The sequence below is a fragment of the Nicotiana tabacum genome, chromosome 16 (assembly GCF_000715075.1).
Source record: "Nicotiana tabacum cultivar K326 chromosome 16, ASM71507v2, whole genome shotgun sequence".
NCBI classification, from domain to species: Eukaryota; Viridiplantae; Streptophyta; class Magnoliopsida; order Solanales; family Solanaceae; genus Nicotiana; species Nicotiana tabacum.
In genome coordinates, this window is record NC_134095.1 from 45,660,601 (window position 1) to 45,732,689 (window position 72,089).

The 72,089-nt window shown below is 38.7% G+C and overlaps 2 protein-coding genes across 2 annotated transcripts; both read right to left on the reverse strand.

Annotated features, from left to right (window-relative positions):
• Positions 1-16,982: 16,982 nt before the first annotated feature.
• On the reverse strand, positions 16,983-17,537 carry LOC142170221 (uncharacterized). The gene has a single exon (XM_075232070.1). It carries the CDS (start codon positions 17,535-17,537, stop codon positions 16,983-16,985), a length of 555 nt encoding a protein of 184 aa, XP_075088171.1.
• Positions 17,538-40,390: 22,853 nt separating this feature from the next.
• Positions 40,391-40,939, reverse strand: LOC142170222 (uncharacterized). The gene has a single exon (XM_075232071.1). The coding sequence runs from the start codon at positions 40,937-40,939 to the stop codon at positions 40,391-40,393; it is 549 nt and encodes a 182-aa protein (XP_075088172.1).
• Positions 40,940-72,089: the final 31,150 nt, after the last annotated feature.

A 72,089-nucleotide genomic window follows, 5' to 3' on the forward strand; every position in this document is an offset into this window, starting at 1 on the left:
TAAGTAATTGAAATGGACGGAGTTAATTTGATGGTGAACAAGAGGAGGCAAAATGGTCCTCAAGAGCAAAACGGGATTGAAAATTATGAGCAAGATGATAGTGGATTTGATCAATATGGACAATACAATGAGCAAGAGGAGGAAGTACAATATGTGAACAACTTTCAAGGTCAAAGAAACAACATTCAAAACCCAAGTCAACAACAATGACGACCACAAGGGAATCAAGGAAATTGGCATTCAAACAATCAAGGCGGTTGGACCAATCAAAACAACCAAGGGAATTGGAGCAATCAAGGCAATCAAGGAAATTGGATTGGTCAAAATAGTCAAGGCAATTAGAGTGGCAATAATCAAGGCTATTGGGGAGGTAACAACCAAGTAGGATGGAACAACAACAACAACTAGGGGTTGGGTTTTCGGAGGCCTCCGATGTTTCAATAACCAAGCAATCCACCTTCCTACCCTTCACAAGGTTTGAGCTTTTCTAACAATAAGATGGGTAGAATTGAAAACATGTTTAAACAAATGATGGAGAAGAACGCCGACTCTGATGCTCAACTAGTCTCTCACAACACTTCTATTCGCAATTTGGAAGTTCAATTGGGCCAAATCTCGCAAGCCTTGAACACTTGTCCTAAGGGGGAACTACCAAGTGATACGGTGGTGAACCCAAAGAGTGGGAATAATACGGGATATGCTATGGCCGTGACTACAAGAAGTGAAAAAGGTGGAGATGCAACCACCTTAAATCAAAGAAGAGTTCTGGATGATGATGTGGTGGTTCAAGAAGATAAAATTCCAAGAAATATGGTTCTAGCTAATGAAGAAGTGATAATTGATATTGATGAAAATATGGAGGAGACACAAGAAGAGGTGAACCCATCTAGGGAACACGTAATTGATATGCCGGAACCAGTAGTGCCAAATTCTAAGGCACCAATGTCAAGGCCTCCTCCTTCATACCCTCAAAGGCTTGCCAAGCAAAATAGCGAGAACCAATTCAAAAATTTATTGACATGATGAAGAATTTGTCTATCAATGTACCATTTGTTGAGGCTCTAGAGTAAATTCCGGGTTATGCCAAGTTCATGAAGGACTTGGTAACAAAGAAAAGATCAATGAATTGTGAGACTATCAAGATGAAACATCAAGTGAGTGCTATTGTGAACTCAATGGCTCTGAAATTGGAAGATCCAGGCGCTTTCACAATCCCATGTACAATTGGAACTGCCGACTTTGCCAAAGCTTTATGTGATCTCTGGGCGAGTATCAATTTGATGCCCTACTCGTTGTTCAAAACTTTGGGAATTGGGCAACCAAGACCCACATCCATGAGGTTGCAAATGGCGGATCGTACTATGAAGAGGCCTTTGGGTATTATTGATGATGTGTTAGTTCATGTTGAAAAGTTCATCCTCCCGGCGGATTTTGTGATTCTTTATTGTGAAGTTGACTATGAGACTCCTATTATTTTGGGTAGATCTTTCTTTGCTATAGGGAAGGCACTTGTTGATTTAGAAGCCGGTGAGCTCACTTTCCGGGTTGGTCACGAAAATGTGGTCTTCCATGTGTGCAAATCTATGAGGCAACCGAATAGCACTGAAGTTTGTTCGTTCGTGGATTTAGTGGCCAATGTGATTATTGATGATGTTAGTGCCACAATGAATGTTGAGGATAATTTGGAAGCCGTTTTGCTTAACCTTGATGGTTATGAGGAGAAAGAAGGCTATGTGGAGTATGTGAATGCATTGCAAGAAATGGGGTCGTACACTTATGAGCCCCGCAAGCTATCCTTGGATAATAAAAATTGGAAGACTCCTCCAACAAAGCCCTTAATCGAGGAGCCTCCCACTTTGGAGTTAAAGCCATTGCCTCCATATCTTAGGTATTAATTCTTTGGCCCTTCTTCTACTTTACCGGTTATCCTTTCTTCTTGTTTGACTAACATGCAGGTAGAGTCCACATTGGAGGTGCTACAACAGAGGAAAAGAGCAATCAGATGGATATTGGCGGATATCGGGGGCATAAGCCCCGCCTTTTGCATGCACAAGATTATTTTGGAGGAGGGTGTCAAACCCTCCATTGAACATCAAAGGAGGCTAAATGAAGCAATGCAAGAGGTGGTCAAGAAGGTTTGTTGAGCATTAGCTAGTTGATTGAGCATTGCTGTGGAGACTCAAGGTAAACTAGTTATTGCGTTTGCAGGCCTCGGAGTCACCTTCTGGAATTTTACCCTGTAATGTTTATTTCTATTCTGAAACAGTTGTATTTAAGGATTTTCTAGCAAACTCAGTAGAGCTTATGACTTGTACTACCGGCTTTTGGGATATTAAATCATATTGGAAATGTTAGCTGCATTTAGAAATATCTGGTTTCTTCTTAATAGTTCTGTTGGTTAATTGCTATCATTTAATTCAGTAAGTGTTAGTCTTACCTAGTTATAGAGGCTAGGTGCCATCATGACATCCTACATAGGGAAATCGGGGTCGTGACATAATTTGATCTAGTGAAAATGATATAAATTGTCTTATAATAGATAGGTATAAAAAAGAAAAATCATCTATCTTGCTTACATTTCTCATCTTATAAGTGTCATATCAACTGCATATATTCTACTTCTTTGAGAATATTTACCCATCTTTTAACTAAAATGTTATTTTCTCAAAATATTTGTTGGTGATGATATAGTATGGGTAGATGTTCATAATCTTGTGAGATCTTATTATTTATGCCTTACATTTATTCAAATATGGCACAACTAATTTTATTCGAGTCATGAGAATATCAATTTGGTCCTTTGAATAAAGTAATTTAAAATGATTTATAAATGACACATTAGCTACTCTAAGGTGCTATGAGGTCTTGATTCCTTTTGTATGAAAAATAATTAATGTGAATAAACTACTACGATGATGTGATGTAGTCTGAAATAATACCTGAAATAAAACCTTCATATTCTTCTGAATCTAATAATGTATCTAAATAGAAGAAAAATCTTCCGGGTGAAGCTATATTATTAGCTTGTTATTTATAAAGTAGAACTCGTTATGAGTTGTGAAAAAGTTATGTCCTTAACTTGAAATTTTCGAAAATGTGGGGGACCATTATGTCCAGAGTTATATAGCCTAATTTAAGAAGGAAAAAAGTGAGGAAAATTATTTATTAATGTTATAATAAAGCCTTACAAAATGGAGATTTTTTGTAGTAAAAATTTGTATTGGAAGATCAAAAATATGTTGTATTTCTTGCTTTGAAAAGTTATGCTGCTTCGGATCTCTTAGTCATTTGGGTGAAGAAATCTTTGAATTATGATCTCTTCCTACTGATTTGAGATATTTCTAAAAAGTTAATTTGGTGCTTGACTATGGAAGATGCATAAAGAAAATAAATTCTTATGTGTTGAAAGATGTTTCATAAGGCATTTGTACAGAAGTAAAGTTTTATTTCATTTGAGATGATTTTATGCCTTATTTGAGAAATACTACGAGTTAGTATTTTGTATGTGAATTTTTCACTATATTAGAAGGATACAATGATAATATTTAATCTCTGATTCAGATGAGAAAAAACTGGCGAGTTGTTGTGTGATCACCTTTTGGTGGGGTATTATGGTATTGAAATTGCTTGGCAATGAAGCTGATTAAGCAAGCTCTTGGTGAATATTCTACTAGGAATTAAGTCAACAATATTTGTGTCGATGAATTTACCTAGGCGCAATAATCATTGTAAGAAAATAAATCGTTCAATGGGAAGAGTAGACACATTTTCTTAAGATATAATGTCGTAAAGCAATTACTTAGAGATGGAGTTTTTATACATATTATGTGTAGTCAAAAAAAGATTTGGCCTATCCTTTGACTTATAAGTGAAATATTGAGGGGTTGAGACTTTTTCCAATTTGAGATGTATCAACAATGATGGTAACCCAACCTATGTGATTGGAGATCCCATTAAGTAGGTTCATATGGATAATAACAAGTGATTAGTTGATCAAACATGCACTATTTAATTATGTTTCTTCCTGTGGTGTGTATGTATATAGTGCAAGACTGCAAAGAATGTGAGGCTGAGTTATTAAGCTCTTAATCCAATAATTCATAACCTTTTATACTTGGTGTATTGCGTTGTAGAATACACTTGATGGATGGACCTATATAAGTGTGGAGTGGGGTCGCTCCTATGAAATTTATAGAAAACTATTTCTAGAGCACTCATGAAAATATCACGACCCCATATTTCCCTCCGCAAAATATCGTGATGACACCTAGTCTCTAAAACTAGGTAAGCAGATTTCTCTAACAATTAAGCTAATTTTTTTATAATGATAATTCGAAAAATGGTTTAACATTAGTGCCGAGACAAAGCGGAAAAAACATACGCGGCAATAATCATAACGATCTCCCAAGACTGGTAATACAGAGTCAAGAACTCTAGTAAAATACATGGAATGATCGAAGGGATCAAAATACAATACTGTTCAAATGGCAAATTGACAGTACAATATAAGGAAGAGACTCCAAGGTACTGCGACGACCACGCAGCTCTACCTTGAATCCTCGCGACCAATATGTTAACTCTGCTCGAGTCTGATATCTCTAATACCTGGCTCTGCACAAAAATATGCAGAAGTGTAGTATGAGTACACCATGGTCGGTACCCAGTTAGTATCAAGAGTAACCTCGGTAGAGGACTGACGAGGTACAGTCAATATACTCACTAGACAAAATAATCTGTGCAGTATAGCAGTATAACACTAATAATAAAAAGCAGAAATCAGTAAATGGAAACAAAGTCAACATGTGCATATATGCAGTAAAGCAATAAGAATATCGAGAAAAACATCATTTAAAAACGAAATAAGGAATACAAAGGACAACCAATTAATCAAGCTGTCTAACACAAGTTTCCCAACGAAATCAATTTGTGATACCTCATATCATAGTCACAAGTCCCGGGTCTCAACCCGCCATTATATACTCACGACACCTCGTGCTCACAGCTCAAAATCACAATTGAACGAACAACTTACATGCCAAAATCACAATCCGCCCGGCAATAGTCATAGGCTCACAATCATAATCTGTCCGGCTTGATCACATGCTCACAATCACAATCCTACCGACATGGTCGCATGCTCAAAATCACAATTCGCCCGGCATGATCGCATGCTCAAAATCACATTTCGCCCGGCATGATCACATGCTCACAATCACAAATCGCCAGGCATAATCACAGACTCAATAGCAATATGAAACGAGTAATACCAGAATACATGAACATGATCAATAAATATTAAGTTTCGTACTCATGAACTAGTATTAGTGGCATGCTACAATGTATGCTTGTGTGAGTGTACTACTGCAGCTCAAGTCAGCAAGTAATATCAAGGACATCGAATATCCCATCGAAACAACAAGACAAGTCACACAAAGGGTACAACAAACACAATGAAAGTCACACCATCACACGACATTTACCAACACAATGTCTCCAAACCATCACATATCATCCTTGATATTTGCCACATTTATCTCTCTGATAGCCAAACGTATCACTCCGTATAATAGCCACTCGTATGACTCTGCCCTGACAATATCATTAGCCATTCTTATCTCTCCTATAGCCACCTATATCACTCCGTATAATAGCCACCCTTATCACTCCATGCAATAGCCACCCTTGTCACTCTGCCTTGACAATAACATAATAACCACCCTTATCACTCTATGCAATAGCCACCCTTGTCACTCTGCCTTGACAATAACACAATAACCACCCACATCACTCCATACATTCAACAACAATGAGATGCCACCCTTATGCCCCGTATGATAGCAATAGTGAAATGCTACCCTTATACTCTGTATACCAACAACCCAATTACATAACAATTCACGCGTACTATCTTTACAACTATACAACATAATCAACTCATATCGCAAGTGTCCGTAGGCCACAACATTTCCAAAGATTCTACGATATCAATAATTTCACAATAAATAGCCCATGGCTTAACACAAAGTGTATATAATCTCAATAACAACAATATGAACGGAAAAATAACTCAACAAGGAACAACACCTGCTTTAAACACAGCTTCGAATAAAATAGATTCGATAACTTCAATTACAATTAATTATTTAAGAATAAACTCTATAGTGAAAGTATCTCCATGAAATGGCAACTCAACGATAAAAGAAATCACGTAATGGTAAAAGTGGTAATAACTCCAAATAAAGCATATAAAAGCAAGCTCGGCAAGTAAAGAATGTGACATGTAATGACAACTTCCAACAAAGCATGTAGTAGTGGACGTGGCAAATAAAGGATATAAAAAGTGCCTACAATTTCTAATTAAATACATAAAAGATGCCAAAGAGTTTAAGCCGATAGGATTTCCACATATAAGCCCAAGTACGTACTCGTCACCTCACGTACACGGCTTTTGCATTATACAAATAGCACAAACGACTCAAATCCTAAGAGGTAGTTTCCCCCACACAAAGTTAGGCAAGATACTTACCTCAACTAAGCTAGACTGATACTCTAAAATGACCTTCTCGAGTGAAAAAACCTCCGAACGGCTCAAATCTAGCCAAAATAATTTTATAACATAACTAAAACTCATAGGAGACAATTCTGGATAATAAAGCTTCGGTTTTTAATTAAAACCCAAAAGTCAACCCCGGGACCGCACCTCGGAATCTGATAAAATTTACAAAACCGAACACCCATTCCGATACGAGTCCAACCATATCAAAATTATCAAGTTCCCATATTGAATCGCCCTTTAAATCCTCATTTTACATTCTTGAAAGATTTTATAAAATATCCCATTTTCTTCCATTCAATTTACTGATTTAATGATATAAATGAATATGGAATAATGAAATATATTCAACTCCAGATAAAGAACACTTACCCAAATCAAACTTGTGAAGAATCCCTTGTAAATCGCCCAAAACTGAGGTCTAAAACTCCAAAATTTATAAAATCCTCAACCCTCGAAATATAACCTTCTGTCCATGTCTTTCGTATTTGCGGACAGATTAGCCGCTTCTGTTGCATCGCTTTTGTGACCAACATTCCGCTTCTGCAGAGAATCACTGGAGACCAACCTTCACACATGCGGGAAAAGTTCCGCTTCTGCACAAACGTAGGTGCGAACCAAAATTACGCTTCTGCGGTGCCCTTCACTTTTGCATTCCCAGTCACCGCAGGTGTGCAAAAATGCTCGCTTCTGGGACCTCATGCCCAACTACCAATTTCCATTTCTGCGATGAATGTGCCGCTTCTGCGCTCAAAGTTTCGCAGGTGCAACCACACCGGATCCTGCCCACAACAGCTTAGTCACAACATGAACCAAACATTCTGAAACCCCGTTCGAAACTCCTCCAAACCACTGGGACCTCGTCCGAATATACCAACAAGTCCGGTAACATAATACGGACCTACTCGAGGCCTCAAATCACATCAAACAAAGTCGAAACTATGAATCGCACCTCGAATCGAACTTATAAGTTTTCAAATCTTCCAACTTCCAAAATTCGTGCCGAAACACATCAAATCAATCCAGAACGAACCCAAATTTTGCACACAAGTCCCTATTCAAATTCTCGAATCAAAATTCGAACCCAATATCAACTTTTCAAACCTTCCAAGCCTTCAACTTTTCAATTTTCGCTGAAATGCATCAAATTAACCTACAAACCTCCAAATCCAAATCCGGTCATACGCCTAAGCCCAAAATCACCATACAAAACTATTGGAATCATCAAAACACCATTCATGAGTCGTCTACACAAAAGTCAAACTCCTGTAAACTAGTTTCACTTAAGCTTCTAAAACAAGAATTATTCTTCTAAATCAATCCCAAATCGTCCGAAATCTGAACTCGGCCACACACGCAAGTCATAATACATAATACGAAGTTGCTCAAGACCTTAGGCCACCGAACGGAACACTAATTCCCAAAATGGTCAGTCAGTTCGTTACAGAAAACCAGGCACGCGCATGACCTATTAGCGTAAAATCGCGATAAACAACAAAGTGTGTGGGAGTATAACGTGATAGATAAGACACTAATCTTATAAAATAATTCTTGATTCATAGAAGTTTTAAACTTCACCAATTATTCTGTAAGTTTAATCTTATTTTATCTAGGTCTGGTTCATAGTTTAAAAAACACCAAATTCGATGCATTATGCTCATTTGTGAAAACCCAGCAAAATTTCTTATTTATTTTATTTTTTAATATTCATTTTGAATTATGTGGGGGATTGTTAGGAAAATAATTTTGATAAATCAAAAGGAAATATTCAAATTGATGTCTAGGTTCATTCTTTCAAAATTATGTTAATGGGTTTTTATTACACTAATTATTTTGAATATATTTCTTTAATATTTGTAACTAATGATTCATAAGCTTAAATTCAATCTTAACAAATTGAATCTGACCATTTACTAGCTATTATGGGATTCCTTAAGTTAATCTTTTGACAAAGTCAAATTTGACCATTTTATTAGCTTTAATGGCTTTTATTTTGCAACACCCATTTGAATAGTCTTTGAATGACTTTTAATATTTTTTTAACGTTATTTACCATCAGAAGTTAAGAACCTTGGACTATATATGTTTTTCTGTGTTACTTTGAGGAGTGAAGTAAAAACTTTCCTCTAATTTCTTTTATTGTGCTAGATTTTCTTTTGATTAATCTTTGTTGTTTCTGTTCCTAGTTTATATTAGAAGAGTTTGTTGAATTTTGGAGGTTACACATAATTTTATTCGTCGCGGTATAGGCGAAATATCCTTACACACCAACATATTTTATGTGATTTGTAGTGATTCTTTTATCTAGAGTTTTTTTGTTACTGTGTGTCTCGTGCAAAATTGGACGTAAAATAAAATTGGAAAAGAAGATTTCTATCAGGATTGTTTTTTATTTTTAGATACATGAAAAACACGTATCATAGTGGAATGGGTTTTTCGTTAGTTGGATCTTTGTATTATTAAAGGACCATTATATCCTCAATAATACGATATTTACAACGATTGAAAATTTAAGAACAAAAGCATAAACGATCTTTGTAGAGTTATTTTTCAAATTGTCTGGGGGGGGGGGGGGGTTGGGTTAAAGCCTACCAATATGCTTAAGCAAACTTCTTCTCGTTGTTCTTGAGTCACAAAGTGCTTACGGTCACCTAGTGGATGTTGCGGGACTTCAATTACTTAGATAATACATAATCAAGAATTCCTTTAAAAGCATAAAGGAAAAAAGCATTTCAAAATATTGTGAAGTAATGTAAATTTAATACTTGCAAGCAAAAAAAAAAACATGAGTTAAAGGAACTTTTGAGTAAACATTCTAATTAAATTGGTCATTGTTTAAATATACCTAAAAACAGTTTGATGGAACTAACAAATTGTACGAGTAGAAAATTGCAGCATTTCACGGGTCAAAACCAAATGGTCAAACGTGAGAAATGAATTAAAATCAAACTCTAAATGTGTTTTAAAAGCATGTCTAGTGAGTTATGAGTGGTGGCCCTTCCCCAACAATTGAAGCCAATTTGATCATGGGTTTAAACATTTTTTTTGACGCATGGACTGCACCAACCTTTCATTATCGCTAAAAGATTTTTTCTGATTTTTTCTTCTGTTTTCGTTTCTTCTCTTTGGACTCTAATTCATGATTTGAATTTTATTAGTTTTATAACAAACTTAAGTTGACATACAATAATAGCTAGTTATGCAAAATTTGTAGTGGACTTTTGTGGATTTCTTAGTGCATATATACAATTTGAATAAAAAGTATTTGATTCACGTGAATCCGTACCTCATAAGCTAGCTCCGTCTCTATTTTTAAATAAAAATGAGGTATTTAAAATGTGATTCCGGAATACCACTAGCTAGGTTCGACACGAAAAATAATCAAACGACGATTCCGTAGCGAAATTGAAATAATTAAACGGTTGGATTCTTTTTGAGGAATTCTCCCTTTTTATTTTACCTGTTTCTTTGTCCATTTTAGACTCCCTTTTCTAAATATTTTCTTTTATTGTTGTGAAATTATTCTCGGATTCTTTTTAATTAATTTTAAGTCAATGGACGAAAAAATACTGCCAATTAAGTAGTGTGGCATATGTAGAATTGGAAAAGCAAATTTCATGGATTCGCTATGACAATTTGATGGCCAAACAATTTTTCTTACTAAAGCTCATAGAATTCCTTATAAGTTGTGTGACAAGTAGGGTACTTACAAGAATATCGAGATTCTTTAAACTAACTAGGAGTTCAAATATAGATTTGGCTAATATTTGAAAAAAATATTTTTTAAATCGTGTTGAAAGATAATTTTTGAAAGTTGAAGTTACGTTTGGATATATATAACACTTGAAAAAAAAAAGAATAAAGTTTTGTGACTGGAAATTTTTTTTTATTCAAAACTAGCCCAATGAAGTTTTTGGAACTTGAAATACTTTTTTTCAAAAGATAATTAAATTTTATGAACAAACAATATTTAAAAAAAATTGAAAAAAATTAAATTTTATTGCGTTCTTAATTAAAACGTTTTGCTTCACTTTTCAACGAAGAAGTCCGTCCTTTAAAAAAAGAAAAGAAAAAAATTAAAGAAAATTGTTAATCACCAAAATTTGGATTTTTTTTCAAAACCTTGTTCATTCTAAATGCTACAAAATTACATCAAAGATAAAGATCATTTATTGAAAATATCCAGTTTGTACGCTTATTCAAACATCAAAGGGCAAAATTGTGTTGACTAGAAGAGCCGTAGACAAAATGCACAAGTCACTACATATGTAGGAAAGGATCACAGACGATAAACATTTGCAGAAGAAGACACATATTTAAGCCATCAAAGATTTATTAAATGCTTCAGCAATTACTCCAAATTAAAGTTCAATTATATGTATGATTCGATCACTCAAATTCCAATCCTTTTTTTAACCAAAATTTAGTTTCTGCACGTGCAAAACTTTGGAAAGAGCACGCAATGTGTAGACAACTCGAGCAAAGCACCCAGAAAACCTAGGAAATTGGTACGTAGGGTCATTTTCAAAAGAAAATAGAGTGGCTCGATCTCCTGTCATTGTATTTAAAGATACTATAATAATTTCTGTGTGCAAAAAAGATCTCAAAATTAGTTACTCATATGTCTTTTACAAGACAAAGCACGTGAAGAATCCTACTTGTTTACTTCTTTCAATCTTTTCAAGTTTGCTGGATATTTCTGGAATCCGAGATCATCTGTATTTTCATCTAGTTGCTCTTGTAGCTTCTTTTTTTTTTTTAAACAAAAACTAATACTACTAGAAGTCTCTGCTGATAATGGGGAGAGGGAGAGCAAAATATGGATTAATACTACCTGCATAAACCTAATGAGTATTACTTTGAAGACGTCTATATGTACATCTTATGCATTGTGAGAAAGTAGGTACATAGAATAGATCCCAAAAATAAATTTTAAATCATTTGGAAAGAGTTGATAAGAGTTAAAAAGTGTTGCAAGTATATCAAATTAATTTAAATTCCAATTCTGGTATTTTTAAAAACAAATTGTTGATCAACTAGTAGCTCTTTTATTAAATATGTTTGAAAAGTTTAGAATCACATTTAGTGGGTGTTCGGACATAAGAGTTGTAATTTCCAGGAAAAAGTTTAAAACAATTCAAGTGAAAATAGCATTGGAAAATTAGAGTTGTGTTTGGACATAAATACAATTTGGAGCCGTTTTTGAATTGTTGTGAGTGATTTGAAGTGAAAATTTTGAAAAACAGAATTTTGGTGTTTTAAAATTCTGAAAAATTTCAAAATTCTACTTCTAATAAAATTTAAAATTTGTATGGCCAAACACTGATTCCAAAAAGTTCGAAAAAAGTAAAAAAAAAAATATATTATGGCCAAACAGGCCCTTAACGCGGGAATCAACTTTTATCAGTTCAGGCCTCAGGGAACAGCGGCTGGGCCCAATTTAAGACATGCCTGACCTTTTGATACAATCAAAGCCCACTAAACACCAAAACTCCAAGGGAATACTATACAATATAGACGCTCTAAAAATTAATAACCGATAAAATGTATATTTTATATATTAATACATAATATACATCTTTTTAGATATTTTTTGTATATATAACTAGCAAATGAACGACTGGCCAAACTCTAACCTACCTTTACTTGCCCATTAAGAAGGGTCGATTTTGCGTGTTGTAGCTTGTTTAAAACTGAACATTGTTCACCTCGAATTAGATTTTGGAGGTGGTTAGAGGAGTCAAAAGCTTTTATTTTCTTCTTAATTGATTGCTAAATAAGACCATTAGCTGGAATAAAAATATACTGTATGTTACGTTAAGGTTGTTGTTGAGCATGAAACGCTGCTGCGTTAATCATTTTTATTGGGTTTAACTTTTTAGTATGGAATGAGTCGTGAATATTGAGAGAGAAAAGGGAGAAAATGACTTTTGCTGCGATTCTACCGCTACATAGAAGTTAGAATTCTCTTCAATTAAATTGTTCTTTGGCATAGTACGTAGTTTGACTGGAATATAGTGAAAGTTGAGGTAAACATATATGAAAATTCTTCTTTAGAATATTATTTCCAACAAGTTGACATCAAAGATTAAGAGTCATTAATTAGAATCTCCAATTTTCAATCAAAGGAGAAAATTTTGTTTATTAGGAGAGCCGTAGACAAATACACAAGTCACAGTACCTTTTTTCGAATTAAAGTGTAATTGAATTGCTATAACATTTAATTTATGCACATTCAAAACTTGGAAAAGCATGCATTTTCTAGACAAAGCGCCTAGAAAATTCTCAGGATAGTTAGGCAATTGGTGTGGTTGTGTCAAATTTAATGAGGAAGATCATTCATGGAGGATTGAGCTATGAGCTTCTTCTTCTTACTGAAAGAGAAAAATGAATTACAGTACATTTAACTTCCTAAACTACTGTTATAAAACTAACACACCGACTAAATACAAAGTTAGTTACTAACTTCTATAAATGACATATACACCCATCATTTTAAGTTAGTTTACACAATACTACCCTACTCTACTCTTACTACTCTCAACACTCCCCCTCAAGTTGGAGGTGTGAACACATTTAACAGACCCAACTTGGACACTAGATATTCATGTTGCTGCCTTCCAAGCCCTTTAGTCAAAATATCTGCTTGTTGTTCTTCAGATTGTATGTACTGAGCCATTACATCTCCTTTCTGCACTTTCTCCCTTATGAAATGGCAGTCTATCTCGATATGTTTGGTTCGTTCATGATAGACTGGATTCTCAGCAATTTGGATTGCTGCTTTGTTATCACATAACAACTTAACAGGGAGCTTCAACTTTATCACCAGTTCTTTATATAATCTGATCACCCATGTTATTTCTGACATAACTGAAGCCATGCTTCTGTACTCAGCTTCAGCTGAGCTCTTAGACACTGTAGTTTGCTTCTTGGACTTCCAGAATATCAAAGATTCCCCATACTTCACTAAGTATCCTGTCACTGATCTCCTGGTATTTGGACAAAAAGCCCAGTCTGCATCACAGTATGCCTTGATTTCTTCTACTGGCTTGCTTGATAGCAACACTCCTAATCCAGGTTCTCTCGTGATGTATCTAACAATTCTCATGGCTGCTTCCATGTGAGATATCTTTGGGTGCTGCAAGAATTGGCTCAAGGTTTGAACAACAAAGCTTATATCTAGCCTAGTCATTTTAAGATACAACAGCTTGCCTATTAACCTTTGATAAGCTCATATATCCTCTAGTGGTGTGTCACCTTTGAGTCCAACATGATCATCATATTCTGCACTAGTCAACTTCTGATTGCTTTCTAAAGGAGTCCAGGAAGGTTTTGCTCCCCCTAAGCCTGAGTCTGAAATCAGCTGCAAAGCATACTTCCTCTGGTTCATAAGTATGCCATGTCTAGACCTTGCAAATTCTATTCCCAAGAAAAACTTCAGCTCCTCCAGATCCTTTATTTTGAAGGCTTGTTATAGTGCATTCTTAGTGTCACACACCAACTCATTATCATTCCCGGTGATAAGTAAATCATCAACATATACTAGTACAACAACAATTTTGGATCCCATCTTCTTGATTAATAAGGATTGATCCAGTTGGCTTTGTAGAAACCCAGACTTCACCAATGCATCTACCAGCTTCACATTCCATTGTCGAGATGCTTGCTTAAGCCCATATAAGGACTTGACAAGCTTACACACTAGGCATGTCTCCCTCTTGCTGTGAAAACCTTGAGGAAGTTGCATGTAGACTTCATCATGGAGATATCCTTGCAAGAAGGCATTATAGACATCCATTTGATGGATATGCCAGTTTTGAGCTGCTGCAATGGATAACACTATCCTAACTGTTACCATCTTCACAACTGGTGAAAACATGTCCTGATAGTCAAGACCTTCCCTCTGGTTGTACCCCTTACCACTAGCCTTGCCTTGTATCTCTCAACTGCACCATTTGCCTTGTACTTGATTTTATATACCCATTTGCAACCAATAGCTCTTTTGTCTGGTGGCAAAGGCACAAACTCCCAGGTTTTGTTGTCTGCAAGAGCAGTGAGCTCAGCCTTCATGGCATCTACCCACTTGGGATCTTTGCAAGCTTCATCAAAGGATGCAGGTTCAACTATTGCAGAGAATGCTGCTAGATTGGTCTGATAATGATGTGACAGACTACTGTAATCCAGGTAGTTGCTCAAAGGGTAATAACATGAACTACTGGCTTGAGCAGTCACATAGTCATGCAGCCATAATGGAGGCCCTTTATCACTAGCTGACTTTCTCGGAGGAACTGCAACTGCTTCATGATTGTGGTCAGTGGTTACAACATCTTGGTCCATATTTGCATTTCCAGGCATGTCAACATCTTCACTTGCTATTGCAGGACTCGTATCTTCAAGTCCACATGAAGAAGCCTCTCCTGAGTGAAGATCCTCCATAACAGCTCCTTGTCCTGTGCTTTGGTCATCAAGTTGAGGATCAGATGTAGTTGTAGGTACATGATCAGTGATGTTGGCATTAGGCACAACCTGAGTGATCAAGTAGGGATCAGCTTGAAACATTGCAGGTCCTATGGTCTGCGGGTCTTTGAAAGGAAAAATTGATTCCCTAAAAGTCACATTCTTGCTAACAAAATATTTTTTGTGAGTTAAATCAAATAACAAATATCCCTTTTGCACAACTGAATACCTCATCAGAACACTCCTCACAACTCTTGGTTGGAATTTGTCACCAATGACTGATGGTGTAGCATAGCAAAGACATCCAGGAATTTTCATATGTTTTATAGATGGACTTTTCTTATGAAACAATTCATAAGAAGACTTCCCTGCAAGCACTGGTGTAGGCATTCTGTTTATCGAAGTAGACATCTAACAACACACATTTATCCCAAAACTTTAATGGGATGTGTCCTTGAAATCTGACTGTCCTAGCTACCTCCAGTATGTGTCTGTGTTTCCTTTCTACCACCCCATTTTGTTGGGGTGTGTAGGGACAAGACCTCTGATGAACTAACCCAAACTTACTGAACATGCTTTCAAGCTCAGAGTTAATGAACTCTATTCCATTATCTGTTCTAATCACTTTAACCTTAGTGTCAAATTGTATATGAACCATTAAAAGAAAATCTCTAATGACAACAATTACATCAGACTTCAGCTTTAAAAGATAAATCCTTGTTACTCTAGAATGGTCATCCACTATTGTTAAGAAGTATTTATTTTCATCATGTGTTGCAATTCGAAATGGTCCCCATACATCCATATGCAATAGTTCAAACACATTCTTTACTATATCTCTACTAATAGGGAAAGGCAATTTGGCCTGCTTAGCCAAAGGACAAACATCACAACTGCTTACTACATTTCTACATAACGCCTTACTAACATTCAACATATGTTTCATAACCTTTGGTGATGGGTGGCCCATCCTTTTGTGCCAAAGCTGTAAGGTATTTTGATCCAATTGCACATTCATGGACTTTCGAATTAACTTTTGTCCTTTATTTGGAATTGCAGAAGTCAGCAGATAGAGCCCACTAGTTTCTCTACCAATCCCCTTCAGCTTCCCAGTGAAGAGGTCTTGTAGTACACAAAAACCAGGAAAGAATGCAGCCATACATCTTAGCTTTCTAGTTAGCTTAGACACAAACAATAGACTATACTTAAAATTTGGAATGTACAGAACATTCTTAATCTCTTGTCCTTCTCCTATCTTGCATTTACCAATATGTGAAACTATTGCTTTAGTTCCATTAGGTAATTGCACTATTTTTCCATCTTGAGATGTTATATTGTATAACTCAAAAAGTGAGCTAAAGTTCGAGGTCATGTGATTAGTCGCACCTGTATCTATGATCCATTCATGAGTACAACCTCTCTTTTCTACTAAGAAGACAGTGGAATGAGATATACCTGCCATGTTGGTTGTGGTCTCCTGTATCTCTTCTTTGTTGAGTAGCCTCAGAATCTGATTGAATTGCTCCTCTGTGAACATAGGTCCCATTTCACATCCTGAGGAGTTCCCCTTCTCAGCATGTGTGTTTAGTACATTCCTGTTCCCCTGCATCTGTGAGTCACCTTCTCCCAACACTGCAGAGTTAGTTGAACCATATCATCCTCTCCTTTTAGACTTGAAATCAGTTGGATATCCTACTATCTTATAACAATTCTCCCTAGTGTGCCCTTACATTTTGCAAAAATCACATTGGAGATTGTAATTCTTCTTAGGTCGAAACTAACCACCAGTAGTCCTAGTAGACATTAGTGCAGCAACTTCACTTCTTTCAATTGAATCATGAGGATTGGACATAGCTCTTTGACTCTCACATTCCATCAACATTGAGTAGGCCTTATTTACTGTAGGTACTGGAATCATCATAAGTATTTGACTACGAGCTTGTTCATATGACTCATTAAGTCCCATAAAAAATTATAGCAGCTTCAAATGTTCTATAAAAACCACAGATTCACCAGATTTTGCACAAACACATCCCAAAGCTGGGGCCAAACTATCAAATTCTGCCCAGAGTACTCGTATCTTCGAGAAATATGAGGATATAGAGTCAGTACCTTGATTAATCCTTGCAATTTCTCTATGAATTTGAAAGATTCTCGAGCAATCTATCTTATCAAATCGCTCCTTCAAGTCCTTCCAAACTTCACTGGCGTTAGAAGAATAAACGATCCCACTGAGTAATTTCGGTGAAACACAATTTATAATCCATGACAAAACGATTGCGTTGCATCGCTCCCAAAGATCTACGAGATTTGTACCAAAACGTTCCTTTTTACAGGTGTCGTCGATGAACCCTAGCTTGTTCCGACCTAGGATTGCAATTCTCATCGCTCGACTCCATACGAAATAGTTTTCTGGTCCTCGTAACTGAAGAGAAATTGACACAGCTCCCGAATTGTCAATTGAATTGAGAAAAAGTGGGTGATTGTGACTCAATTTCTCTGGTAGTTCATTGTCAACAGTTGCCATGGCTGAGCTCTGTCAAAATTCTCCGATGAAGAGCTAGCTAGCTGGAAAATTACTCTAGATGACCATACTTATGGCTGATTGCTCTGATACCATGTCAGATTTAGTGAGGAATATCGTTCATGGAGGATTGAGCTAAGAGCTTCTTCTTCTTCCTCTTACTGAAATAGAAAAATGAATTACAGTACATTTAACTTCCTAAACTACTATTATAAAACTAACACACTGACTAACTTAAGTTAGTTACTAACTTCTACAAATGACATATACACCCATCATTTTAAGTTAGTTTACACAATACTACCCTACTCCACTCTTACTACTCTCAACAGGTTGCTTTCTAAAGAATGGCAGTAGCAACTGTACTCAAAAGATACTATAATCACTTGTGTTTGCAAACAAAAGATCTTTAAATAATCTCTATGTCTTTTACACGACAAAGCACGTGAAGAACGCTACTGGTTTCTTCTTTCAATCTTTTCACATTTCCAGATACCTCTAGAGTTAGAAATACTTTATAGAATTTTCTTGTTGTTTAACTAATTATAGGTGCCTCTTTTGATAATTGGAACACTTCAATCGACCAAATTATCAACATACATTACGTGATTTTTTTCTATCCAAATTTTGGTAGGCAGAATTATCTATACCTAAGCTAGCGTGGGAGATAGCACACACTCGATAGAGTAATCCTGAATCTCACAGTTACAAAACTTTATGGTTACCCGTCTTCAAGACTTCAACTATTGTAAGAGTGACAGGGCACAACTAAACAAGATTATGCCCCCATAACACTATTTTAACTACAATACATAAAATGATATGAATTCTTGCTTTGTTCTAACTTACATAATCCTAATTTTTGATCCATAGTTGAAATAATCACCAAATATTAATTTAAATTTTTGAAACAAATCTATGGAAGTACTGGCGCCAGTTATCTATAAATAAACTAATAAAGACCTTTAAGAAGATACAGATAAATATAAGTGTCTGTGTCAATCAAGACAAATGTCGGGGATCATAACTCTCCAAAAGGTTCTCCTAGCCCAAAAGATTTTTATTAGTTTTGAGCCAAGCAGGCTGGGCTGGACGAAGTGCACCAGTAGCCATTTTTAAGTTTGCTATTTAAAATATATTCATAATTCACAATGTATTTAAAAATTAGTTAATTCATCCATATTTTAGGACTAAGTATCATGAATTTTTAAGCTACTAATTTGAAATTCAGTACTTCGTGTCCTAAATGTTTGAGCTGCTAATTTGAAATTCAGAACATAAGATTCGAATTTCTGGACACAATTTCGAACTTTAAGACATGATATCTTGAAGTTTAAACTTTGAGGTTTAAATATCAGGATGTCGTATCTGGGATTTTTCCCTTAGGACTGAGTCTTCTATGTTGATTGCAGTCCATGCACGCGAGGTGACGAGTGCGTGCTCAGACTTATTTGTGAAAAGTTGGTCTTTTAGGATTCTTAGGTCCTTATATTCAGTGAGTATGAAGTTATTCTTGATATGATTAAGTTCCTATTTACTAGTTTCACCTCTACATGCTTTAATTAGAATTAATTGCTTTCAGGATTCACTCTTATTGCCTATTTTACTCTTATTTGACTTAACTGAAGATTTTACCTCTTCTACTGTCATGCTAACCTTCATAACTGCTTATCCTTGTTTAAAATTATTATTATCTCATCCTATAATTGTTTAGTCTTAATTTTGGTTGCGATTATCTTTATGTCGCTTATCCTTAATTGAATTGTTGAATAACATTCGTAATTGCTCAACCTTAAAAGAAGTTAGATATCCTATATTTCAGTTGACTTAGTATTATTTGGAATTATTTGCCTCGTGTTAACTTCCTTGATGTTGAATTGTATATTGTGGGATCATTGCTACATATTAGTTTTCCCTTATTGAGCTGTTCTCTTTACGCCTAGCATTCTTTACTATCGTTATTCCTTGTGAACGGGTTCTACCGTTTCTTTGTGATTTAAAGTTCTTGAGTTGATTTACTTGTAGTACCTTGTATTATTGTCATTGTTGTTGTTGTACTTGTTGTGGTGATGCACGAGGTTTCTGTCGTGCTGTAAACTGTCATCTCTGTTAGTTGAGCGACATATTTACTTTGGGACTATGGAACGGTGTTCCGGTAGATTTCCCTATTCTGCATAATTACTTTGGGATTACAGAATGGTATTCCGGTAGATCCCCATGTTCTGCATATTACTTTGGGACTACAGAATGATATTCCGGTAGATCCCCCTGTTGTACATATTTACTTTGGAACTACAGAATGGTATTCCGGTAGATCCCCCTATTCTGCAAACATTCTACGTGTTGTCCGTTCTTTTCCTTATGCTTACTAGCTGGTATGAACTATATTATGACACTTGTATAAGCATACACGTAGCCAAGCACCCTTCTCGGATAAGAGGTTTTCCTGATATTGTTGAGTATAGATGCACACCCTTATTTACTTATCTTCTATGTGAGAATGACTCTATTTGGTACGTGAGTCGTCAGTGCGATTATAAGGTGTGATGAGGGCATATGATACCAAGTGTTAGGGTTCAGGTATTGAGACCTGTGAGTTGTGATTTGTCCGGGGTTCGGTACCTCGCGGGGCTTGTTGACTAAAATCTGATGTGAAAGCGATCATAGTTGCTGAGTTGTTATTGTTCTTCCTGCACCTGTGATTTCTGATTTATGTTATGTTTCCGTTCACTCTTATATGTCATTATTATGGTACTCCGCTGATACTTGCCGTTTCGTTTCTTATTGCAATTACAGTATTGTTAATTATATTGTGTAGTCTTTATGCAGAAATCTGGTGTCATTTTCACAGCTGGGCTTAATAGAGATTTCGAGGTGTGCTCCAAAGCCCACTAAAACCACTCAATAACCTTTCAGTACAAGTCGATTAATATAATGGAAAACTACCGGCTATGTCCATTTATAGGTAGCTCATTACAAAAAATAGCCAATTCATAAAATATTACTAATATTGGCCAATTAGCTATTTGTAGCAAAAAATATCAAATTTTTGCTTTCTTTTGAGTGTGTGTTATTAGAATAGATTGGGTACATCTTAAGAAGCTTGAATCTCAATTTTGTGATGATTTGGTGACGTTTTGAGGTGGTTTGAATTGAAAATTCGAAGAAAAAACTTTACATGAAAAAATAATATGTGTATCCAATTGTATCATTTATGTATCACATATATATCATATTTGTATCAATTGTGTATCACATGTATATCCATGTATACCTGTGTGTGAGATACATGCGTGATACATGTTTGATATATGTGTCGCAGAAGAATTTTTTGAACTCGATTTAATTACAAATTTTGATACAAAACCAGTCCAAATCACATCCAATCTTCCTCAAATTTTGTATATTGACTTATCTATATGTTTTCAATGAATTTCAACTATACCCATTGAAAAAGTTCCTTTTTGCTTATATTTTTGGAATATTGTATATATTTTTTTGTATTTTATCAGCTTATTTGCTACCTCATCCATGAAATTTCCTTTCCGTCTTGCATCTAATATTGCTAATCACGCTTGAAAATATGGAAGGTGATTTTTGCATGTGATTCTTTGAGAGAAATAACCTTATTTATTTGGTTTTTCAAATGTTATATGTACTTGGCTAGTTTTGATAAGTCTATAACTAATGGCTAAAGGTTGGTAAGTTGAGATTTATTTGGGACATTTGTGTAAGTTTCCCTAATATAATATAAGTCAGGAAAAAATTTCGGTGGTTTGATAAAAAAAGATTTATTTGCCATTGAAGTTGTAAATGTGTTTAGGCCAACGTTAGAGCTATTTTTAAGAGCTGTCAAAGTCATTTCATTAGGATACTTTTATTCTTCTTTTCTTCACAGGTACTAAATATTTAATGAAGTAAGTAATATGACCAATGTTTTAAAAAGCGGATGTGTGAGACGAGGCATTTTACCTCTGACGAAGCGAGCCCTGAGATATGGAGCGTAAGTCCCATGGATCTTTAAGTTTTACTAATTTCAAGAATTTTAAAATAGTATAAAATAAAAAATAATTATAAAAATTACATTAAAATCATAAAATTATAACAAATAACCTATTTAAAATATTTATAAATTATAATTCAACTATGAATAATACTAAAAGTATGACATATGTCATAATATGCAAATTAGCTGCAACGTCGTTACAACTCAAACATCAAAAGTAATGTATCGATGTGAAATCTTATATGTATCTCTTAAGGAGTAATGAATCTTGAAAGAATTTCGATATTACAATTTGATTTGTTTTTTAAAAAATACACTTTTTATTTTATATGCTTTCTATTTGAAAGAGAATTTATATAAAGACATAATTCATAATTTAAATATGATTCTCTAGCATTATTTATTTTTAAGTTTCAATAAATTAATAAAGTAACACATAATTCACCACACTATACAATGATAACAAATAATTTGTAAATAGTTACTAGCTAATACCGAGCTATTAAATTAATAAGTATTGTATCTCGCAAACATCAAAAAAATAATATTTAGGAAAATAATTATTAAAAAATTATGGACTATTATGTAATAAAGACATAACAAAAGTTAATAAATAAATACTTTTAAATGAAAAAATATTAAAATTTACGATCATAGCAGTCGTAGTGGATAACGTGCAATAATTTTTATTTTAATTATGACGTAAAATACTCTCAACTTAATGATTTATGATTAAGAAAAAAGTAATTTTGAATAGCCAACAATTTATTAAGAAAATTTGAGGATTTACAAGGTTAGTTACACACAATTGCATAAATTTTATTAGGCGAGCCCAGTACATTGGGTGTTGGGTGTGTCCGGGGCATAAACCTCGACGGCAGAGGCGTAAGTCTCACGGAACTAAGCCCCACACATAAGTCAGGGACGTTTTACGAGTGCTTCGCCCCAGGGCAAGTCCAATTTCTGCCTTTTAAGAGAATATGACTAATTTAAAACATAAGTACAAAGTAACAAACATTAAAGTGCTAATTAGTTTCTTCTTGCCCTTATAAATTTGTTTATCGGATTTAGACTGCCACACCCCTTTTTTACCTCACTAACCACTTTAAAATGATAAAGAGTGATTTTTAAAGCTCAAAAGAGTTTTCCAATTAGAAAGTGACAAAAATTTGTGTTCAAAAGGATTTTTCAGAGTCGCCACTTGACATTTGATTTCGATGTGTCAAGTCACCGTTTTAAAAAAATAATAATTTTTCCTTTTAAAATACTTTGGACTCCAAAACTAAGTCTGCACCGAAGATTCAGGTAAGAGGCTTCGTTTGACTCGGGAAAAAGGTGTTAGGCATTCCCTGAGTCCCGCAAAAGTCACGGTTGTATACTCGATCTAGTTGGCTTTTAAAATATTCGAATTAAGGTAAAAAAACACAGAAAAAGAAAAATAAATACACAAGAGGCTCGAGGTCGTCCCCACCTAAATATAAGAAAATAAAATAAGAGGAAAATACTAAAAGTCTATACTATGCTCACTCCACGAATATGTCATGGCCTCCATTTACATTCACTTCAGGACATACTCCGGATAAAAATAATATACAAACTCTAGGGGGCATACCCCTGTATATAACTAAAGGGAACAACCTCTTTTCTCGGCAAAATGAAAAGAAGCGACCTACGGTTTGCCTATCCGAGTGCGGTCGGCCTAAGCATGCTCCTAGCGAAGAAAGCGATAAAATAAATTAAAAGCAATAAAATATTTAAAGTCTAATTTGTTTACATGTGTAGTGTCACCTCCCACAACCCAATCAGACAAATCAATTTACTCTTTAAAGAGTATCTTAGGATTTAATTAAGATAAGCAATTCATCGTCACTAGTGATCACCTAAATGTCATTCCGAACCACAAAATCAAAGCAGTAATAAACCAAAGATATCCAAATACCAAATAAATCAGGGAAACCGGAGAAAGAAAAATCAAAATAAACCCAAACAGACTAACATCACATTATGAATCACATAGTATCAAGAATTGAAGATTAAGGGAAGAATAGACCTCTAGTGGAGCAATTTTCCTTTGAAATTGAAGAGTTTAAAACGCCAGAACTTGATTTATACAATAAGATCGAACCATCAAAATCACGAACCGAAACCACAGATGGGTGGCAGATTGACCGAATCCCACCGGAAAAACTCAAACCTTGCCGACGAACTCGAATCCTACTCGAACAAGAGAGTATCGAAGTACAAAGAGTAGACCAAAACTCTGCGTTCAGATCTTTCGGAGTTGTGCAGCGTAACTTATCGAGTCTTGTTGCTCTATTTTTGGAGAGACAAAAGAGGAACAAAATATGGTTATAATATTTTCGGTGGTGAAGGAGATGAATTTGTGGTTGACCCGCAAAACAAAGATGATGGATGGTGGCTTCTAAGGCTGGGATCTACGGTGAAGCTCGCATGGTGAAAACAGAAAGAAGAAGAAAAGCTGCAAAGATGGTGAAGCTTTTTTTTTTTTGGGATTGTGGCGTTGGTGGTTGCCGGATTTCCGACGGTTTGGTGGCTGGCGGCGAGAGGGTTGGGGTGTGGCTGCTATTTGTGTAGGAGAGGGTTATTCTTTGGAGAGGAGGAGATGAATGGCGGCTTCGAGGTTCAGGGGGTGTGGAAGGGTGGTCGTTAGTTGTTGATGGGGGTGGTCGCCGTCGTTTGTGGGGGTGCTGCTGGAGGAGGCGATGGTTAGAGAAGGGAGAGGTGGTGCGACTGGAGAAGGGGGGGTCCAGCGACGATTGGTGCTTCTTGGTGAAGGGGAATTCGGGTTCTTCTTTTTTTTTTTGGGGGGGGGGGGGTCTCTCTTAGGGTTAGTGAAGGGTCCTCTCTTTTTAGGGGAGTGGGGGTATGGGTTAAGGGATCAATTCCAAAAATAGGCCTAAAAAATAGATTGTTTAACCCAAATTTGATTCTTTCTCATTGAACAAGAATAAAAATACTATCAACATATATTAATTAATCCTACTTAAGTAGAAATAACTATTAAAATAAAACTAACCATTAGAACAAATTATTTTTGATATTTTTCAAATATCATGCTAAAAATAAAAATAGGATTAGATTAAAATCATCACAAAATTTAAATAATATTGCTACAAAAAATACTAATATTCTTGAAAAAGATATGTAGTGAGGTAAAAAAAACAAAGTGAAACTATTTTTGTATTTTCAAATTTTATGTTCTACTATTCAATTAAAAGTGAAAAATAGGCTAAATCCTATTAAAATAAAAATAAGTAAATATTTTTAAAAATACTACTTTTAAAATTTGCGCGGGTAAAAAATTACATACTTACAGCTGCCCCTCTTTACTTGGAAACACGAAGAGTTTTCAGAGCAAAGAAAAATAAGCAACGTAATTAATTTATGACCCGACGCTTATTCAAAAGAAAAGAAAGATGGGTAAAAGATTGTGACCGAGCCCTGGTATTTGAGCTGCCTACATATCCTTGGCTATAAAGGAATCAGGCCATATGTAGTTCAGAAGTGAATGAAGTTATGGAGTGTGTGGAGAGGACGAGAGAGTCGAGTGAGATACCGTTCTGTCGAGGTTCCGGTCTGCGGTCCTGTTATTACGTCAAATCAAAATCTAAAAGAACTAAGCAAGCCTATCAACTATGAGTTACAAGATTCCTATCTATAAGTCTACTGAAGCTTGATCTTGAGTCTTGAATGGTCCTTTATGCAGAATTTTGATTTGAACCTTGATGTTTTCTAGCTGCAAGTGTTGATTCATTCTTCCACGACTTCATGCAGTGCTCGTAACTTCAACCATGTCTTGAGTAGTTCACATCTTTCATCTTCTTCTGCATTTGGATTTACTTCTCTTTTTTTCCCTTTCATTCTGGATTGAGACTTCTTCTTTTGGTTATCTCGAATTGTCGACTCGCATTCTTGAGGCGAGCTTCTGCTACTTCTAACTTGATTTGAATTCTGAAATGACTTCCCTCATTCTTCAGGTGGGCTCCTGCTACTAATTTGAAATTTGGAGTAACTCTGAAAAGAACTTCCTCGTTCTCCAGGTGGGTGCCTGCAATCAAAACAACAAAACAAACAAAATTTTCTGCCCCGGTTTGCACTAGGAAGATTTTTGAGTTGTTAGCAAAACTGTAAATCACCTATTCTATTGATGCAATGATAAGAGTAAAACTAAAGACTCGACTAGGATGTGAGTCTCCTAGGGATGAACTCAAACGACTTAAACTAGGAAGTGCGTCTCCTAGGGATGAAACTTGAATGAACCAAACTAGGAAGTGTGTCTCCTAAGGATAAAACTCGAATGACTCAAACTAGGAAGTGCGTCTCCTAGGGATGAAACTTGAATGAACCAAACTAGGAAGTGCGTCTCCTAGAGGTGAAACTTCAATGAACCAAAACTAGGAAGTGCATCTCCTAAGGATAAAATCTCAATTTAGGAAGTGCGTCTCCTAAATAGTATAACCTGAAAGACCCAGACTAGGAAGTGCATCTCCTAGGGGTGAAACTTCAATGACTCAAACTAGGAAGTGCGTCTCCTAGGAATGAACATAAATAAACCAAAACTAGGAAGTGCATCTCCTACGGGTAAAATCTCAATATAGGAAGTGCGTCTCCTAAATAGTATAACCTGAAAAACCCAAACTAGGAAGTGCGTATCCTAGGGGTAAAACTTCAATGACTCAAACTAGGAAGTGTGTCTCCTAAGAATGAACTTAAATGACCCAAAACTAGGAAGTGCATCTCCTACGGGTAAAATCTCAATTTAGGAAGTGCGACTCTTAAAACAAAATATATCCTGAAAAACCCAGACTACGAAGTACGTCTCCTAGGGATGAACTTAAATGACTTAAAACTAGGAAGTGCGTCTCCTACAGGTAAAATCTCAATTTAGGAAGTATGTCTGCTAAAGCAAAAATATAATCTGAAGGACCCAGACTAGGAAGTGCATCTTCTAGGGGTGAAACTTCAATGACTCAAACTAGGAAGTGTGTATCCTAGTAATGAACTTAAATGACCCAAAACTAGGAAGTGTGTCTCCTAGGGGTAAAATCTCAATTTAGGAAGTGCGACTCCTAAAAAAATATAACCTAAAAGACCCAAACTACGAAGTGCGTCTCCTAAGGATGAACTTAAATGACTCAAAACTAGGAAGTGCGTCTCCTATAGGTAAAATCTCAATTTAGGAAGTGCATCTGCTAAAGCAAAAATATAATCTGAAAGACCCAGACTAGGAAGTGCATCTCCTAGGGGTGAAACTTCAATGACTCAAACTAGGAAGCGTGTCTCCTAGGAATGAACTTAAATGACCCAAAACTAGGAAGTGCCTCTCCTAGGGGTAAAATCTTATTTTAGAAAATGCATCTCCTAAAAAAGATATAACCTAAAAGACCCAAACAAGGAAGTGCGTCTCCTAGGGGTGAGACTGAGCTTGAGGAAAACTATAAACTAAGCTTGACTAAAGTAAAAACTGACGCTATTCTCCGGGCGGGACCCCTGAAATCGAGGAAAACTAATGATTATCCAACTTAACAAAATTAAATACTGACCCTATTCTCTAGGAGGGACCCCTGAACTCAAGGAAAGCCAAATATTCCGATCAACTAGGGAAAATACCTAGGAGGTATGGTTCTTCTCAACTAGGGAAAATGCCTAGGAGGTGTGATCTAGCCTTTGCGTAAGCAGAATTTGGGTATTACACCTGAAAAATTCAATCTTCCAAGATTTGATATGAACATAGCCTTCATCCCTATTTCAGACAAAGAAAACTTGTGAGTTTAAAACATGGTGGTTAGTTTGTGGCCTTGACTACAAGGGCGATTTCTCTTGCACTTGTCATGATCAACTTGGACTTCAACTTGGAAGACAGAGCTTGTTATCAGCCGACCGCTTTTCCGGACAACCCTTATCACAAGAAATATTCATGATTCATTCAAGTCCAATACCTTATGCCTGATGCATTGCACTCGTGTTCTAACATTCACCAAATATTTGCATTTTACATCAATCCCAAAGAACATCTATTACACCAACTCAATGCACACACTATTCTCTTGTGTCTTATGTTATTTTGATGTGCTTTCCAGACTCGGCTTTGTGTGATTAAAAAGCTGGTAGCAGATTTTGAAGTCATTTCTAACTTGTTTTGACAAAATAGACTCAAAAGAGATTAAAATAAGAGGAACAAAATAAGAAAAAAAAACGAGAAGAGATGGTATCTAACAAGAAAAAATTTTTACCTAGGAAAAAGAACAAAGTAGAAACTAATCTTATTTGAAGGCCATCTCCACTAACCATGACATACATTTTGAATTAAGTGGTCTGATATGTCAAGCGAGTCTAATCTTCAACTCTTGTTATGCCTCTAAGTTGTGAAACTGGGCTTCAGCGCTCCAATTGTCCTATTTGATCCACAATCCTCAGTTGACTTGTAGTGCCCTGAAGGGTTTTCACCATCAAGCCTCTATCATTTTGCTCTTTTTCTCAACTCACCGTCGCTTTACGGTGCCCATGAGGGTTTTCACCAATAAGACTCTCACATTTAATTATTTTCTCTCTTTGTGCCGGGAATAAGGTATTACCCATGATACAGGAAGATCATATTTTTACACACGCTTGATTTGGCATCCTCAAAGATTGGGCAGAAGGTCTTTCTTTGGACCGTAATGTAGACTTTTAGACAGGGTTAGAAAGAAAGGGTGGCATGAATTCTCAAAATAATTTAAGATGAAAGGGTTCAAAATTACAACTTTTGGAATCAGATCTTTTGGCAAAATTAAAATTTCTGCCCCAGTTTCTTGGAGTCTGGGATTTTTTTTGGATTTTTTCTTTGATGGGACCGAACCTCAGAGTAAGACTGCCTACATATCCTTAAAAGGAATCAGGTCGAACGTAGTTCAAACATAAAATTGGTTTATTTTGTTGGTTTTCTTTTCCTTTTCTTTCTTGTCTTTTTTCTCTTTTTTTTTCTCTTTTCTCCTTTTTTTTATTTTCTCCTTTTTTTTCTCTTTACCTTTCTTTTGCCTTTCTAATCCCTAACTCCACTTCTGATTCCAAAAGAGGGGTATGAAATAAAACAAATTAAGGCTCAAAAGGGGTAGTAAAAGATAAAAGTGTTTGGGTAGCAAAATAAAATGTCTTCGTCATACCGAACTTTAAAAATGCCAAGTACAAACATGCAATTGAGGGTAAGCGAAGAAATTATACATAGTATCTATTGATGGCATCAACACAAACAGAAAGTGTCGACGGGTAATACCTTTGTCCCAATGAATGATCATTTCCAGTTCGAAGCAGACTTGACTCAACCTTACCTTGATATGGAAGAATGCATTTCAACACTGACTGATCTACCTCAAACTGTTTGAGAGACATTTTTTTGTTGTATGCTCTTATCAACCTCTTGATTTCCCAGACTAACTGCCTCAGTTTCACTTAATTCAAGCTTCAGGTTATCTCAGAATGCGTGAATCTTAACTTGTTTCCTCAAATGCATCCTTTTATCATATTCGAAACTGTGTCATTGCTTCTTAGACTAACTTTCAAGACTAGGCTGTGAATTATACGTGCATGTTATGTCACTAGAGTTAGCATGAAAAGAACTATAAAAGAAAAAGTAACCTAAACAAAAACTGACTAGAACTAACAGAAAACAGGAGATTGCATTAGATAGATAGTGAAAAGGGTTTGAACAAAACAAGCAAAATAGACATGGGTTACAACCCTGGAATAATCCTAGATAACACTAAACGAGTTACTACAACTAAACAAACTAGGCAAAATAAGAAGAAGAAGAAGAAGAAGAAGAAGGGTTTGAGCCACAAGACAATATCTGGATTACAACGCTGAAATAACCCGGACAACAGAAATGACAACAAAATAAACCACCAAAACTCCTCCCTGGCTAGCCAAGAAAGGAGTGTCTTTCCAATTACCAAGCTCGACATCTTAGCCACTGAGTTCCACATCAATATTACCAGAACCTCTACAAGTCTCCATCATGTTGACCTTAGCAAATAGATTTTGGGTCCCTTTTTGCCAACTCGTTCTTAAGATCAACCTCTAGAACCGAGACTGATAGCACTGAAAAATTTGCGGTAAGTGGACCTCCAAGGTATTCAGAAGAGTTCTCATATTCCTTTTCCACATGAATCATGCCCGCCATATGCGTCTCATTATGAACAGGCAATGGACTTTGGCTAGTATCTGCTGCATTTGGATTTTGCACGGTAATGTCACCTACATCAATAAACTTCTGGATTGCTCTTTTCAGATGCCAAAACTTTTCTATATTGTGCCCCGGGTCATTAGAACAATATGCATATCTTTGAGAAAAATCAAAATTCTTTGGAAGGGGGTTCAACATTTTTATCTGAATCGGCTTCAACATGTCCAATTGCCTCAACGTATGGAATAGACTGGCATATGATTCTCCAATAAGAGTGAAAGACTTTTCTCTTTGCTGTTGCCTTCTCATTTTGTACTCCGTCCTTGGTTGGAACCTCTTTCAGGTAGGTGGTTGATATGCTTGTAGAGGTGGGTAAGACATTTGTGGAGGAGGTGCAAGCTGTTGCAGGTTTCGTGGGTGTGGAGCATATGGCGGTGCATTGTGGATAGAGTACTAGGAAGGTGAGGTATGACTTTGGGGATTTTGTGGAGGAAAGTACCATTAATGAGGATTATCTGGAGTACGAGGATATTCATGAGGTCGGTATTGAGGCTGAAAGTGTTTAGCAGGAATGCCCACTGGATCCTGTCATTGGCGGGGCTCAGCAACATCTTTTCTATCAATCGGAGGACTTACCCGAGAAACTTGTTCGTTCCATATGAGCCAAAACTCCCTAAAACTTCCCTCAAGTTTCTTTTCTATCTGAGATAAGGAGGAACGGTCTGGGAGAATGACTACATTGTACTGATAGTGCCAAACAAAATCATGAGCCATGTCACCCCATGCATGCCACTTACTGACATACCTCTCCAAGGCTTCCCCACTCAAACTCTCACTGAAATTCGCCATCAACAATTCATCTTTCCCACAAACACTTCTCATTTCACTGCAATAACCCCTCAGATGGGCTACTGGATCTCCACGCCCATCATATAAGTTAAACTTTGGTATTTTAAACCCCGAAGGCAGACGAATATCCAGAAACATACACAAGTCTATAAGACATGCTATTTCCCATCTCTTGCATGTTCTTTAAGGATTGTTCTATACCTTTCAACTTTCTAGATATCTCATGTTTCTCCACCGTCTTAGCAGGCTTTCCAGTTTCACCGGGAGGCTCAAAATGAGGAGTGTAAGAGTATGGATCCGAGACCTTGAAAGTGGGTACTGGAGCATAGTGTTGGGCATTGGGGACTTTGAACACAGTCTCGTTAGAGGATCGAGGAAGAATAGGTGGTGGAGGAGCTATAAAAACACGAGTAGTCAAAGGAGTTGGAAATGAGGTGGTTTTGGGGGTGGAGTGTGAAAAGGTTGTGGGGAGATATAAGTAGCAGAGGGAATCTGGATTTGTGACAGTGGCGAAATGGTAACGAGGCTTTCAGTGTAGTTAATGGGAAATAATGGCGGAGGACGCCCACTAATCCAGGCTTGGTACATTTTGGCCATCTGTCTTTTCAACCTTAGGACCTCTTATTTCAACTCAAATTCTGATTCAACAATCTTCTTAGGCGAATCGACAACACCTGTGTCCAAGTCTTTGCTAGCCATGGCTACCTTGCTCTTTGACCTTGTGTTGTACGAATGACTCGCTAAAATGCCACAAACTAACCACCTTCTGTTGTAATAACCATTAAAGTACCAAAGAGGAGCAAAACAAAACCAATATGTTAGCGTTAGGGCATTTATCAGAAAGAAATATCACATTGAATACAATGCACCTAGCAACAATTAATGGTTCTAGAATGACTTCAAGGGTCACAAGGTCATTTTGCATCATCCCAATTTTGTTCATTTCAATCTTCTCATTTCTTTCTTTTCTAGCACTTCTTGGCTTGCTCATTTTCTTTCTTCTCTTTTGTTTTCTTATTATCACTCTATTCTTTCCTCTCATTTCTCACATCCCGTAATTTCATTCTCTTTTTCTTTTTTTTTTTAATAATGATTCGATCTAACCCTATGTAGGTTGCCTATGTATCATGTTCCACATGAATCAGACCAAGCATAGTACTGTAAAAGTAATGGACAAAATAAACTAAAAACAAAAATCTTTTTGGATTTTCATTTATAACTTTTTTTTCAAATACAAATGGGAAGTATGATGACAAAAGACTCGACAAACTACTAGTCAAGACAAGAATGTAAAAGAAAACATGAAAACAGACTCAAAATATAAAAAGTCTCTTCAAACAAGCTCCCAAATGCGATGGTCCTGCGGTATCTGTCATGCTCGAGCTCTGGTACATGGATCCATGTTTGAATGAGAAAAATAAGACCAAGTAGATTAGTGACTCAAGACACTATGCGACACCACGACACCTTCTATTGGATGCAAGGCATGATTAAGGCTATTTTTGTAAAATGACCTACGTGGCCAAATGTGGATAGAGTGCAAAATCAACAAAGGTGACCTAAGACATGAAAAAATTACTTTGGAAAAATGACCCATGTTGTAGAAATGGCCTATGTGGCCAAAAATGGCTAGAAGTGCAAAACAGCCGATGTGGCCAAAAATGGCTAGACATGCAAATTTGACCAGGACGAGCCTAAAGTAAAGAGATACCTAATTGTGGATTCAAGACTCTCCAGACACAATTAAGCAAGCTAGTTTACGAAATTAGCCTTATTTTGCAAAACGGCCGATGTAGCCAAATGTGGCTACACAAGCAAGATTTGGCTACGACCCCCGAAGCCAAGAACCTAAGACTCACTAGGAAGACCGGACCCTATGTGGACCGCCTACGTATCCCACCTCAAAAGATGAGAATCAGGTATGCGTAGTTCGGGAAGATTGGATATGGGAGAGAATTTTTAAAAAAATAATTTGGAGAAAACATATTTTTTGTCTTTTTTGAAAAATGACGGGAAAGTGCAAAATCTTTTTGAATTTTTCATTTTCATTTGTTTGGTCTTTTTATTGAAATAAAATTGTGAAAGAGAAATATAACTGGGCCCTACTTGCTTTATTTTTACACTTCACCCTCTTTTCTTTCTCATTTACCCTCAACTATCATTGGTCCGCCAAATGACCCCTTTTACCCTTAAAGAATGCAACATGTAGTATATAGGGATGATTAAATGCCTTTTTGGGCATGGGCCCATTGTGACATAATTTGGATAGGCCTCCTACAAAAGGACAGATGCCTGGAACCAAGCCCTACTAGGTCTAAATGACAAAGCAAATAAGAATGACCTAAAGAATGACCTAAGTTTGAGGTTCACTAACAAGGCAATTCGGGGGAGCATACTGTCGATGGTGGCTACTCAAGCTTTCCACCTACTCCATACGTCTAATGGCGCCCCTCCTAAAATAAGGGCAACTCAACAAAGAGTTCGTGTATGCGACACATACTAAGAGACTTGTTGCAGAAAGAAGACCCATGATATGAAAATAATGACAGTTATAAAGCGATAAACACATGAGGAAAAGCGATAATCACATAACCAACAAAACAGAAAATAAGACAAACAAACAAAATAAACAAAGTAAATAAATAAAACAAATACCTCAATCGAATATATTAAAAGCCAACAAGATCAAGTATCAGCTCGAACCTGCAAGTCCGTAGCAGAGTCGCCAGAGCTGTCACACCCCTTTTTTACCTTACTAAACCCTTTAAAATGATAAAGAGTGATTTTTAAAGCTCAAAAAGGTTTTCCAATTAGAAATTGACAAAAATTTGTGTTCAAATGGATTTCTCAAAGTCACCAACTGACATTTGGTTTCGGTATGTCAGGTCACTGTTTTTTTGAGAAAAAAGGATTTTTCTTTTAAAACACTTTAGACTCCAAAACTAAGTCTGCACCAGAGATTCAGGTAAGGGGGTTCATTTGACTCGGGGAGAAGGTGTTAGGCATTTCCGGAGTCTCGTGAAAGTCACGATTGCGCACCTGATCTAGTTGGCTTTTAAAATATTCAAATTGAGGTAAAAATACAGAAAAAGGAAAATAAACATACAAGAGGCTCGAGGTCGTCCCCACCTAAATAAAAAAAATAAGAGGAAAATACTAAAAGTCTATACTATTCTCACGCCACGATGATGTCATGGCTTCCATTTACTTTCACTTCGGGGCATACTCCGGATAAAAATAATATATACAAACTCTATGGGGCATTCCCCTATATATAGACTAAAGGGAATAACCTCTTACCTCGGCAAAATTAAAAGAAGCGACTTACAGTTTGCCTACCCGAGTGTGGTTGGCCTAAGCATGGTCCTAGCGAAGAAAGCGATAAAATAAATAAAATAAATTAAAAGCAATAAAATATTTAAAGTCTAATTTGTTTACATATGTTGTGTTACCTCCCACGATCCAATCAGACAATTCAATTTACTCTTTAAAGAGTATCTTAAGATTTAATTAAGATAAGCAATTCATCGTCACTAGTGATCACTTAAATGTCATTCCGAACAAAAAATCAAAGCAGTAATGAACCAAAGATATCCAAATACCAAAAAAATCAGGGAAAGCGGAGAAATAGAAATTAAAATAAACCCAAACGGACAAACATCACATTATGAATCACATAGTTCAAGAAAATGAAGATTAAGGGAAGAAATAGACCTCTAGTGGAGCAGTTTTCCTTTGAAATTGAAGAGTTTAATACGCCAAAAATTGATTTATACAATAAGATCGAACCATCAAAATCACGAACCGGAACCACAGACGGGAGGGGGTGGGGGTGGGAAAGAAGACTTTGAAAAGTAATTTTCGAAAGAAAAGTTAGGGAAATCATTTGAAAACTCAAAGAGAGTACAGATACACAACGAATATAAAGAGATCGGAGAAAAACTCAAAGGGTTAGGGTGTTAGAAGAACCCTAGAGATGAGAAAGGCTTTGAAAAGGTCACCGATCTGAGTCGGAGAGGTCAGAATTTGTGGTTGACCGGCAGAACAGAGGTGATAGGCGATGGCTTCTGAGGCTGGGATCTAGGGTGAAACTTGCATGGTGAAAATGGAAAGAAGAAGAAAAACTGCGAAGATGGTGAAGCTTTTTTGGGATTGTGGCATTGGTGGTTGCCGGATTTCCAAGTGTTTGGTGGTTGGCGACGAGAGGGTTGGGGTGTGGCTACTATTTGTGTAGGAGAGGGTTATTCTTTGGAGAGGAGGAGATGGCCAGAAGCTTCGAGGTTCAGGAGGTATGGAAGGGTGGTCGTTAGATGTTGATGGGGGTGGCCACCATTATTTGTGGGGGTGCTGCTGGAGGAGGGGGTCCGGTGGCGGTTGGTGCTTCTTGGTGAGAGGGAATTCAGGTTCTTCTTTTTTTTTGCAGGGGGGGGGTCTCTCTTACGGTTTGTGAAGGGTCCTCTCTTTTTAGGGAAGTGGGGGTATGGGCTAAGGGCTCAATTCCGAAAATGGGCCTAAAAAATGGAATGTTTTAGCCCATAAAATTAAAATGGGATTAGATTAAAATCATCATAAAATTAAAATAATATTGCTCCCAAAAAAATTAATATTTTTGAAAAAGATATGCAGTGAGGTAAAAAATTAAAGTGAAACTATTTTTGTGTTTTCGAATTTTATGTTCTAGTATTAGATTAAAAGTGAAAATAGGCTAAATCCTATTGAAATGAAAATAAATAAATATTTTTAAAAATACTACTTTTAAAAGTTGTGCGGGTCAAAAATTACGTGCTTACATAGGCATCCGAAATTGACTTTTTTGATTAATAAATTTATGGCGGAAGTAAGGTTCCATCAGAAGGTTCTCTATTGTCACTTATCTAGGCTCAGAATTTGAACTATTTAATACAACAACAAGAACAACAGCAACAACAACAAACCCAGTTTGATTCCAACATGTGGGGTCTAGGGAGGGTAGTCTGTACGCAGACCTTACCCCTGCCTAATGCAGGTATAGAGGCATTTGAACTATTTAATCATCGGCGAAAAATACTCAATTTCTTTCATTTTATTTGACACTATTTTTTTATTATATTCTATAAGAATGACACGTTTATATATTTTTTTAATAAATTTCTTTTATAGGTAAACAAATGTTATGACGTATTTAAAATTTTATAATCGTATAAAATATTATAATATGATCAAACCTATAAATTTTAAGTTTTAGTAATTTTTTTTAGATTTTATTTTGAGTCAAAATGAGAAGAGGGAGTACTCATTATTGCTCCTTATAAATATGCTTACCTATCTCAACTCTGTCACTTGCTTTCATTTCAACCCCCCACCCCCCCCACTTTTTTACTTAGAAATGAATTACTAATTATTTCAAGTTGAAGTTTAAATCCTTTGTCAGAACTTGTGAAACAAACTTCAACAATCAAATAAATAAGATAATTTGCAAGTTGACGTTGTAAAATTATTTGTAAGTGAAATAATTAAACAAACAGGTAAATATAATCTTGCGTATGGACCTGTGTGGTAGCTACAATAACTCGATAAGTTGGCGACCTAACATTAAATTTTTTGGGAGCCAAACCTTTCTTTTTTGCTTAATTAATGGCTAGTTTTTGACAAGTATGAGAAAAGATATCTTGTTGGAAAGTAGAAACTTGAACAAAAGTATGCTGAAACAATTCTCTTCTTTTCATAAAATTATTCACTCATATGAATAATTCGGAGAAAGAAGCTATGTTTAAGTTGTAAAAATATATTAAATAGTGTGAGTCTTCTGAAAAAATCGTACAAAATTGATCCAAAACGAATAATATACTGTCACGTTAAAAATTACATTATCTTGCTTAGACCAACAATGTCCGCTATTTGGAGTAAAAGGTAGCAGGGGAAAGGGTGATCTGTTCATGTAGTGGGTTTCAATGGAGGAAACCCTAGCTGTACAATAGAGAGAAAAGGGGAAAAGAAAGCATCAGAAAAAATATCTATACGATGAATAAATCTTCTAACGTCTTATTTCTGAAATACAAGTATTTGTATTTGTATTACAATGTGGCTATCTCTACAAAGGTAAAATGTCTAAAGAATATAAAAGTTATGCGCTATGCGAGTATATTATTATACAGGCCGCTGAGAGAGGATTGGGCCTGATTTGAAGAAGTCCGAAACTGAGGCCCAATGTGCGCAACACCCCCCCCCCCAAGCTTTGGGGGTGATAACACTCCAAGCTTGCCTAGTCAATGACGGTGATAGAGGCCTATAAGGGGCTTGGTCATGATATCAGCCAATTGGTCAGCACTTGCAACATAATGAAGGGAGATCAAACCAAAAGTAACATTGTCGCGCACATAATGACGGTCAATCTCGATGTGTTTGGTGCACTCATGAAAGACTGGGTTCTTAGAAATGTGTAGGGTAGCCTGATTTGTCACAAAAAATAGGAACATGATGAGAAATAGAGACACCAAAATCAACAAGTAACCTGATTAACCATGACACCTCAGCAACTACTTGTCGAAGGGCTCTATATTCAACCTCAGCAGAGGACAGTGATACAGTTTGCTGCTTTTTTCTCTTCCAAGAAATAGGGAAGCCACCAAGAGTAATAAAATAACTAGATATAGATTTCCTGGACATAACACAAGCTGTCCAGTCTGAATCAGAATAAGCCTTGAGAGTAAATTCAGCACCAGGAGAAAGAAGAATGCCCATAGTTGGGGTAGCAAATAAGTACCTCAAAATATGGATATCAATAAGCTTGTAAAGGTCCTGAGGAGCTTGGAGGAATTGACTGAGGTGTTATATTGAAAAAGCAATATCAGGTCTTGTGTGTTGTAGGAAATTAAGTTTGCCAACTATCCTCCTATAAGTACTAGGATCAGATAGTGGCTCCCATATATCGGTTGAGAGATTGACAGAACTATCTAGAGGAGTGACCACAGAGGAAAACTTCTGGCGATGGAACTCTGAAAGTAAATCAGAGGTAAATTTGTGTTGATTCATAAGAAAATCAGCAACAACCTTAGTAACTTCCAGGCCCAAAAAATAGTGAATAGACCCTGGGTCCTTGATTTTAAACTGAGCATCAAGGAAGGCCTCGACAACATTTAGTTCAAAAACATCATCACCAGCTAGAAGGATGTCACCAACATAAACAGCTAGAACTGTGAGGGAATTGCCAGTGGACTTGAGGAATAAAGAATAGTTATTTTTACTCGGAATGTAGCCTCTACTGAGCAAGTCCTCAGATAGCTTAGAAAACCACTGTCTAGAGGCCTGCTTGAGTCCATATAGAGACTTCCTTAACTTGCAAATCAATGGAGAAGAGGAAGAGGGAGATGTGGAAGAAAATTGCAAACCAGGAAGGATCTTCATATAAACTTCTTCATGAAGATCACCATGTAAAAAGGCGTTGTTGACATCAAGTTGATAAACAATCCAATTTCTCAAGGCAGCAACAGTAAGAAGGCATTTAATGGTGGTGAATTTAACCACAGGGGAAAAAGTCTTATTGTAATCAATGCCTTCTTTTGAGTGTCACCCTTTATCATTAATTTGGCCTTGTACCTTTCAGTGAACCATCAGACCTTTATTTGATCTTGCAGACCGATTTGCAAGGTATAAGCTTCTTGTGACTGGGAAGAGGAACAATGTCCCAAGTGTGGTTTGCATCTAAAGCATGGAATTCCTTTAGCATGGCCTCCGGCCAAGCAGGATGAGATACGTCATGTTGGTAAAACTGGGGCTCATGCATGTGCAAAGAAGTGGAAGTGACCTTAGAAACTAGAGAGGTAGGAGCCTTAAAAGCAAGAAATGGACAAACATAATCCTTTAAATGAGGTGGAGGATTATTGATCACGGAGAAATGTCTGACAGGGAGAGAAACATAAGGAGTAGGAGGGATAGCAGGCGAAGAAGGAGAAAGAGGATCAGTGGTAAAGGAAGGAGAATGAGAAATAACAGGAGGAGAGGGAATGGGAGAAGGAAAAGTAGCAGAAGTGGGAAAAGGAGGAGAGTTAGGTAAATTTACAAAAGGAGAAGAAGAAGGAGGAAAAATTTGTGAAGGAGTAGATGAATAAGGAAATACATGCTCATAAAAGGCAACATCCCTAGAATATAGGATAGCATGGTTGTAAAGAGTTAGCAACTTGTAGCCTCTCTTGCTACAGGGGGTAGCCCAAAAAAATGCAAGAAAATGCTCTTGTCTGAAACTTGTCTCTTCCAGATTTGGGTGTGGTGGCATAGCATAATCATCCAAAAGATCTAATATAATCATAGTGGGGGGGGGGGGGGTGACCATGCAATTTTTCATATGGGAATATGTTGTTCAGGACAGTGGAGGGAAATCTATTGATGTGGTATGTGGCTGTGAGAACACATTAACCCCAATACTTGGTAGGCAAATGTGATTGGAAAAGCAAAGCTCTAGAAGTTTCTATAAGGTGTGCGTGCTTTCTTTCCACAATACCATTCTGTTGAGGAGTATGAGGGATGGTAGTTTGGTGTAGTATACCTTGGAAAGTAAAGAAAGAGTTGGACTCAGAACTAGTTCCTAGTTCAAAAGCATTATCAGAAATGAAACATTGAACTGAAGTGTGAAATTGAGTTTGAACCATAGACGTGAATGCCTTTAAGACAAAAAGAGCATTGCTTTTAGAGGAGAGTAGATGTGTCCAAGTCACCCTAGTGTAATCATCTACTAGAGTTAGAAAATACTTGAAACCATTGTAAGTGGGGGTATGGTAGGGGCCCCAAATATCAATGTGAACTGACTTGAAAGGGGCTGAAAAATAAATGGTATTGTCAGGGAAGGGCAGTCTCTGTTGTCTAGCCGTGGGACAAATAGGACATATAAAAGGCTGTTTGGAAGAGATTTTATCAGAAATGAAAGGAATGAATTTCGTCCTATGATAAGGCATATAACCCATTCTTTGATGCCAAAAATAGTCTATTTTATTCATGTGAATGGGTGGATTACAAGAGGGACTGGGGGAGGGGATCATTAACAGAAGTAGAACTAGAATAGGTAAAGGCAATAGAATCAGAAGCATTACATTGTGAAGGTAAGGAACAAAAAAGAGATTGAACATCATCAACAAGATGAAGGAAATACAGCCCATTATCAGCTCTACCAATTTTCAATGGTCTCTTCAGAGAAGGGCCCTGTAAAAAAATATTTAGAAATGGTTAGAACTGCATAACAGTTAAACTTTTAAAGCAGATGGTAAATGGAAATTAGATTGAATTGGAAAGAGGGAACAAGAAGAATATTGTGGAGAATTATGTCAGATCTAAGTTGTAGAGAGCCAATGGAGACAAATTTCACTTTGTAGCCATTTGGTAAAGTTATAAAATAAGGTCTAGCCAGTGGTGATAAATTGTGGAGTAAATTTTTGTTAGGGGTCATGTGATTTGTGGCCCCCGAGTCTAAGATCCAAATATCTATGGTGAATTGAGATGATGCACAAGCATGGAAGTCTACAGAATTAACTACAGAACTACATAACAAACTTGCAAAATTTGCATAAGCAGTGTTCTCTCCAGAAGATAGGTTATTGTTGTTGGCCCCATGGTAGATATGAGATTGATGCAGTAAACTCATAAGGTGTTGATATTGCTCTTGATTAAAACCATTTAAAGAAATATCAGGAGGTGTAGAACCTTGGGGAGAAGCTTATGGAAGACCAGAGGAAGAAGCATCAACATGCACATAAGAGGCTGATCTTTTGTTCTTATTGAACTTGAAATTAGGAGGAAATTCATGGAGTTTGTAACATTTTTCAATAGTGTGCCCAGGTTTTTGCAATATTTTCAAGATATAAACTGATTAGGTCTCTTCGTGTCAAATTGAATTCTTTGATTGAAAGCCTTCTGACTATTGTTAGGAGCAGAAGAAGCAGAGAAAGAGACAGATTCAGCAGAAAAACCTAGAGAGGATGCTTTCTCTCTTTGCTTTTCATCATGCTGCAGAATAGAGTAGGCTTTACTGACAGTTGGGAGAGGGGTCACCATAAGGATGATGCTTTTGACTGTGGAGTATGAGTCATTTAGCCTAGCAAGAAACCAGAATAGTTTGAGTTTCTCTAGGAATTTAGGAAGGGCTCCACATGAGCAAACAAGTCCGACGTAAGTTGTGTTCATCTCATCCCAAAGACTGCGTAGTTTGGTGAAATATGAAGCTATGTATGAGGTCCTTTGGGAGATAGAACCAATCTCCCTTTGGATTTGAATGAATTTTGACCCATTTGATTGACCAAACCTCTCATTTATATCCAACCATACCTCTCTAGAAGTGTCATACCCTAATACACTGGTAGCAATCTCTCTAGACAAAGAATTGGTGATCCAAGCAATCACCATATCGTAGCACATTTTCCAATAGGGGTAATAAGGAGAATCCTTAATAGGTTTATCATGATGGAAATTAATTAGCCTAATTTATTCTTGGCAGAAAGAGACACAAGCATGTTCTTCCTCCAAGCCACAAAACCAGTACCATCAAAAGGAGGGGAGACTAAGTGAGTAACAAGACTATCAGAAGGGTAAACGTACAAAGGATGTGAAAAATCTAAGGTGAAAGTTGAAAAACCCTCTGATGAATTGACTTCGTCAATAGCCATAAGCAAAACTCAATTTTAATACAACAAAGACAGAAATAAAAGATTATAAGGCTAAGATTGATGAAAGAAATACAAAAAATTGAGGCTTGAGGAAGATAATACAAATTTTGCTTCAATAACTCTATATCAACAGCAAAACTCTTCACGAGTTAACGAGATGACAGTAGAGGAAGTCCTCAACTACTATTTCACCATAGATGACAGTAGATACCTTGGAATTTCAGCAGAAAATGAAGCTTCTTCAAATGTTAGGGTTTCTTCGAACTTGTCGAAAACCACAGAATCCAACCTCGAGGCTAGGATCGAAAGAAAGAGGAGAACGAATAAAGTTTATTCACCCGCTCTGATATCATGTTAGAAGATCAGAGTGAGCTTATGCAGTGGGTTTCAATGGAGGAAACCCTAGCTGTACAACAGAGAGAAAAAAGGAAAAGAAAGCATCAGTCAAAATATCTATATGATGAATGAATCTTCTAGCCTCTTATTTCCGGAAATACAAGTATTTATATTTGTATTACAATGTGGTTATCTCTACAAAGGTAAAATGTCTAAAGAATATAAAAGTTATGTGTGTGTGTTATTGTGTAGGCCGCTGAGAGAGGATTGGTCCTGATAAGAAGAAGTCCGAAATTAAGGCCCAATGTGCTCAACATGATCTTGATCATAGTAGTTTGACCTGAGGATGGTGTAAACATAGATAAAATCAGTCATTTAGTATTTCAATTTTCACTCTCGCAAAAAAATTATAGGTGTGATTGTGAATATGAACTATCATAAAAACACGCAGTATGTTCAATTAACTCCAATATATATTCCCGAAGTTTTGTTAAACAATTCCAGAAAAGTTTTCATGATTCAATTAAAGATCTGTCGATTACCAAATGTCTTGCAACTTACAATTTTTCTTTCAAACAACTACTATGACTGACAGTTCACATCCTTTAAAGATAATTGCTAATTCGTGAACCCAACTGATCATGTCCAACCCTACACCACTACAGAATGGCGAGAGCAGTCGATGCAGCTCTTACCCGAGAAGGTCGAGATCGAATCCACAGGGAGCTATAACAATGTTTGGAGTTGGATTTCTATCTAATCTAGCAGTGCGTAGTGATCTTAATTACCCTTCCAATCATATTTGTTTTTTTGTTACTTCTAATTTTATACTAATGATATGCAAAATTAAGCTAAGTATAAATGTTTGTAAGGTTTTCTAAATGGTTAAAGAGGCACTAGGGAAATGACTTTCCCCTAAGTGAATACTTGACGGGTTCTAAAGCCTAAGGCAAAGTTGTTATGTTTGGGATCGTGATATAGCCAATGCACGAAACTACTCACTCTACACCTCTCGGTAGCTTGAGTGACTTTGCCCTAATTGACTTTCTCAAGACCAATTGGGTGTCAAAATTGTGCAAGCAATATAGGCTCAAGTCGGGTATTATTATCTCTAGGTTTAACCCTTTAATTGGGGCTATCAGTCTCTTGAGTACACCACAATTCCTTGTTGGACTGATTTTTCTAGACTCGAGCTCTCTTTCTCAAGAAGAGCTCAAGTCAAAAAGGCACAAATTAGTGTTTGCAACCACTAATTTAACATGGAAAACACAAATCGGGCCAAATATCAACCATCCATAAACATCTAAACCTTAAAACAAAAGATCCATCAAATACCCACACTAGGGTTGAGCCACAACCCTAGCTAATGGGTCTAGCTACTCATAATAATGGAAGAAATCAGATATTGAGATGAAGAGTAACCCATAAAATATAATTACAAGCTAAGATTCAAAGATTCAATGTTAAACTAGCTACACAATTGCTCAAAATAGCTAAAATTGCCGTTCATGTGCTCAGCTACAGATAAGATATCCTAAAAATTTGAAAAAGAAGTATTTATACAAGGCCGAATTTTCTGGACAAAAATACCCCTGATAAAGGTACTGCAGACAGCAAAAAATGAACCGTGGCCGCAGTAAGGCTTTTTGGCTTAAAGTTTTGGTCTCTGAATTTGGCTACCACGAACTATAGTAAATGGACCGCGGCCGTGATGGCTTCACCGTGCACAGCAACAAATGGACCGCGGACCGTGGTGTCTTGAAACTTCCAAACTTCACATTCTCTGAATCCCTTCTCCACGGACCGCAACAAATGGATTGCGGCCACGATGAGGCTACCGTGGCCGCGAAGAATCTACCGTGGACCGCATTGCTTGAACTTCCAAAATTGCATTCTCCCTGAACTTTGCCATCGCGGACCGCAATAAAAGCACTGCGGTCGCGGTGGGTCTTTTACGATCGCGGTGGGTCTTTTGCAGTCGCGGTGGATTTACTGTTGTAGCAGTTCTTTGACTTGTTCATGGCACTTGTGCAAGTTTCACTCCTTTTTGAGTTGGTTTTGACTTCCATGTCACTTTTTGACCAATCACTGCAAACAAGCACAACATGTAAGCTTTCAGGATTACTTGTATACATTTTTAATCCAAAACTCAAGCAAAAAGGAGTATAAAATAGTCTAGAATCCCTAGTTATCAACACCCCCAAATTTAAGCTTTTGTTTGTCCTCAAGCAATCAAAGTAAGTCCCACCTCTTTAAGAATAAAACCAAAAAAATTCAGCTGACCTAAAGTGACCTCATCTAGCATCAATTGGGACTAACAATTGCTCTCAATTCAAATGAATTATTAACAACATTCAACCTTTTAAGCATCATGGTTTTAGTGCGACACAAAAGCATCAAGAGATGGTTCAACACATCAAGGAAACTCTTTCTACTACTTTGGTCATTGTGGAACCCAAACTCATATTCCTCACTTTTCCTTAAGCAAAACCTCACTTTTAGATTGTAGCACTCAGAACAAGGATTGTGGAAAATACACTCATCTCTCTCAAAGAAAGGTCACAAGTCCGGCTCTAGGTACCATAAGCTTGCCCTGTATATAAGTCACCACTAATGTAAGCTTCACTCAACTCAAGATCATATAGGGCTTTTGTGGGGATACAATGAAGGCTTTTGGTTCAGAGTAGGATATATTTGGTCTAAGAAGGTTTCATCTTCCTTTAAGCACTTCATTTGCTTCATTTTAGGACACATTCTCTTGACTCTTTGAGTCATTTACTTCTTTCTTAGGGGTTAAAGCGACACACTATCACTCTTTCTTGTTCATTTCAAACCTTTTTCTCCTTTCTAATCTTTCCACACCTTTCATCTTTTCACTTTTATTGAATCCTTTCATTTCTTCTACATTGTTCATTCTTTTTGACTTTTTGATTTTCTTTCTTTTTATTTTTGCCTTTCCTTTTCTTCATTTTGTACATTTTTTCCACTTTTTTGCATTCCTCGTCTCTCCCCCCAAACTTATGCTTTTGCCTTGTGCTAAGGAAAGATCGGGTGCCAAGATAGGGTCTTTTTAGAATGGGTAAAAGTTTGTATCATGGTTTTTGAAAGAAAATGGGCTATGGCTCAAAGGGGTTGACTAGGGATATTATCATTAGTAGGCTATGGATGTTTTCAAGATACCATTAAGATCAAGGAGAGTCTATAATCACTTATTAAGTCAAACTGCACTTAGGATTTCGCCTAGACAAACATTCATGGCAATTTCTAGACTCAATGACACGGGACTTGGACTTGCAAATCAAATTCTCACCACACAAGATACAGGATTGTTAAAGAGACAGAGTCGGGGGCCCATAACAACCTTAGCTAAGATTTGAGCAGCGCAAATGGTCCCGAAAAACCACTTGATGATTATTAGCCAACACAAGAGTTTCAAGGTCACAATTGTCACCATCCTATACACACCAATTTATTTTTGACCATAAGATCAAAGGCAAATGTGTTAGGCCCAAGTGAAGCTTTGCTTGAGGCACTATTACTTACTACCTACTATTTACACAAAAACAAAAAGAAAACATACTCAAACTATTAAGAATATTATCATGCCATCCATCATCGTGAAGAGCCACCCGGTACAAACAAATTCCACCTTTGGAAAGAAACGTGACATTAAGAAAATCAAAGGCTTATTGAACACAAAACTCAAAATAAGAAGCTACGAACTGAAAAGAAGCTACTAAGATGAAGTAAGAAGCTATAAAAAAATGCGGAAGGTAAACTAAATATGTACAATAGGGGATTTAAACGAATATACATAAGAGGAATGAATAAATACATCAGAAAGTAACTTCATATATAAATCAAGGTTGCAAAATACTAAAAGTTAAATAAACTGGTAAAATTATATACATACCAAAAGTGAAAAAGCATAACAAAAAAAAAGAAATAGTATCATAATTACAGTCCAATATCATCAAATACGACTAACCCTTCAAATGAAAGCTAACATTGTCCTGAATGCTAACTAGCCAAAAATAAGCTCAAGAAAAGGATAGAGAGTAAAGAAAACTCCCTATTGGTCCTCCGTTTGCATGGGGTCATGAGCCTGGGTCCCTAAGTCCTGTGACTGCTCGGGAACCTGTGACTGGACCCTTGTGTTATTGGTTCCCTGTAACCTGTGCCTACTCTGGGACCTGAGGCTGGCTAGAGGAACCTCCCTGCGGGTACTCCAACTCAACCACTGCATCATCCGTCTGGGGGATCACTCTCCTCCTCTTTGGTGCCCTCTCTAACTCCTGCTCCTACTCCGGCTCAGTCTGAGCTGCTGGAGGCTGGTCATGTAATAGTAGCTCCAATGAGAGATGGTCAGCAGCCTTCATCTTCTCCACTTTTACCCTCAACTCCTTCAGAGACTCCTTTGAGACTCGAGTCTTTCTCAACTTCTTTGTCTCCTTGGTCAGCTCCATCAGTGACTTTCCATGAGCACCTATAGCATCCAGAATCAATTGCTGGTTCTCTAGGAGCTTCTTCTGGTTGTCTAGAAGCTCCTTGAGAGTCTCCTTCACTGAAGCTGGAACCTGTGGCTGTGGGGTACGGACTGGGCTGCCACCGAGCTAGAAAGCACAAACAACTTAGAAGTAGCTGTTTGCATCCAGTTGTTGATACTGGCAAGTGTTTGGCTCAAACAGTGGGCAGTCAATGGGTAGGATGAAGATGAGGGGATAACTAGAGCAGTGGAAGTAGATGGCCCAGAGACAATAGCTGGTGTGGTTGTGGGAGGCTGAGAAGAAGTGACTACTACTACTAGATCTTCAGACTGGCCAGTAAAAGTAGTGGCTTTACCTTTAGGATCTTTGGCTTTGGGGTTGTCATCAGTCTTGAGGTTGTACCATGAAAAGAGAATCTTTGGTTTCACCTTCACGTCAAACTTCCTTTTCTCCATGTCCTGATCCTCAAAATATATTGTAAGAAAATTCGGGAAGGAGTATGTTCTATCACCTTCATTGACCACCCTTGTGATCACCCTAGACATAACATTCCCGATGTTGATTGGGAACCCGCCATAATAGAAGCTGCCAATATCGCCCGAGAGACCGGCAGAGAGTTCTCATGGGTAGTGGGGTCTATCTTGCTGCATACAAATGTCTCCCACCACTTTGCCTCGAAATTTAAAGTCTTTCTCAATATTTGAACCCCTGATGTCAACCATGCTGGGGTGGTGTCCGTGAGTACCAAGTATTCTACTAACCATGGACGGGCTACCTCATCCAATGGTACCTTTTCTAAGTATAGTGATTCATCTTCCTCAGGAAAGCCTAGGTAGTCATTAATTGTCTTCCTATCGAACTTCACTGTCAAATTCCGCACCTTAGTCACTTTAGTGCCCTTTTTTTATTTGGGCGACATTTGTGTAAAACTCTTTGACTAAGTGGTCATTTGCATCCCAGGCTTTGCTTGTAAAATACTCCCAGCCCGGTCTCTCTCTGAATTGCCTCTTCACATTAGGATTGTGAGGCAGAAGATCCCTCTCAATGAATTTTCGCTCAAGAATCAATTTCCTCTGGGGCCACCACTCTCGAAACTTGTGGTATGCAATCTCACTAACAAATCTCCTCTACCAAGCCTCTAGGTTTCTAGTTCTTTCCACACCCCCTGTTTGGGGTTCTCCCCCTTCTTCTTCATCAATGGGATCCTCCCCAGGTGTTGAAGCTATGGGTGAAGTAGATGTTGCACTATCACTGCTCTCTGCTGAGCCCTCAGACGACTCAAAAGAAACTTGAACTGAAGCTTGAGCAGTAGGAGATGCCGAAGGTGTGGGCACATCTCTCAATCTAAACCTATCGGGGAAGTCAGGTACATACTCCGGCACTGAATCAGACTTAGATGCCTCACGTGAGGGAAAATACTCACTTCCTTCTAAATGGGAAGCAACTCTATCTACAGCCTTGATTTGTTTTCTTGTTTCCCCAATTGCTTTCCAAACCTGTAGGGTCAATTTTATCATTCCTCGTCTCCTACCCCAGGAGGACTCTCCTTTTACTTTATGTTTTTCACCACCTCCGCTTGATTTAACCATTGTCTACAAGGAGAATTCATTTAATGTTTATTAGTATCACAGTACCAAAAGAAGTAGTAAAGACTATGAATGGAACAATTGACCGCGGACCGCATAAAATGCATTGCGGCTGCAAAGGCACCACCGCAGACCGCAAAAAATTTCATCGCGGACCATAGTGGGGTGGGGTTCAGACTACCCACCCTCTGATTCAAGTCACCGCGAACCGCGAAAAATTTCATTGCGACCGAAATAAGGCACCGCAGACAGCGAGAAATCAACCGCGGCCGCGGTCCTTGAAAATTTACCTCTCTAAAGTTTACCATCGCAGACCGCATAGAAACACATCGCGGGCGCGGAGAGGCACCGCGGACTGCAAAAAATTAACCGCGGTCGTGGTAGGCAAAACGAAGCAACAAAGACCTAGGGTTTCAAATTTTTGTGCAATTTATCCTTAAACAACATATTATCCACCCACTAGGTAGTTAATCACCATGTTTGACTAATTAAAACCGAATCTAAACAATATTATATAACCCTAAGTTAAAGATTGAAAGAAAAAGGAAGAAGAAGAAGTACAAACTATCAAATTAAAGACTAAGGGTAGGTTTGATGTACCAGAAGTGAGATGCAATACAGATGAAACTCAGTTCTTTTGTTGTGCAAATTAGGGCGTGAGTGAACATTACTCAGTAATGTGTGAGAATTGAAAAGGCGAAAAGTGTAAAAGGGGGCCTGAGGTCCTATTTATAGAAAAAGACCTAGGACCCACACTACTTACCCACTGCGGACCGCAGTAATTAAACACAGAAGGCACATACAAGGACTTCACCGTAGACCACAGACAATGCACAGCGGCTGCGGTAAGGCACCACGGGCCGCATAAATGCATTACGGACGCGGTTGAAACTTCAGAGTACTATCACTTTTGCACATTTAGCACTGCGGACCACAATCAAATTTTGCCCCCGCGATAAGGCCATTTTGGCAAAAAAAAAATGCAATGCGGCAGCGGTCCAAACTTCAGAGAGTGCAACATTTTTCCAATTGGTCTTGCACTGCATCAAAACAGCCCTACACACATCTCACAACTAGTTAGTCCAAGAGCAAATCCTATACTAAGAAGAAAATCAAAGAAAAACAAAAAGAAAGACACATGGGTTGCCTCCCAAGAAGCGCCTAATTTAACATCGTGGCACGACGCAGGTTACCATCAAATCACTTTAGATGGATCATCATCACCACGTGGCTGTCATCAATCTTTCCAAGATAGTGCTTGACTCTGTGCCCATTAACTCTGAAGATCTCTCCATTTTTGCTTTTCAAGTCAAGTGCACCAAACGGAGTCACCAGCACCACTTCAAAAGGTCCACTCCATTTCGACTTAAGCTTTCTTGGAAACAGACGTAACCGAGAATTAAACAAGAGAACCAGATCACCCACTTTTAACTCCTTGACACGAGCATACTTGTCATGAAGGTACTTCATCTTGTCCTTGTACAAGGACGAACTGGAGTAGGCATGAAATCGAAATTCATCAAGTTCATAAGCTGCTTCACACGAAGATTTGCTGCCATATCCCATTCAAGATTTAGCTTCCTCAAAGCCCACATGGCCTTGTTCTCTAACTCGACCGGTAGATGGCAAGCTTTCCCAAACACCAATCGGTATGGAGACATACCAATCGGAGTCTTGTAAGTAGTCCTATAAACCCATAGTGCATCATCCCATTTCTTTGACAAATCGGTACTATTTGCATTGACCATCTTTCACAATATACTCTTGATTTCCTTGTTTGAGACTTCAACTTGGCAACTCGCCTGAGGATGATAAGGGGTAGAAACTTTGTGATTGATACCATACTTTGCAAGCAAAGTGTCAAAAGCTCTATTGCAAAAATGAGACCCCCCATCACTTATGATTGCTCGAGGAGTGCCAAACCTAGTAAAAATACTCTTCTTGAGAAATGCAACAACACTCTGGGATTCATTATTGGGTAAAGCCACGGTCTCAACCTACTTTGAAACATAGTCAACTACCACTAGAATGTATGTGTTGCCACATGAACTAACAAATGGGCCCATGAAATTAATGCCCCACACATCAAAGATATCAACTTCGAGAATAGTGGTGAGATGCATCTCATCCTTCTTTGAAATTCCACCCGCTCTTTGACATTCGTCGCATCTCTTCACAAGTTCACTTGCATCCTTATACAATGTTGGCAAGTAAAAACCACAACTAAGAACCTTTGAACCTATCCTCGCTCCACTATGATGACCACCGTCGCGAGAGGAATGACAAGCCTCTAAAATACTCAATTGCTCCTCCTCCGGGACATATCTTCAGATCACACCATCAGTGCAGATCTTGAACAAGTAAGGCTCATTCCAATAGTAATTCAAACTATCCCATTTAAGCTTCTTACTTTGGTTAGAAGATAGCTCACACGGTACAATACTAGTCACAAGGAAATTAGCAACATCCACAAACCATGGCATGACATTCACTAATACGGAGAGGAGCTACTCATCAGGAAAAGAATCATTAATTTCAAGGCCATCACGGGGCCTCCCCTCCTCCTCCAAGCAGGACAAGTGGTCTGCCACTTGGTTTTCACACACTTTTCGGTCCACAATCTCCAAATCAAACTCTTGAAGCAACAAGACCCATCTCATTAACCGAGATTTGGAATCCTTCTTTGTCATCAAGTATTGGAGTGCAGCATTGTTGGTATGAACTATCACCTTGGCACCCAGGAGATAAGGCCTAAATTTCTCCATTGCAAACACAATAGCCAACAACTCTTTTTCTGTCACCGTGTAATTCACTTGAGAATCATTCATTATTTTGCTTGCATAATACACCGGGTGAAACATTTTATTCACTCCTTGACCCAAGACCGCCCCAACCAATATCACTCGCGTCACACATGAGCTTAAAAGGCAAACTCCAATTGAGTACGGTAATAATAGGAGTGGTGGTCAACTTGTACTTGAGGAGTTCAAAAGCTATCATTCATTCCTTATTGAATATGAACTTGGCATCTTTTTCCAATAACTTGCACAAGGGATTCACTACCTTAGAAAAGTCTTTAATGAATCTTCGGTAGAACCCTGCATGCCCAAGAAAACTTCTAACCCCCTTGACTAAAGTAGGGGGAGGAAGCTTTGAAATCACTTCAATTTTAGCTTTGTCCTCCTCTATGCCTTGCTTTGAGATCTTATGATCGAGGACAATGCCCTCCTCGACCATAAAGTAGCATTTCTCCCAGTTAAGTACAAGATTGGTCTCTTCACATCGGCCAACACCCTATCAAGTTTCTTCAAACATTCATCAAACGAGTCTCCCACAACACTAAAGTCGTCCATGAACACCTCCAAAATGTCCTCCACCATGTCGGTAAATATGTCCATTATACACTGCTGGAATGTAGCCGGTGCATTACACAACCCAAATGGCATCCTAGAAAAGGCAAAGGTACCATATGGACAAGTGAAGGTGGTTTTCTCCTGATCTTCTGGAGCTATCAAAATTTGGTTGTACCCAGAATACTCATCCAAGAAATAGTAGAAGGCACACCCAGCAAGTCTATCTAGCATCTAGTCAAGAAAAGGCATCGGAAAGTGATCCTTGCAGGTCACTTTATTCAACTTGCAATAGTCCATGCACACCCTCCATCCAGTGACAGTCCTGGTAGAAATAAACTTATTTTGCACATTGGTAACAACGGTCATATCTCCTTTCTTCAGCACACATTGCACCGGCGAAGTCCAAGAACTATCAAAGATGAGGTACACAACCCCGACATCCAACCACTTGATCACCTCCTTTTTCACAACCTCTTGCATCGCCTTGTTCAACCTCCTTTGATGTTCCACGGAGGGCTTTGCATCCTCTTTAAGAATAATCTTATGCATACAAAAGGTGGGGCTTATACCCCGGATATCAACTAAAGTCCATCCAATTGCCTCCTTCCATTTTTGGAGCACCTCCAATGTGGCATATACATGCATGTTAGAAAGACAAGAGGAAACAATAACTAGCAAAGTTGAACTAGGGCCTAAGAATTCATACCCTAGGTGTGGAGGCAACAACTTCAACTAAAACACGGGAGGTTCCTCGATTGAGGGTTTTGTTGGTAGAGTCTTCCTATTCTCAAGATCCAAAGAGAGCTTCCGAGGCTCATAAGAGTAAGAGCCCATTTCATTTAAAGCATTGACACACTCCACCCGACCTTCATCCTTATTTACATCAAGATTCAACAATATCGCCTCTAGAGGGTCCTCCATATTAATCACTGCACTAGTATCATCAACTATCACTATCGTGACAAGATCCACTAAAGAGCACACTTCAGAACGGTTGGGCTGCTTCATTGACTTGCACACTTGAAAGACCACTTTTTCATCACCCACTTGGAAGGTGAGTTCCCCTGCTTCCACATCAACTAAGGCCTTACCAGTTGCAAGGAAAGGTCTTCCCAATATGATCAGAACCTCATAATCTACCTCACACTCCAAGATCACAAAATCAGTGGGCAAAATAAACTTGTCCACCCAAACAAGAACATCATCTACAATACCAAGCAGCCTCTTTATAGTTCTATTCGCCATTTTCAACCTCATTGAAGTAGCCCTAGGTTTTCCAATACCCAAAGTCTTGAAAACGGAGTAAGGCATCAAGTTGATATTTCCCCCAAATCACATAGAGCTTTTGCAAAGTTTGCACTCCCAATGGTGCAAGGAATGGTGAAAGCGCCGTGATCTTTTAACTTCGGAGCCATAGAGTGCACTATTACACTAACTTGGTAGGTCATCTTGATGGTCTCACAATCCATAGATCTTTTCATTGTCACCAAGTATTTCATGAACTTGGCGTACCCCGACATTTGTTCTAGAGCCTCCACCAAAGGCACATTAATTGATAAGCTCTTCGTCATGTCAATAAACTTCTTAAACTGGTTCTCATTTTTCTGCTTCGCAAGCCTTTGAGGATAAGGTGGAGGTGGTCTTGGCAAAGGAGCTTTGGCTTTAGGCACAACCGTTTCCAGCATGTCTATTACGTGTTCCCTAGATGGGTTCATGTCATTCTGAGTTTCCACCTCGTTATCTTGGATGTCAATCCTCACTTCCTCATTTAAGTTCTCATCAGTCACATTCTCAACAACCAAAGGGATATCATCCTCTTGCAACTCCACTTCATCACTCAAAATTTCTTTTTGTTTGGAGGCCTTCACATCACTGCCTCGTCCACTTCTTGTAGTTACGGCCATTACATGCCCAGAATTGTTCCCACCCTTTGGGTTGACTACCATATCACTAGGTAGAGCCCCCTTAGGGCGAGTATTCAAGAATTGTGAGATTTGGCCTAATTGAACCTCCAAGTTTCTGATTGAAGTATTGTGGGATGCCAACTGGGCATCAGAGTCAGCATTCTTTTTTATCATCTGTTCAAACATCATTTTGATTTTTGCCATATCATTGTTGGATGAACTAAGACCTTGGGATGAAAATGGGGGTGGATTGTTCGGTTGTTGATACATCAGGGGTCTTTAAAAGCCTTGCCCCCGGTTTCCTTGATTGCTATTGTTCCAACCTCCTTGATTGTTTTTGCCACCCCAGTTGTTGTTGTTGTCACTCCAATTACCCTGATTGTTCTGGTTATTATTCTGGTTGCCCCAATTTGAATTTTGGTTGTTGTTTCCCCAATTTCTATTCTCATGTTGTTGTTGACTTCCCCAATTGCCTTGGGATCTCCATTGTTGTTGTTGGTAAAAAGAATTGCCCCTTTGGCCCTGATAGTTGTTCACATATTTCACTTCTTCATTTTGCTCATCATACCCATAATCTTGGAACCCACCACTGTCTTGGTCATATTGATCCGAACTCCCTTGGTTCTGTTGACCTCTTTGTCTTCTTTTGTTCACTTACTTGTTGACACCCTCCATAGCATTTACTTCTCATGGAATTTGAACCTGCTGTAATTATGCCTTTGCTAGCTGGTTCATTGTTGTTGTCAGTTCTGTTATTGACTTCCCATGATCATGAAGCTCTTTGTGCAAGTGCATGACCGTGGGGTCACCATGTGGCACATTGGTTCTACTTTGCCAAGCGGAGGACGTGTCAGCCATCTCATCCAATATTGAATTAGCCTCATCATACGGTGTGTTCATGAAATTTCCCCTGGCGAGTTGGTTCACTATGCACCGATTTGTTGTGTTAATGCCCCGGTAGAATGTCTGTTGTATCATTGCCTCAATCATATCATTGTTGGGTATTCCTTTACCATAGTCCGGTATCTCTCCCATAGAGCATGTAGTGGTTCGTTGGGCTCCTGTTTGAAAGCTAAGATTCCATCCCTCAAAGTTGCCATGTGGCCCGGCGAGAAAAACTTTGCAATGAACTTATCCGCCAACTCATCCCAAGTAGTGGTAGAATGGTTGGGAAGCATCTCAAGACAATCCAAAGCTTTCCCTCTAAGTTAAAAAGGGAATAATCTCAACCGAAGTGCATCATCTGACAAATTTGTTTGCTTTCTCCCCCAACAGGTATCAACTGTTAGTTTGTATGAGTTCACCAAACAGTAGAATACATGGTCCTCTATGAGGTTATGCTGAGAATGCTAGTAAAACTGTAAGTAAGTGAGACACAGAATTTTTACGTGAAAAAATCCCAACTTAAGAGGACAAAAACCACGACCTACACCTGTAGGCTTTCAACTTCACTAACTTGTAAACACCTATTGCAAGCCACTTTGTAATAACTCTATTACAAAGGATTCAACTCAACTAACTTGTGGCAATCTCACCACAAGCCACTTTGTGACTCTCTAGTTACAAAGACTTTGACTAACTTGTGACACTCTCACCATAACTAGTGATAAAGACTTTAACTTATGACTAAACCTAGTCACAACATAAACTCAGAGAGTTTACGGATTTTACAAGAGGATTCCTAATCAACGCTTCTGGCTAAGCAGTTTAGGAGATACAATAAGAACAATCCCAAATTTACAACTCAACTAAGGACAACAAAATACAAACTTTAGGAACTGGTCCGTAGTAGCGTTCAACTTTCTTCTTCAACCTCGTGAGAAATGATTTCTCTGTTTTGCAAAAGGCTTGAATGAGAAACAGAAGTGTTCAAGTGATGTTTTGATATAAACTCATTGTTGATACACCATGATGACATCACTTGAAATGATGTAAGCACTTTAGTTGGTCAAGGAATAAGTGGGCACTGGTAGTGCAGTGCAGGCAGAAATAGTGTAGGCAGTCACGTCTTCTAGTTGTGTCTCATTGACCTCGTACTGCTATGAGGGAACAACAAGGGTATGAGGTCCTTGTTTGGTTCACTATCCCCTGAAGCTATAGCAATTCACATTGAGCTGGAATCTATTAACTTGCAGTACAACCCAAGTATATCAGGTTCCCTATCTGGTTCTTGACAAAGTTTGTTAGATCATCAAAACATAAGTCAAAGACATTGAGAAACCTATCAATTTACCCTTTTTTATGATGATAAACTTAAACAGATAACGTTGTTATTTAGAGCAAGATGAACCAGATTACCTAGCAGGAGAACACAAGTTTCACAAGTTCCCCCTGACTTTATGCCTTCCTTATTTCACATTAGTTCCCCTTGACTTTATGACTCCCCCTAACTTTATGACTTATTTATTCCCCCTTTTGGCATTATTAAAAAGACACAAACAGATAAACAGCACAAAGAAGTGTAGCCGAGGTAATTCATGCCACATATGTGCACACAACATGATAAAGAAGAGAAACATAGAATTTAAATAATAAGATAATAAAAGAGGATAGATTTAATATTAATAAAATTTAATATGCATTTTCTTAAAAAGAAAAGGCAACATTGGACTGTTAAGATGGGAGCAGTACTGTTTCATCCCAACCACATAAAAAAAAGATAACAAAACATCTACGAAAACAATAAAACTTAAAGGACATTTCCAGAAACTAGTCACTGAAGGGGTACTTAGGGGGGACTAGGAGTAGAGGGCTTGGAAGCTGCAACAAGTGTTTTAAGAACAAGGTCTATTCGGGCATTGGCCGATTTTTGCTCATTGAGCAGTTCTGCTTTTAGGTTCTCTACTTGCGCCCTGAGATCAACATTCTCTTTTGTCAAATGAGCTACTTCATCATTTGACGCTGGAACCCCTTGTGCTTGTTGACCTTCCAAGATAGCATTCTTGGCATTCAACCGACGAATCTCCTTTGCTGCACTTTTTTGAGCATTAATAAGCTGTGAGACGGTTGATGTACTTCTTACCCCCCCATTCTTTTCTATGCGCTCGTATTTTTCCAATGTTTTCTATGAGAAAGTCTGCTTCTTAGTCCCCACCTTTCCTGGCCCCAGTGGCACCTCAAAGAATTTAAACACTCGCGTAAGGAAGAACCCATAGGGAAGGCCATGATTACCATTTTTGAAGGTGGCAACCTTTTTCATGTGTTCAATCATAATAGCAGGCATGCTCAAAGGAGTAAAGCTATCTAGTTGCTCCATCAATAACAAGTCAGACTTAGAAGTTACTAACCTCTCTCAGCTCGAGGCAATAGAACTTTGTTTACCAATTCGAACAGCTGCTGATAGACAGGGAGTAACACTTTCTTATGGTTCTGGTCCCCCTTCTGGTTTGCATTGTCTTTTACCACGACATTTCTAAAGTTAAACTGGCACAAATACTTTACACTAGACACACCACTTGTAAGAACTTTAAGAATTTCTCCAAGCAACTTTACATCAAACACAATATCTGCTCCATTCACCAAAGCATAGATGTGGTCTGTCTCAACGGGAAAGAGGCTAGCAAAAAAGCTTTGTACCTCATCCTCATATGCCTTAGGTGTATCTATTTGGAATAGATGCACCCATCGTTGAAACTCAACCATTTCAAGAATTTTCGCATACTAGCCATCTCAGAGATTGCTAGGTCAAAAGTACGACCCAACAGAACTTTTTGGTGCCTCAGGCGTTCTGAACCAAGGCTGACTTCGCTTCTTATCCTCTTCATAGAACCAGGTTCCTGAACAATTTTAGACTTTTGTTTGCCAGATTTCCCACCACTGGATTTCTCCTTTCCCTTGGTTTTGACTAACACATCCTCATCAGACATCGAGAACTCACTCACGACATCCTTCAACTTGGAGATAGAGGTTGAAACCTTCTCTACTGAAGCAGACTGCTTCTTTTTCTTAGATCGTCTAACTAGTGAACCAGGTTCAGCCGGTGTTTCCTATTCCACCTCTACCACAGGGATCGCCTTATCACTTATGGGCACACCATCTTTCACCAGCTTCCTCATTTGCTTCTTACTACCTTTTTTGCTCTTTTGAAGGGCAGAGTCGTAGGCCACCTTTACTTGCAACCTGGTAGTGGGTCGCTTGGTGGAAGACTCAGGAGTGGACACCACCCTTAGGTTTATAATGAACGCATCAAGAGCTAGGTTGTCTAAATCCTCCTCATCATTGGACCTCATCTCAGGTGCCTGCATGTCCAAAGGCACAACAACAAACACAGGAGTAGAACTGTCCTGGGAATAAGAACCCTGACCTAGGTCCTCCAGAGAAGGATCAGGTTCCTCATGTGAGGGCCCAGTAGTTTCTGCTAGTGCAGCATTTTCAACAGTTACAATGGCCCCTTCGTCCCCCATACCTTGTACCTCGTTTTTCTGAGAGATGATCTCATGCAGTACGCCATCAGCAGACACCATGAAGACGGTTACAACATTTTCTTCCTCAATCGGTACTACTGACACCACTGAATCTGTAGTAACAATGACGGAACCCTCTGTAACCTCAGGGTTTTGACCTTGTTCTCCACTTGTTCTTTGATTAGTGGGAACCTCAGAAGATGGAAAGGACGAATCAACAATTTTAGGGTTTTTTGAAATAGAGAGAGACGGGGAATCTAGGTAAGATGTGATTTTAACAGGAAGGGTAAGAGTGGTTAAAGAAGGCTCAATAGGGACGGAGGACTCCATAGGTTTTTTAGTAACAAGTATGACTGAGGCAGAGAGGTCGGAGTTTGCATCAGCCATTGGAAGGATGGAGCGAAGGTGCTTTGGGAAGTTCTAATATAGGACTTATGGTTTGTGGACGATAGATGGGGTTTTTATTAAGAATGGATAATTATGAAGAGAGAGAGATATAGGCACCGGTTCTGAAACGGCGGTTGGGTGTATAGAAGTGTAACATTTCAGGGGGAGATGGAACGATTTGAAGTGAAGAGACACGACAGTAGGATCTCAAAAGTTGGATGACATGGCAGTTGTGTTTTGTACCTTTTTAAGATGTGTATTAAAGAATGCATAGAACTACAAACCTTTGGTACAAGAACCAGGTTCTTGACCTGTTATTTGAAAATATTAATCCTCGTTTATCATCCATGCACTGCATCTATAGCTTCTATACTCATCATGCGTGTTTACCTGAAATGGTATTGAAGTGAGTTAGACATGGCCAGAAAACACTTTTAGCCAGTTTTTCTTGAAGGTGTTTTTTCACAGCCAACAATGAGGAATCAGGTTCTCAATTGGGCTTTAAAAGCCCCAACTTTACTCTGTTTCTTTCAAAGTGTTCCCTACTTAATGCCTTGGTGAAAATGTCTGCAATTTGGTCTTCTGTGCTACAGAACTTCATACATATCAACCCTTTCTCCACATTATCCCTCAGAAAGTGATGCTTCACATCAATATGCTTGGTCCTTTTGTGTTGAACTAGATTCTTGGCTATGTTGAGTGCACTGGTGTTATCACATAGAAGGGGCACACTCTCAGTGAGTACCCCAAAGTCCTCCAGTTGTTGCTTAATCCATAAACGTTGTGCACAACAAGATGTTGTTGCTACATACTCTACTTCAGCTGTTGAAAGAGCCACTGAGTTTTGCTTCCTTGTGACCCAAGAGATGAGACATGAGCTAGGAAGTGAGCCATTCTAGAAGTGATTTTCCTGTCCACAAGATAACCTGCAAAGTCTGTATCAGCATATCCAATGAGATTAAAACTGGCACCTGAGGGATAAAAAAGGACCAGGTCCTGTGTTCCTTCAAGATATCTCAGAATTCTTTTAGCTTCCTTAAAATTAGATTCCTTGGGATTTGATTGAAACCTTACACATAGCCACACACTGAAGACAATATTAGGTCTACTGGCATTGAGATAGAGAATAGACCCAATAATGCCTTTATACATGGTTTGATTCACAGGAGTCCCAGTTTCGTCCATGTCCAGTCGAGTGGCCGTAGCAATGGGAGTGTCTATCACCTTTGATGCTTCCATGTCAAACATCTTCAAGAGCTCCCTGATCTATTTTTGCTGAGAAATAAATGTACCCTTTGGGGATTGCTTTACTTGAAGACCCAAGAAGAAGTTCAGTTCCCCCATCATACTCATTTCAACTCACTCCCATGAGTTTTGCAAATTCTTCACACAGAGAATCAATTGTTGCCCCAAAAATGATATCATCAACATAGACCTGAACGATGAGCAGGTTCCTTCCCCGTTTCTTTAGGAACATGGTATTGTCAATTTTCCCTCTTCTAAAGCCATTTTCCAAGAGGAACTTTGATAGTCTTTCATACCAAGCTCGAGGAGCCTGCTTCAGCTCATACAATGTTTTGTCCTGTTTAAACACATATTCAGGGTGTTCATGACATTCCAACCCTGGAGGTTGCTTCACATAGACTTCTTCCTTAAGAAGTCCATTTAGAAATGCACTTTTGACATCCATTTGGAACAAGGTAAATTCCATATGAGATGCAAAAGTGACTAGAATTCTAATAGCTTCCATGCGAGTGACTGGAGCAAACATTTCGTCATAGTCAATCCCTTCCTCCTGATTATAGCCTTGAACCACTAGCCTGGCCTTGTTCCTTGTGGTATTTCCATGTTCTTCAAGCTTGTTCCTGAATACCCACCTGGTTCCTATAATGGTTCGATTTGAGGGTCTGGGCACTAGGTGCCAGACATTGTTCCTTTCAAACTGATGTAACTCGTCTTGCATGGCTGTAATCTAATATGCATCTTTTAAGGCTTCATTGATATTCTTGGGTTCTATTTGGGAGAGAAAGGCTGAGGAGGCAAGTGAATTTCTGGATTTTGACCCGGTTTGTACTCCGGAATCTTGAGGGGTAATTATGTTGTCAGGAGGATGAGAGCTTTTGTGTGTCTCCAGTTAGATGTCTGAGGTTCATTTAGAGAGAGTGTGGGTACATTTGACTGGTTTTCCTGAATTCTTTTCTCAGGTGCTAGTGGAGTACCCTGAACTGCATTAACCATACTTTCTTCACTCAGCTCTTTTACTTGACTCATCATATCTGCCTTTCCATTTGCCATGTCAATGACTTCACTAGGGACTAGTAAGGGTTCTCCATCTTGATCTTCTTCAGCATTCTTCTCACAGGAGTGATAAAACTCATCAAAAATAACATGAACACTTTCCCCAACACATTGAGTCTCCTTATTATATATCTTGTACGTTTTGCTTTGAGAAGAGTAGCCTAGAAATATTCCTTCATCACTCTTGGCATCGAATTTTCCAAGCTGATCCTTTCCATTATTGAGAACATAGCATTTGCACCCAAATGTTCTTAGGTGAGTCAGCTTGGGTTTCCTTCCATTCAACGGCTCATATGGGGTCTTGTAAAGGAGGGATCTGATCATGCACCTGTTCACCAAGTAGCAAGCAATGTTGACGGCTTCAGCCCAAAAGTTCTTTGCAATTCCACTATCGATTAGCATTGTCCTTACCATCTCTTCCAGAGTTTTGTTCTTCCTTTCCACTACTCCATTTTGCTGAGGAGTTCTAGGAGCTGAGAAGTTGTGGGTGATGTCATTTTCATAGCAGAACTCATCAAATTTGGCATAGTCAAATTTTGTTCCATGATTTGACCTAATGTATGTGACTCTAGACTCCATCTTCACTTGGATTTTCTTCACGAAGGCCACAAACACCTCAAAGGTTTCATCTTTAGTTCTAAGAAACAGAGTCCATGTGAATCTGGAGTATTCATCCACTATCACAAAGATGTATCTTTTTCCTCCTCTGCTTTGCACTCTTATAGGACCACATAGGTCCATATGCAAAACCTCTAGTGGCTTTGAGGTGCTCTCATCCCTTTTAGACTTAAAAGAGGACTTCACATGTTTTCCTCTAGCATAGGCATCACAGATTTTTTTCCACTTTGAACTTTGACATGGGCAGACCATGGACCAGGTCCTTCTGAATTAGTTTGTTCAAAAGAGAAAAGCTTGCGTGCCCCAGTTTTCTGTGCCACAGTTTAGCATCATCACCAACAGCTTTTAGACAACTCAGATCACCACTTTGTAAGGACTCGAAATCAACAACATAGATGTTCTTGTATCTTTTGGCCATTGATCGAGGTTGCGGGAGTGGTCGAAACAGTTTTTACCCGAGAAGGTCGGGATCGATTTTCACAGGGAGCTAGAAATGGGAATTGAGTTTCTATCTAAATTGGATATGCATATTGCTCTCAATTGCACTTCTAATCATAGTTGGTTTTGATATTACTTCTAAATGTCTACTAATAAGATGCTAAATTAAGCTAAGTTAAGCTAAGAGTAAGATACTTAAAGGGTTGTCTAAATAGTTAAAAGGAATTAGGGAAGTGACTTTCTCCTAGGTGGACACTTGGCGGGTTCTCAAGTCTAAGGCTAGGTTGTCATATTGGGGATTACGATATAACCATTGCACGATACTACTCACTCTATACCTCTCGATAGTTTGAGTGATTTTTCCCTAATTGACTTTCTCAAGACCAATTTGGTATAATAATTTGTGCAAACAATTGAGGTTCAAGTCCGGTATTACTATCTCTAGGTTTAACCCTTTAATCGGGGCTATCAATATCTTGAATACGCCCCAATTCCTTGTTAGACTAATTTTCCTAGGCTTAGGCTCTCTTTCTCAAGAACAGCCCAAGTCAAATAGGCACAAATTAGTGTTTGCAACCACTAATTCAATATTAAAACCATATATTAGTCCAAATATCAAACACCCATAGACATTCAAGCCTTAAAACACAAGACCCATCAAATACCCACACTAGGGTTGAGCCACAACCCTAGCTAATGGGTCTAGCTACTCATGATAATAGAATAAAACAAAGAACTAGATGAAAAAAAACCCATAATATTTAATTAAAAGCTAAAACTTGAAGATTCAATGGTAAAACTATTATAAAATTACTCAAATGGTAAAGGAACATTGTTCACAAGCGCAGCAACTAAGTAAAATATAACTGATGACCGAAAAATGGGAAAAAAAACTATTTATACTAGGCCGAATTTTCTGGACAAAAATACCCATTCGGGGGTAGTGTGGACTGCACAAAATCGAGTGCAGCCGCACTGAGGCTCTTGGCTTTAAACTATTTCTCTCTGAATTTGGCCACCGCGGGCCGCACAAAATGCACTGCGGCTGCGGTGGCTTCTATTGCGGTCCACACAAAAAGGGCCGCGAACCGCATTTGCAGTGATTCCCTAAATTGGCAACTCTCTGAACTCTTTCTTTGCGGACCACATAATATCAAGTGTTGCCACATTAAGTCCATTGCGGTCCGCATAAATTGCTTTGCGGCCGCAATGCTTGAGTCTCTAAAATAGCACCTCTCTGAACTTCCTCTTTGCGGACCGCACAGAATGGAGTGCGGCCGCATTGGTCCTGTTACACTGTGCTTGGACTTGTTCTTGGTACTTGTACATGTTTCACTCCTTTTTGAGCTAGTTTTGATGAATTGTCACCATGTTGACCAAACCCTGCAATCAAGTACAACATGTAAGCTTTTAGGACTATTTTGTACACATTTTTAATCAAAACTAAAGTAAGAAGGAGTTTAAAATGCATCATAATCCCTAGTTATCAACTCCCCCAAACTTAAGCTTTTGCTTGTTCTCAAGCAAACAAATTAAGACCCACCCCTTTAGAGTAAATTCAAGAAAATTCAGTTGACCTAAAGTGACCTCATCTAGTATCAATTGGGACTAATAATTGCCCTCAATTCAAATGAATCATTAACAACATTCGACCTTTTAAGCACCATGGATTTAGTGCGACACAAGAGCATCAAGAGTTGACTCAACACATCAAAGAAACTCTTTCTACTACCTTGGTAATTATTGAACCCAAACTCATACATCCTCAACTCTCCCTAAGAAAATCTCACCTTTAAGATTGTAGCACTCGGAACGAAGATAGTGGAAACACGCTCATCTCTCTCAAAGAAAGGTCACAAGTCCGGCTCTAAGTACCATAAGCTTGCCCCTTATGTGAGTCACCACTAATGTAAGCTTCATTCAACTCAAGATCATATAGGGCTTTTGTGGAGAAATAGTGAAGGCTTTTGGTTAGGGTAGGAAATGTTTGGTCTAAGTAGGTTCCATCTTCCCTTTAGCACTTATTCTGCTTCATTTTGGCACATATTCCCTTGAGTTTTTAAGTCCTTTAACTTCTTTCTAAGGGGTTAGAGAGACACACTGTCACTTTTCTTTTTCATTTCAAATCTTTTTCTCCTTTCTCAACTTTTCACACCTTTCATCTCTTTACTTTTATTAAATCCCTTCATTCTTTTCTACATTGCTCATTCCTTTTGTCTTTTTGATTTTCTTTCTTCTTCATTGCCTTTCCTTTTCTTCATTTTGTACCTTTTACCACTTTGTTGCATTCCTCGTCTCTCCCCCCAAACTTATGCTTTTGCCTTGTGCTAAGGAAAGATCGGATACCAATAGAGAGTATTTTTAGAACGGGTAAAGGTTTGTATCGTGGTTCTTGAAAGAAAATGGTCTATGGCTCAAAAGGGTTGACTAGGGATATTATCATTGGTAGGCTATGGAATTGTTCAAGATAACATTTAGATCAAGGAGAGCCTATAATCACATCTCAAGTCAAATTACACTTATGATTTTGCCTAGACAAATATTCAGGGCAAGTTCTAGACCAATGGCTCGGGACTTGGACTTGTAATTCAAATTCTCACCACACAAGCTTTGGGATTTCTAAAGAAACATAGTCGGGAGACCACAACAACCTTAGTTGAGATTTGAGCAACACAATGGTCCCGAAAAACCACTTGATGATTGTCGGTCAACACAAGAGACTCAAGGTCACCACTCTCACCATCCTAAACACAACAATTTATTTTTGACCATAGGATCAAAGGCAAATGTGTTAGGCCCAATTGAAGCTTTTCTTGAGTCACCCTTACCAACTAACTACTAAAAGCAAAAAGAAAACAGACTCAAACCTCTAAGAAGGTTGTCATGCCATCCATCATCGGGAAGAGCCACTCGGTTCACACAAAACTCCACATTTGGAAAGAACCGTGGCATTAAGAAAACCAAAGGCTTATTGTAAAAACTAAAAACAAGAAGCTACGAACATAAAATAAGAAGCTAAGAACGGAAAAATGCAGAAAGTAAAATGAATATGTACAAGAGGGGATTTAGTCGAATATACAATAGGGGGAATGAATATATACATAAGAACGTAACTTTATATACAGACCCAAAAGTAAAAAGTATGAAAAGTGCAATAAATGATAAAGTTATATACATACCAAAGGTAAAAAGAAAGTATAAAGAAAAAAATACTGTCATATATACCGTCATCCACAAATAGAGCTACCCCCTCAAATGAAAGCTAGCATTGTCCTCAATGCCAACTAACCAAAATAAGTACAAAATAAGGAAGAGGGGAAAAAGAAACTCCCTATGGGCCCTCCATCTGCATAGGATCCTGAATCTAGGTCCCTAGGTCCTCTGTCTGCTCGGGAACCTGTGACTGGCTCCCTGTGATCTGTGTGTCCACTGGGACCTTGGCCTGGACCTGGACTGAGTCCTGGGCCTGTACTGGAATCTGGGGTTGGCTCGAGGAACCTCCCTACGGGTCCTCCAACTCTATGACTGCATCGTTAGTACGGGGAATCACCCTCTTCCTCTTGGGTGGCCTCTCTGACTCCTGCTCTGGCTGGGGCTGGGCTGCTGGCACTGGGTCATGCAATAACAGATCTAGAGGCAGGTGATCAGCCTTCAACCTCTCTACCTCCACCCTCAGCTCCTTCACCGACTCTTTTGAAGCCCGAGTCTTTCTCATTTTCTTCGCCTCCCTAGCAAGGTCCTTTAATGCCTTTCCATGAGAATCAGTTGCATCTATGATCTTCTTCTGGTTATCTAGAATCTCCTTTAGCGTGTCCTCTATTGATTGCGGGACCTGTGGCGGAGGAGGTACTGACTAGGCTACCACCGTAGTAGATAGTACATATAGCTTAGAAATAGTTGTCTACATCCAGTTGTTGATGCTGGTAGTCTGGCTCAGGCGGTGGGCAGTCAAGGGGTATGCAGTGGATGATGGAATCTCTGGAGCTGAAGAAGTAGAGGCTCCTGGGGCCATGTCTGGAGTGGCAGAGGTAGGCTGAATAGGAGCCACTACTACTACTGGCTCTTCAGACTAGCCAGCAGAAGCAGTGGATTTGCCTTTGCAGTTCTTGCCTTTAGGGTTGTCATCACACTGTATGTTGTACCAGGAGAATGGTGCCTTCGCTTTCACTTTGACATTGAATATTCGCTTCTCCACATCTAAGTCCTCCAAGTACATAGTCAGGAAGTTGGGGAAGGGATAGGATCTATCACCTTCGTTCACCACCCGGGCACATTCCTGATGTTAGTCAGGTACCCCGCCATGATCGATTCCACCAATATAGCTCGATGGATATGAAGTGAGTTGTTGTGGGTGGTGGGGTCTAGTCTGCTACACACAAATGTTTCTCACCCGTTAGCTTCAAAGTTTAATGTTCTCCTCAGAATCTTCACTCCCACAGTCAACCAATCTGGGGTGGTACCTGGGATTGCCAAGTACTCTACCAACCAAGGACGAGCAGCTTCACCCAGTGCCACCTTCTCCAAATACATGACTCATCCACCTTCGGGAAGCCCAAATAATCATTGATTGTTTTGCCATCAAATTTCACTTTTAAGTTCCGCACCTTAGTCACCGTAGTGGCCTTTTTGATGTGGGCAACATTGGTATAGAACTCCTTGACTAGGTGCTCATTGGCATCCTTCACATGGCCTATGAAATACTCCCATCCAGCTCTCTCTCTGAGCTGCCTCAACACATTGGGGTTGTGAGGCAAAAGGTCCCGGGTGATGAATTTACACTCAGGTATTAGCTTCCCCTCGGTCCGCCACTCTCTGAACTTGTGATAGGCAACCGCACTCACAAATCTATCCTGTCATGCCTTCGGATTTTTGGTTCTCTCTACCCCTCCTACTTGGGGCTCACCCCCTGCTACTTCTTCACTTTCTTCTTCTACGGGCCCCCCCGGATAGTGAAGCTGTAAGAGTGGAGGAATATTCATTTCCACTGCCTGCAGCTGATCCCTCAGATGACTCAGAAGATATGTGCACTGACGCTTGGGTAGTGGGAGAGACCGAAGGTGTATCCCTCAACCTGTTCCTCTCCGGCCAGTCAGGAACATACTCTGGCACGGATCCTGACGATGCCTCCGGGAAGCCTCATACTCACTCCCCGATTGGTCAATGGCTCTGTTAGCAGCCTTTATGAGCCTCCAGGTGTTTTTGATGTTTTGCCGAGCTTGCGGGGTCAGTTTGATCATACCCTTTCCTCTACCCCGGGAGGACTCTCCTCTTCCTGATTGTTTATCACATTTGCCTCGTGATTTCAGCATTGTCTGCAAAGAACATTTAATTGAGCCTTGTTAGTATCAGCATAATCAGTGAAATGCAGAATTGTAGGAAAATTATTGGAGGCAGTCAAAAATTAAAGAATGTGGACCACACAAAATGAAGTGCGGCCGCAAAGAGGCTACCGCAGACTGCAAAACATGCACTGCGGTCCACACTGACGTGGGATTCAGACTACCCACTCTCTGAATCTATGCACAGCGGCCTGCACAAAATGAATTGTGGTCCGCATTGAGGCACCGCGGACCGCACAAAATCCATTGTGACCGCGGTCTACACTTGTCAGCTTTCAGAACATTTACAACCGCGGTCCGCACAAAATAGCACTGCGGACCGCACAGAAGCACCGCGGACCGCACCAAATGCACCGCGGTCTGCATTGAGTGCCCAGCAGCAACACCAACCTAGGGTTCACGTTTTTCACATTTTTAGTCCAAATTTTCACCTAGTAATGATTCCCTAGGCGTTGCATCAGTGTTTTAACTACTTAGTCCTAATTAAAACAGGATTAAACTAACTTCTACTACAGAATTGAAAGAAAAACGGGAAGAGAAGGGAGAAAAACTAAGAAAAATAAAAGTTCAAGGAAAATAACAAAATTAAATAACTAAGAAAGATTTAAAGTTACTAGAAGTGAGATGCAATCTTGATTAACGAGCATTAGCAGTTAAATTCGTGCAATTTAGAGGGATGAATAGTAATTTTGAAGCTCTAAGAGTGAAAAGGTCGAAGAGTTTGAAATGAGGGCCTCAGGTCCTATTTATAGAAAAAGGTCCTGGGGAACATCTCACCTACCCACCGCGGACCGCACAAAATGGCACCGCGGTCCGCGGTGCTCAGAAACATGAAGCACTGGGAGGTTGGCCATTACGGACCACAAGAAATCCAGTGTGGCTGTAGTGGTCCACCGCGGATTCTTCTCACTTTTGACAAATCACTCTGTGGTCCGCATTTATTTCTTTCCCCCATACAAAGGCCTTTGCGGCCGCACAAAATGAAGTGCGGTCCGCATTGCAAACTTCAGAGAGTGATCATTTTCCCAAACTTGGTCCTGCACTGCATCAAAACAATCCTACAACATCTCACAACCAGTCAGTCCAAAAATAAATCCTACACTACAAAGAAAATAGCAGAAGAACAAAAAGAAAGACACATGGGTTGACTCCCAAGAAGCGTCTGATTTAACGTCGCGGCACGACGCAGGTTACCATCAAATCACTTTAGATGAAGAAGTGCCACCATGTGGCTATCATTAATCTTTCCCAGGTAGTGCTTGACCCTATTCTCATTAACTCTGAAAACCTCCCCATTTTTGTTTTTCAAGTCAAGTGCACCAAATGGAGTCAAAAACACCACTTTAAAAGGTTCGCTCCATTTCGACTTAAGCTTTCTCGGAAATAGAAGTAACCGAGAATTGAACAATAGAACCAACTCACCCACTTTGAACTCCTTGCCACGAGCATATTTATCATGAAGATACTTTATCTTGTCCTTGTACAAGGACAAATTGGAATAGGTATGGAATCAGAATTCATCAAGTTCATTAAGCTGCTCCACACGAAGATTTGCTGCCACATCCCATTCAAGATTTAGCTTCCTCAAAGCCCACATGGCCTTGTGCTCCTACTCAACCAGTAAATGCAAGCTTTCCCGAACACCAACCGGTACGGAGACATACCAATCAGAGTCTTGTAAGCAGTCCTATAAGCCCAAAGAGCATCATCCAACTTCTTTGACCAATCGGTCCTATTTGCATTAATAGTCTTTGACAATATACTCTTGATTTCCCTATTTGAGACTTCAACTTGGCCACTCGCTTGAGGATGATAAGGAGGAGAAACTTTGTGATTGACACCATACTTTGCAAGCAAAGTGTCAAAAACTCTATTATAAAAATGAGACCCCCCATCACTTATGATTGCATGAGTGCCAAACCTAGTAAAAATGCTATTCTTGAGAAACGTAACAACACTTCGGGCCTCATTGTTGGGTAAAGTCACGGCTTCAACCCACTTTGAAACATAGTCAACCGCTATAAGAATGTATTTGTTCCCACACGAGCTAACAAACGGGCCTATAAAATCAATGCCCCATACATCCAAAATATCAACTTCAAGGATGGTATTGAGAGGCATCTCATCTTTCTTCGAAATTCCACCTGCTCTTTGACATTCGTCACACCTCTTCACAAGTTCACTTGCATATTTGTACAAAGTTGGCCAATAAAACCCACAACTAAGAACTTTGGAAGCCGTCCTCGCCCCGCTATGATGACCACCATAGGGAGAGGAATGACAAACCTCTATGATACTCAATTGCTCTTCCTCCGGGACACACTTTCGGATTACACCATCCGTGCAAATCTTGAACAAGTATGGCTCATCCCAATAGAAATCCAAACTATCCTATTTGAGCTTCTTCCTTTGGTTAGAAGAGAGCTCACACGGGATTATACCAGTCACAAGGAAATTAGCAACGTCCGCAAACCATGGCATACCATTCACCGACACCGAAAGGAGTTGTACGTTGGGAAATGAATCATTGATCTCTAGGACATCACGAGGCCTCCCCTCCTCCTCCAAGCGGGACAAGTGGTCCGCCACTTGGTTTTCACTACCCTTCCGATCCACAATCTCCAAATCAAACTCTTGAAGTAACAAAACCCATCACATCAGTCTAGCTCTGGAATCCTTCTTCGTTATCAAGTACCGGAGTGCGGCATGATCAGTATGGAATATGACCTTGGCACCCATAAGATATGGCCAAAATTTCTCCATCGCGAACACAATAGCGAAAAGCTCTTTCTCAGTCACCGTGTAGTTCACTTGAGCATCATTCATTGTCTTGCTCGCATAGTACACCAGATGAAACATTTTTTTCACTCTTTGACCCAAAACCGCCCCAACTGCAACATCGCTCGCATCACACATGAGCTCAAAAGGTAAGCTCCAATTAGGTGAGGTAATAATAGAAGTGGTAGTCAACTTGTGCTTGAGAAGTTCAAAAGTTTGCATACATCTCTAATCGAACACGAACTTGGCATCTTTTTCTAATAACTTGCATAAGGGATTCACTACCTTCGAAAAGTCTTTGATAAATCTCCGGTAGAACCCCGCATGCCCAAGAAAACTTCGAACTCCCTTGACAGAGGTAGGGGAGGGAGCCTTGAAATCACATCAATTTTTGCTTTGTCCACCTCTATACCATGCTTTGAAATTTTATGCCCAAGAACTATGCCCTCTTCCACCATGAAGTGGTATTTCTCCCAATTAAGAACAAGATTGGTTTCTTCACAACGGGCCAACACTCTATCAAGATTTTTCAAACATTTCTCAAATGAATCACCCACAACACTAAAGTCTTCCATGAACACCTCCAAAATATCTTCCACCATATCGGTGAAAATGGCCATCATACACCGTTAAAATGTAGTCGGTGCATTACCCAACCCAAAAGGCATCCGAGAAAAGGCAAAGGTTCCATATGGACAAGTGAATATGGTCTTCTCCTGATCTTCCGAGCAATCAAGATTTGGTTGTACCCAGAATACCCATCCAAGAAATAGTAGAAGGCACGCCCAGCAAGTCGATCTAACATCTGATCAAGAAAAGTCAATGGAAAGTGATCCTTGCGGGACACTTTATTCAACTTGTGGTAGTCCATGCATACCTTCCAACCAGTGATGTTCCTGGTAGGAATCAACTCATTTTGCGAATTTGCAACCACGGTCATGCCATCCTTCTTCGGTACACATTGCACCGGCGAAGTCCAAGAGCTATAAGAGATGGGGTACACAACCCCGACATCCAACCACTTGATCACCTCTTTTTTCAGAACTTCTTGCATTGCCTCATTCAACCTCATTTGATGTTCCAAGGAGGGTTTTGCATCATCTTCCAAAATAATCTTGTGCATATAAAATGCGGGGGTTATCCTCCGAATATCAGCTAAAGTCCATCTAATTACCTTTTTTTGCTTTTGAAGCACCGCCAATGTGGCATCAACCTGCATGTTAGTAAGACAAGAGGAAAGAATAATTGGCAAAGTACAACTAGGGCCTAAGAACTCATACCTGAGGTATGGAGGCAACGGCTTCAACTCCAACACCGGAGGTTCCTCAATTCAAGGTTTTGTTGGTGGAGTCTTCCTATTCTCAAGGTCCAAAGATAGTTTCCTAGGCTCATAAGAGTAAGATCACATTCCATGTAAAGCATTCACACACTCCACTCGGCCTTCATCATCATTTACATCAAGATTCAACAATACGACCTCTAGAGGGTCCTCCACATTGATCATTGCACTTGTATTATCAACTATCACTGTTGTGACAAGGTCCACAAAAGATCACACCTCAGAACTGTTGGGTTGCTTCATTTACTTACACACATGAAAGACCATTTTCTCATCACCCACCCGGAAGGTGAGTTCCCCTAATTCCACATCAACTAAGGCCTTCCCAGCAGCAAGGAAAGATCTTCCCAATATGATTGGAAGTTCATAATTTACCTCACAGTCCAAGATCACAAAATCAGTTGGCAAGATAAATTTGTCCACCTGAACAAGAACATCATCAATAATACCTAATGGTCTCTTCATAGTCTATTCGCCATTTGCAATCTCATGGAAGTCGGCCTCGGTTGCCCAATACCCAAAGTCTTGAAAACTGAGTAGGTCATCAAGTTGATACTTGCCCCCAAATCACATAGAGCTTTAGCAAAGTACGCACTCCCAACGGTGCAAGGAATGGTGAAAGCACCGGGATCTTCAAGCTTCGGGGCCATTGAATGCACTATTACACTAACTTGGTGGGTCATCTTGATAGTTTCACAATCCATGGATCTTTTCTTTGTCACCAAGTCCTTCATGAATTTAGCATAGCCCGGCATTTGTTCAAGAGCCTCCACCGAAGGCACATTAATGGATAAGCTCTTCATCATGTCAATGAACTTTTTAAACTGATTCTCATTTTTCTGCTTTACGAGCCTTTGAAAATAAGGTGGAGGTGGCCTTGGCAAAAGAGCCTTGGCTTTAGGCACAACCGGCTCCGGCATGTCTATTACGTATTCCCTAGACGGGTTCACGCCATTCTGAGTCTCCATCTCGACATCTTGAATATCAATCCTCACTTCTTCATTCACATTCTCATCAATCACATTTTCAACCACCAAAGGAATCTCATATTCTTGCAACTCAACTTCATCACTAACACTACTTTTTGCTTGGAGGCATTCACATCACCGCCTCTTCTACTTCTTGTAGTTACCACCATAACATGATTGTTCCAACCCATCGGGTTAACTACCGTATCACTTGGTAGATCCCCCTTAGGGAAAGTATTCAAGGATTGTGAGATTTGGCCTAATTGAACCTCCAGGTTTCTGATTGAAGTACTGTGGGATGCCAACTGGGCATCAGAGTTAGCATTCCTTTTCATCATTTGTTCAAACATCATTTCGATTTTCCCCATATCATTGTTGGATGAACTAGGACCTTGGGATGGAAATGGGGTAGATTGTTCGATTGTTGATACATCGGGGGCCTTTGAAAGCCTTGCCCCCGGTGTCCTTGATTGCCATTGTTCCAACCTTCCTGATTATTGTTACCACCCCAGTTGTTATTGTTGTCATTCCAATTACCCTAATCATTTTGATTATTGTTCTGATTGCCCCAATTAGAATTTTGGTTGTTGTTCCCCCAATTACTATTGCCTTATTGTTGTTGATTGCCCCAATTGCCTTGGGGTCTCCTTTTTTGT

Bases quoted from the DNA above. Each gene is read 5' to 3' on its own strand.
- LOC142170221 (XM_075232070.1), bottom strand. From the start codon at position 17,537: ATGGCAACTGTTGACAATGAACTACCAGAGAAATTGAGTCACAATCAC.
- LOC142170222 (XM_075232071.1), bottom strand. From the start codon at position 40,939: ATGGTGATTGCTTGGATCACCAATTCTTTGTCTAGAGAGATTGCTACC.